The sequence below is a fragment of the Ictalurus punctatus genome, chromosome 9 (genome assembly GCF_001660625.3).
Source record: "Ictalurus punctatus breed USDA103 chromosome 9, Coco_2.0, whole genome shotgun sequence".
Lineage (NCBI taxonomy): Eukaryota > Metazoa > Chordata > Actinopteri > Siluriformes > Ictaluridae > Ictalurus > Ictalurus punctatus.
In genome coordinates this window covers 27628066-27700154 of record NC_030424.2, presented here as the reverse complement: position 1 = coordinate 27700154, position 72089 = coordinate 27628066, and the positions used below count along the sequence as shown (strand labels likewise).

Here is a 72089-nt window from a genome sequence, read left to right as displayed (position 1 = left end):
ATTACTTTTGTGGTATTGTTTTATTTTGAAGCTTAAGGATGGTTTAGCTGAAATGTCTGAAAAGAATGTTTAATATGGGCATGTGTTTTTGTTACTGTGTGGGTTATTTCGTTTGTGTTTTCGTTTAGAAAAGCATGATGGTTGAATGTGAATATATATGAGCAGAATGTTTGCTTGTGAAATAAATGTAAACAACTGTTGATTACGTGTTTGGGAGAACGGCGTGACTTTGAATAAACATTTACTGAAATAAAACCCCTAAAACAGATTAACCATCAATATGGCCAAAGAAATGTAAAAAATGTTTTTACATACATTCTAAACATAAACCTTTAGGAGGTAAAACGTTTAAAAGTGCTGTTTAAAAGAATCATGCGTTTTGTTTCAACTATAAACAAGATTTTGGAAAATGGTTTGCCAACGAGGATACTTATACAGAACTGCCGTTAAATACATACGATTTTGTCTATGCTTTGACATCCCATGTCCCCACTGGCTGACAGTCAAGTCGTGTACATTCAGGCCCTCTGTAACACTGTTTGATCTGAATGTGTGATCTTTTCTGGCAGTTGCCTGTCTGTGTGTGAGAGAGACATGTGATTTCTGGGGGTTTTGCTGACCAGAATGCTTACAAATGTGTTTATGTTAACGAATTAAGGAGAGAGTCGTGCGTCTCATTGCTTAAATAATGGTTAAGAAGTTGTAGTTAAAACACAGAAGAATCTCTGCAACTTTCTGTTACAATGTCTGCTCCGAGAAATCCTAATACTCCTAGAGGAATGCTATGTATTCACCAACAAGAGGACCTGTTGAAATGAGAGAGGACCTGACTTCTGATCCAAGAAAAAAAAAACAAGATGTTAGTTTGGCTATTTATTCATAAAGATATTGTAAAGACGTTGTTGTTTAACCCTGAGCAGAGCGTCAACAACTCCAAAGATCGTGTCTTAAGGCCGAGGGTATTTTTAGGAGGTAGAAAGACATTTAAAGATGATGTTTTAAAAGAAATGGGTGTTTTGTCCATAATGGTAAAAAATTTTTAAAAATGGTTGTACTGCAATGTGAAATAAATAGTTGGAGACACACTGAGTACATTTCTGTTCCACAGTCTATAAGGATCCCCACCATTAATGTAGTGTGAAAAATGTACATACCCCCCGTCACTACATTAGTTAAGGTTTAAACATTTTTATTTTATTTTATTTTATCTAAAAATGTGTTTGCACAAACACATTCCCATATTAAAAACATTATTTCTTTTCAGACGTATTTCAACCCACCAAAAACCAAACTCATTAACATAAACACCTTTTGTTGGGCGGGGGGGGGGTTATTCCCCACACACACCTCTCCACAACACCCCCAGACACAAAGGAGCCAGATTGACCAGCTGATACAGTGAATGGGGTTACCCCCCTCACCACCCCTACAGACCTGCCAGTCAGGAAAGCACAAAGGGTCATAAATTATCAAACACACTACTTTGATTGACAGTTTGACAGAAAGTGTATGATATAACTCACAATCCATTTTTATGTCACAAAATTTAATTGACTGTAAGTCTCGTCGCTCTTAAGATTGATTCCATATTTTAGTAATAATGATTACCAAAACTTAACTGACACATTTTTCTCCACTCAATTTCCATTGATTCAACAGATTCAAAGGGGCAAATTAGGAACAATGAATTTTTTCAGCACTATTTGATGTGTTTGGACTCTCTACAAACAAACTTTCATATTTAAGGTTTCATATTCATATTTAAGGTAGATTTCAGACTACTAAGAGCCTTTTCCTTTGTGATTTTATTCCATGCACCTGGATACACAGCTGGATTTGCTTCAGACCGTTCAGCAAATTGCTTATTGAATGTCACCAGCACATACTTCCAGTAGTCTGAGGCCTCTATAGACATGTCAGGTGCGATATGCTAGTCTGGGTAGATTTGGGTTGGATTTTTCCAGTAGTTCCTTCAGGATGGTGTACTGAAACAGTGCTCGTGAACTATACTCAGTAGACATATTTTCCAAAACTGCATCAACAATGTCAGTTCCCAGGGACTGGTTGATGTATTGAGTCACTGCTGGCTTGATACAGAGCTGAGTGAAGTATTGTGCTTTCCTCCTGCACTGGTCCCTCTCTCTGTACAAATCAATGAAATCAGAGAGACACTGCCTCTTAAATGATTTAATGGATCTTGCTCAGTGAGATACTTCCTGTGCATCTCTGTGAATGTCCAAGAAGCAATGCCACAAATGTGCAATTTAATGTCAAGTTCAAATTTGGTATTAATTTTAGAGCCTGCTTTTTTGAGTTGTGCATCTATTAGCTCAAGCACATCTTTTGTAAATGTCTCTTGGTAATCACATTCAGACTGTGTAAAGTGTTGAATCATCCTCCTACAACTGGTAATGACACCAAATGCAACAATCTCTAGAGCTTGCTTTGCATAATTTTGGATAAAAAGTCCTTTAAATTTCTTAAGCAGTTTTACATGTTTCTCTTCGACCTGGAATTCCTCTCATCCAAACTGTGTCAAATTCTTAATTCTCTGCAAATCCTCTATGACATTGCAATTGACTAAACTTGCTCTCAGTTACTTCAAAACATCAGCAGGGACATCCTTTTCTTTTAGACCAGTGATGCTTGCCACTTCTCTATTCCACATTCTCTCAAAATCATCTGTGAGGTCATCATTACGATCTTTGTAATTCTGCAGTCACTGCCCGACTTGACATTTAATCATAGCAACTTGATTATTTTGTATCTCTTCTACTTTCTCCTTGGTTCTCCTCTTTTCAGTAGCAGCTTCTAATTTCTTTCTCACTTCATGCTTCATTTCAGTCTCCAGAGATTTAATGCTATTGGTAAAATCAGCTTTGTACTTTACCACTAAATGCACATTACTGTCTTTCTTTTTGAAGTAGTCTTTCAATTTGTCAGTAATTTCTTTTGTCTGAAGCATGATCTCTGTATCTAAATGTTGTTTAAGTGGTTCAACAACTTCATGAATACAATTGCTCTCAGTGTTAGAATTTTTAACTTCTGCACTAGTTAGCAAAGAGTAGATATGTCTTCTGAAAGACCACTCCCACTCTGAAAACTCTTTACAAAGGTTGTCATAGGCATGGGCCACATGAACATTTCTGAAACTAAATATGAAGTTATCAAATTTCACTGCTCTCCATAGGCTACTCATCCAGTGTAGGAACTCTGGGATCTGGGAGGGTTGTTTATCTTTTCTTGCTTTAAGCTCCAAGAGTTTTTTTTTTTTTTTTTTAAGCTCAAGTACAGCTACACTGTAGCCTGTATTAACTGGTGCCATTGGTGGTGTGCCATGCCATAGGCCTGGTATATACCAGTTATTCTTTTCCACATCATAATCCAAGACATCTGTGAATTTCTTCACATTAGGCTGCTTTTCCATTTCAGCTGCAATCGTTGTCCTCTCATTCAGTTGGTCCAGGAGCTTTTTTCGTTCAGTCAGGTTTTTGTTATATGCAGATACACCAGCAACATTTTGGTAAACAAAATGGCAGACTGCATTTTTTTCCAACTTCCTTCATCCGTAAAAAAGCATGAACTGCTATCTGTAAGATGTCCTTCATCTCTGTGGAATTCTCCATTGCTATATTGATGATGGTTACTACACTCAGTCCAATCACAAATGTGGCCAATTCATTGTCATGTTCATAACTGTCTTCCAGTTGTGCCAGTAGTGTGTTGAAGGCATCACATTCTAAATTTGTTTATATTAACAAAATGCAATTAAGTTGTTCAGTGAAAACATTGAGAATCTTTTCTTTGTACTTCTGTCAGTTAATAAAATTTCAAGAGACTTGTCAAATCACAGATTTTTGTTTTTACTGCATTTTAGAAAAAAATCCCAACTTTTATATAAATGGGGTTGTGTCTGTGGCAAAAGCACAAGTGACAATTATCTTAGATTAGTGCTTTAGCGTGTTTAAAGCAAAATAATAATAATAATAATAATAATGAAACACACTCACTTTTTGTTGCAATCAAGCAAAATCCCGGTGTAGCTCTTATCTCTGTAAGTGAGCATCACCATCACCATCCATTTGATGGCGACCGAATCCTACATTTTTCTTGGGTGAAGTGTCCAGCTGGGCACTGCTCGGACTCAGGCACCAAAGCAGTGCCAAGCTGTACACTCCACCCAAGATATGAGCTACACCAAGATTTTGCTTGATTGCAACAAAAAGTGAGTGTGGGTTATTATTATTATTATTATTATTATTATTATTATTATTATTATTATTTTGCTTTAAACACACCAAGACCATAAGCAAGGCTAAGCTAAGCTAATTGGCTGCTTCTCTTTAATCTCAGAGCCTCGCTACTTCTGCTCACAAGCACAGGAGGCTACGGATCAAATGCGCTATAATGTCTTTTCCCATTGTTATTCGCTACACCAAGTCTTACTGTAGGGGCAGTCATGTTCAATGTGATGTAACAAATCCCTCCAAATCCAAACGAGGCTTGGTTAAATAAATGCTCTTTTTATACTGGAAGACACATTAAGCTATGAATTTTGCAGGATGTTTTAATGGTACAATGACCTCTTATGTCACATATTCCACCTATTATTTTAGTTTTATAAATGGGCATGAGACATATTTCTAAATACTCTATTTCTAAAAATTCTAAATGCTCAGGTCTACTTATTCATTGTACATGTTATTTATGTTTCATGTGCACAAGTTTTAATCCACAAACATTATACTAACAATATATAGTAGAATTAAAATAACATAAAGAGTAATATACTAGAAATATATATATATATATATATATATATATATATATATATATATATATATATATATATATATAATATAATATAATATATATAAATTTTTAACAATAAACTAATTGTGTATAACATTTTTATTTTAACAATAAACTAATAGTGTAGTGGCAAAATGTTTGACCTGTCTCTCTGTTTTATCTTATTTGATCCCATAAAATCCCATGTTTAATTATTAAATCTGATGCTTTCCCTCCAATGGAATGTGGAAAAGCTAACATCACTGAAAGACCATTTGGCAGCATGGAAACTACTGCCAAATGTGTCTCCATGGGTGCTGTCTACAATAGAAAAGGGTTACTGGGTCCAGTTCAGAGCAGCTCGACCCAACCGGTTCAGAGGTGTGCTCACCACAGTTGTCAGCACAGAGCAGAGCCCAATGGTAGCACAGGAATAAGTTCCCTTTTGGAAAAAGGGGTCATAGAACATGTTGAGCCTTATGGCGGCAGCAGCCAACGTCATACCGTTGGGTCTATTGCACAGAAGACCATTTCAGTGGTGGCTGAAAAGTCGGGGAGTCGGGGGTTTCATCTGAGGATGAAACCACTCAGAGTAATCAGTGTCACACGGCAATGTCTACATGCTCTGAGTATTTGGAGGTGTCCGCAGTTTCTAGCCTCGGGTCACACTCTAGGGGCATCTCCTTACCACAAGATGGTAATGACAGACGCGTCCCTCACGGGCTGGAGTGCAATCTTAAATGGCTGTCCAGCTCACAGTATTTGTAGCGGCCCTCATCTGGAGTGGCATATAAATCGCCTAGAGAAGCGGGCCGTATTCCTAGCACTGAAATTCTTCCTTCCTCAATTGAGAGGTCACCATGTGCTAGTTGTGTCAGACAACACAGTAGTGGTCTCATATATCAACCACCAGGGAGGGTTACATTCACACCCCCTGTTCAGGCAGGCACAACTAATCCTTCTCTGGGCAGAGGGAAAATTTTTGTCAGTGAGTGCAATTTACATTCCGGGGAGCCTGAATGTAGGGGCAGACATCTTAACCAAGTACTAAGTCATGTTTTGCAGAGGGGTCAAATACTTATTTCCCTCATTAAAATGCAAATTAATTTATAAAATTTTTGACATGCTTTTTTCTGGATTTTCTTGTTGTTATTCTGTCTCTCACTGTTCAAATAAATCCACCATTAAAATTATAGACTGATCATTTCTTTGTCAGTGGGCAAACGTACAAAATCAGCAGGGGATCAAATACTTTTTTCCCTCACTGTATATATATATATATATATATATATATAGTCATGTGACACGCTTAATTGCCACGTCACCTGATCATGGCAGGCCTACAAATAAAGGCATGATTTTACACAAGCTTCAGATACCGGTCACGCGTGCAAGGGCGCTTCCCATACTGTTATGATAAATGCAATGTCTCGTTCCCCTGAATGTTGTAAACGGCATTGCTGTTTTTCTATCTGAGCAAATCTTTTCCAGTTTTCACCTTGCAGTGACAGCCTTGTCTTTTTATATTCCAGGACGAACTCCGATATTTTCCATACTTTTCAATACTGTCCTGCTCTGGATGGATTTAATTATGAATTTTGCAGACACAAATTATAAGGCATTTGTTTCTGGATAGTAAGATGCATTTGCAACATTTATCAAGTTCATGGATAAATATGCATGCATTTGTTAATCATTTTGAGACTCATTTCATCCCGTAAGAGACGAGAGCCATGAGAGAGAGAGCAAAAGAAAAAGAAAGAGATAAAGAATTTTATCTCTAATATTTGAGATGTCTGAAGCCTGCCACCTGTCTCTTCATTCCTGACCCAACCCAGGAAAGTGTCATATGTGCAAATACCATCTTCATTTTCAAAAGATGTTCTACACGTTTTATCGTGATTTTATCACTGTACTGAACCGTTCAGCTTATGACATGCCAGCTTTAGAAAGAAAAAAATCCACCTGGGTTCTTTCTGTGTGCTTCATGTTTCGCGTTAACGTTTGCTTTTCAGTTGCTTCTCTTATGCCTCGCAATTTGAAAGATAAACAAGAATATTTTTGTTCTTTAAAGCTTCAGAAACATGAGAACATTTCAAGTTTTACCTATTGTATATTGTATCTGTAAGTTCAGTAAGTCTCACGTCCCTAAAAGATATTGCATTAGTAAAATGTAAAACTTTATATTCATGTAATTATTGTAATACATGTAAAAAATATTTACATATTTTCAAATTCATTTATTATTCATCTTTATTCAACACTTTATCCTGGGCCGTGTTGAGATGCATCCAGAGCCTATCCCGGGAACACCGTATTGGATACATTGGATTGGATAGCAGTTCATCACAAGGCACACTCTAACACTTCCCCCTGCCACACACATACACACACATACACACACACACACACACACACACACACACACACACACACACACACACACACACACACACACACACACACACACACACACACACACAATCACATGTATGAGGGTCCATATGCAGGAGGTTTATTAATAAATACCATAAATACCACGTGTGTGTGTGTGTGTATATATATATATATATATATATATATATATATATATATATATATATATATATATATATATATATATATATATATATATATATATATAAAATGTACATGTATGTATGTGTGTGTGTGTTTGTGTGTGTGTGTATTTTTGCCACAGGTATGACATGTGTTTGTGTGATCGCATGTCTAGCTTTAGTCCCATCCATTTAAGAAAAAAAGTGTAACCAGAACTTGCTTTGCTTTCTTCTAATTTTATGTTTTTCTTTTTGAAGTCGAACCTTATACTCCTCTAAACTCAGTTCCCCTGCATGTTGTAATCGGCATTGCTCTTTTTCTATCTGAGCAAATCTTCAAGTTTTCACCTTGCAGTGTCAGCCTTGTCTTTTTATATTCCACTATAGGACGAATTCCAATACGTTTCATGATTTCCTCTGCTGTTTCGTCTGCTGATCAACAGGCTCTGTTTTTACTTTCAGCAGTGCCAAGAAATAAATTCTTGAGCAATTGTCTTCATAGAATTGATTTCATATGCTTTTTGGACCTCACCCAGCAATTTTTATGACAGAACTGATCATTGAGACAGTAGCCAAATTGGCTTTTCAGAATGTTGTGAAAAGAAATTTAGCATGAACTACATTGTCTTCAGCAAACCCTTTAGATTCTGACATTGAATGGGGACTTTCAGGACACCTCAAAGTGCCCATAATATACTGTAAGACTGCACTTATTATGTATTCCTTGTGGTAACAAAAATGTTACTGTAAACTGGCACATAGACATTTTAAGTACCATTTCTTGCTGGAGAAAACTATACTGTAGATTTGTACATCAGAGCTGCTGCTGTAATCTGTAAGACTGTTCTGTGCTCATGCTTGGACTCTTATTCACAATCTGCTCAAATTCAACATGCTTAGTACTGTTTAACTCTACTCTTCTACAATCTTATACTGGAAAGATTTATAATCCTTCACAGCCTGACTAGTGAGTTATTGCACGGTAATGGAAAAATATGCTTTCCCTGCTTCATTTCATTTTAATTAAGCATCTAATCATTCAATCTGTGGATAGTTCTGCAATAACAGCCTACATACGTTACTGTTAATATCCAATAATACATGATGACCACAAGGGAGCCCCATGAGGTTTAAACTAGATATGCAAAAAGCACACATTACCATCATTTGGTGAAAGGTTTATGTGTCAGGCAGTTACAGGGGCCCCTTGTGTTGTGAAAACTATAGAAGTTGCAGTCTACATAACTAAATTAGATAACACTTATTGATGACTTTGCATAAAAAATAGGTTTATGTGTGAAGTGCATTGCAATCCATTAATTAATATTATTGTGTTTTATATTTTGAAATTTAGTTAACAATTCCTGTCATTTTAATTTAGTAATTTCTTTGTAACTTATTTTTCTTTACCTTACTTCTTAATACATATTTTCATTGCATTTTATTTATTTATATAATTTGTTTGTTTGGAGATTTAACTTCTTGCTTAGGGCTAACAAATGATTTAATTAAAACTCACAATGTCCATGATAATTGACAACCTGTTTACAACTTGATCAAATCATTTAAAAATGTATTTGGACCAGTAAATTGATTTCCCAGTCACATCTATTGTTTGTTTTTGTTGTTGTTGTTGTTGTTGTTGTTCTTAATATCAATAACTGAAGCTAAAAATCACACCAAAGCATTTTGAATCACTTTATTAATATTTAAGAACCCTGTCAGCAGCAGGATATTTCAGTTTCACAAAATGTAAAGTTCATCTCATTTCAGATCAAACTGTTCATGCAGTTCATTAATGGAATGTCCAACTGTACGGGTAAAATACGGGTGGACTGTCCAACCGTACGGGTAAATTTTCATCTTCATTCAGAGTATACTATCTCATCTCCTCACTCTTAGAAACAATAGCTCTTTACAATGATTCATTGTTTTTTAAAGTTGCAAAAGAATGCTGCCAGAGGTTACCTGACCAGATTCCACCTCATGGAATTTTACAGATTTCTGTTTTTATTTTCAAAACCTGCTTTACATAATGAAATATAATTATTTTACAACTACAAATGTACAAATCAAAGACAAAACCCTCATTCATTCATTCATTCATCTTCAGTAAGCACTTGATCCTCGTCAGGGTTAAAGTGGATCCAGAGCTTATCCTGGATGGCAGGCAAGAATACACCCTGGATCAAACCAGGGAACCTGGAGTGTTGAGGTGACAACACTACCTGGTGCACCAACATGCCACCCATGTGTATTTTAACAGAACCCCTGTTACAATTACAATACTTCTTACAATTGCTCTAAACATTTGTAGCATTTTTTCTTTTTTTTTAAAGCATTTTTTAATTTCTCTCTCATGAAAATTGACAGGTTTTTTTATTTTTTCCATTGGAAACTTTCGCATAATGACACGCAAACATCCCAATATTGTTTTCCCCAATTTGTTATCAGAATCGTTTTTTATATTGTTTTTGAAAGTTTTTAAGACAAAATGTCATGAAACTAAGAAACCTGAAAGTGTGAACACCTCTGTCATGAAGACGCTCATGTGGCAGAAAACCTATTAACTGCTACAAAGTGCTGACACTGGAGACTCCCTTCATAAATGTTAAACAAATTGTACACATTGTAGCTTGTTAAGTAACCATACATTTTTAATCCATTCATTAATTGCCTTGGATTAAATTAGACCATACAAGTTCATGAGATTTAGCTGCTACTATAGAATCAATAGCACATTAAATATAACAAACATGTTATTATAAACCCTACAAAAACCTTTATTGATGTTATATAAAATGAATCCACACATTCTGACCAGTGAGATAAACTTTAACAGTGATGTAGTATATTTGATGTTTAATATTAAATTTGAACTATTTCATAATATCAGTGAAGTTAAACTTCTGATTTCAAATACAGTCTTATCACCAACCAAATGTGCATGTTTAATTCAAGGTTATGTAGAATGTAGTCTTTGAGTACACTGTCCTAAATGTATTCATAGCATACTTAGTTAAAATAAACATTTTTTAAATAACATATTCAATATACACTTGAATACATTTGGTAGAGCCACATGTGAAACACCAGTTAAGTCTCACTGATTTTCAGTTCTATGGGCATGGGTGGTTCTGGGCCAGGTACACAGTGGGGATCTGTCCAGTCTTGGACACTAATATTATAATTACTTTATATTACTAAAATTATTTCTATGACTACTGACATAATAAATATGAGTGGAATGGAACATGCTGAATTTCTCTGGAGTGCCAATGCAAATCTGATTAATCGCACATTACACTGTTTCATTTAATTACGCTTCAAAACTTTAACACAAATAAGAGGATAAGAAAATAACACTACCATATCATGTGTTCCTGATCAAAGATTTTTTTAAGTGCTGATGCAAGTAACATGCTGTGGAAGCAGGGGCATGGTTCTGCAGTGTGTTCATTGTGAATGAAGGGTGGGGTCAGAGAAAGTGAGTGGTAAGTGCAGAATTTGGCGAATGAACGTGCTGTGTTTCAGTGAACGACAGCACGGATATAGACAGGAGAGACTATGGGATGGAGTTAGTCTCAAAATGATTAACGAATGCATGCACATTTATCCATGAACGTGATAAATGTTGCAAATGCATCTTACTATCCACAAATAAATGTCTTATAATTTGTGTCTACGAAATTCAGAATTAAATGAATGTGCAACAATTTGTACAAATAGAGACATATTTGTGAATACAAATGTTGGGACAGTATGGAAAATGCAAAAAAAAAAAAAAGTGTCATGTGAAATTCAATTCACCCTGTACTATATTGAAAACACATTATTTGATGTTTTACTTTGTGAATTTTTTTTATTTTTGAAAATATACCCTCATATCAAATATGAAGACTGTAACACAGTCCAAAAAAGTTGGGACAGTCGACTCTTTACCGCTGTGTAACATCACCTTTTCTTTTAGTAACACTTATTAAGCGTTTGGACGCTGAGTGAAGACACCAGTTGGTTAAGTTTAGCAAGCTGAATTTTCCCCCATTCATCCATTATACATTTCTTCAGCTACACAACTGTACAGGGCCTTTGTTTCCTTATTTTGTACTTCATAACGCACCACACGTTCTCAATTGGAGACAGGTCAGGACTGGAGGCAGGCCAAGCTAGCACCCGCACTCTCTGTTTACGCAACCATGCACTTGTAATCCGGGCAGAATGTGGTTTGGCGTTGTCCTGTTTTGGATGGATTTAATTAAGAATTTTTCAGACACAAATTATAAGACATTTGTTTGTGAATAGTAAGATGCATTTGCAACATTTATCAAGTTCATGGATAAATGTGCATGCATTTGAGACTCATTTCATCCCGTAAGAGACGAGAGCCATGGGTAGAGAGAGCAAAAGAAAAAGAAAGAGATAAAGAATCTATTTGAGATGTCTGAAGCCTGCCTCCTGTCTCCTCATTCCTGACCCAACCCAGGAAAGTGTCACATGTGCAAATACCATCTTCATTTTCAAAAGATGTTCTACATGTTTTATCGTGATTTTCTTACTGTACTGAACCGTTCAGCTTATGACATGCCAGCTTTAGAAAGAAAAAAAGCCACCTGGGTTCTTTCTGTGTGCTTCATGTTTCGCGCTAACATTTGCTTTTCAGTTGATTCTCTTATGCCTCACAGTTTGAAAGATAAACAAGAATATTTTTGTTCTTTAAAGCATCAGAAACATGAGAACACCCCCCCACACACACACACACACACACACAATCACATGTATGAGGATCCATATGCAGAAGGTTTATTAATATATACCAGAAATACCACGTGTATATACACACTCACACACACACATTTGTATATATATATACATATATACATATAAATAGTATCTCACAAAAGTGAGTACACCCCTCACATTTTTGTAAATATTTGATTATATCTTTTCATGTGACAACACTGAAGAAATGACACTTTGCTACAATGTGAAGTAGTGAGTGTACAGCTTGTGTAACAGTGTAAATTTGCTGTCCCCTCAAAATAACTCAACACACAGCCATTAATGTCTAAACCACTGGCAACAAAAGTGAGTACACCCCTAAGTGAAAATGTCCAAATTGTGCCCAATTAGCCATTTTCCCTCCCCGGTGTCATGTGATTGTTAGTGTTACAAGGTCTCAGGTGTGAATGGGGAGCAGGTGTGTTAAATTTGGTGTCATCGCTCTCACACTCCCTCTTACTGGTCACTGGAAGTTCAACACGGCACCTCATGGCAAAGAACTCTCTGCGTATCTGAAAAAAAGAATTGTTGCTCTACATAAAGATGGCCTAGGCTATAAGAAGATTGCCAAGACCCTGACACTGAGCTGCAGCACGGTGGCCAAGACCATACAGCGGTTCAACAGGACAGGTTCCACTCAGAACAGGCCTCGCCATGGTCGACCAAAGAAGTTGAGTGCACATGCTCAGCGTCATATCCAGAGGTTGTCTTTGGGAAATAGACGTATGAGTGCTGCCACTGGCTCAGGAAATACATCGAGACTATTCTTTTCACATGGCAGATTCCAGCATATTTCAACAATGTCGTTAGCAATTATCCTTGGAGTGGCTCCTCCAATTATTTTTCGATTTGAAACGAAATCATGGTGCTGCTGTGACCCGTTGAGCACTTGGTTCAAAACCTGTGACTTGGACAAGCTGCAGTTGCTTAGCCTCACAAATGATATCAAGGGAAATTTAGCATGAACTACATTGTCTTCAGCAAACCCTTTAGATTCTGACATTGAATGGGGACTTTCAGGACACCTCAAAGCGCCCATAATATACTGTAAGAGTGCACTTATTATGTATTCCTTGTGGTAACAAAAATGTTACTGTAAACTGGCACATTGACATTTTAAGCACCATTTCTTGCTGGAGAAAACTATACTGTAGATTTGTACATCAGAGCTGCTGCTGTAATCTGTAAGACTGTTCTGTGCTCGGGCTTGGACTCTTATTCACAGTCTGCTCAAATTCAACATGCTTAGTACTGTTTAACTCTACTCTTCTACAATCTTATACTGGAAAGATTTATAATCCTTCACAGCCTGACTAGTGAGTTATTGCACGGTAATAGAAAAATGTGCTTTCCCTGCTTCATTTCATTTTAATTAAGCATCTAATCATTCTATCTGTGGATAGTTCTGTAATAACAGCCTACATACGTTACTGTTAATATCCAATAATACATGCTGACCACAAGGGAGCCCCATGAGGTTTAAACTAGATATGCAAAAAGCATACATTACCATCATTTGGTGAAAGGTTTATGTGTCAGGCAGTTACAGGGGCCCCTTGTGTTGTGAAAACTATAGAAGTTGCAGTCTACATAACTAAATTAGATAACACTTATTGATGACTTTGCATAAAAAATAGGTTTATGTGTGAAGTGCATTGCAATCCATTAATTAATATTATTGTATTTATTTTATATTTAGAAATTTAGTTAACAATTCCTGTCATTTTAATTTTGTAATTTCTTTGTAACTTATTTTTCTTTACCTAACTTCTTAATACATATTTTCATTGCATTTTATTTATGTATATAATTTGTTTGTAACACCATTTGGTTAAGTTTAGCAAGTGGAATTTTCCCCCATTCATCCATTATGCATTTCTTCAGCTATGTAACTATACGGGCCTTTGTTGCTTTATTTTGCATTTTATAACGCGCCACACATTCTCAATCGGAGACAGGTCAGGACTGCAGGCAGGCCATGCTAGCAGCCGCACTCTGCTTACGCAACCATGCGCTTGTAATCTGGGCAGAATGTGGTTTGGCATTGTCCTGCTCTGGATGGATTTAATTCTGAATTTCGCAGACACAAATTAAAAGCATTGTTTGTGGATAGTAAGATGCATCTGCAACATTTCTCAACTTCATGGATAAATGTGTATGCATTTGTGAATCATTTTGAGACTAATTTCATCCTGTAAAATCAAGAGCCATGGGAGAGAGAGCAAAAGGAAAAGAAACAGATAAATAATTGATCTATTTGATCTACTGATTTATCTATTTATCAACTATTTGACTTGTCTGAAGCCTGCCTCCTGTCTCTTCATTCCTGACCCAACCCAGGAAAGTGTCACGTACTTGGGAGTGCAAATACCATCTTCATTTTAAAAACATGTTCTACATGTTTTATTGTGTTTTTATCACAGTACTATATCACTTGTCATGATTTTTTTTGCAATTGTAGTATATGTAAAAATGCTGCCAAAAAATGAACATGACCAATGACGTCACACGCTGTTCTTTAAAGTTTGCTCTACGTGTCTGCATGAGTTTTATCATGATTTTATCAGTGTACTGAACTTTTCAACTGTTGACATGTCAGCTTTAGAAAAAAAGCCACTTGGGTTCTTTCTGTGTGCTTCATGTGTCACGTTGAGATTTGCATTTCAGTTGATTTTCTTATGCCTCACAATTTGAAAGGTAAACAGAAATAATTTATGTTCTTTAAAGAATCAGAAAATTTTGATCATTTCAAATTTACTTCTTGTATCTTGTATCTGTAAGTTCTGTAAGTGTCACATCACTAAAATCTGTTGCATTAGTAAAATGTAAAACTTTGATTATATTTATATATTTTCAATTTCATTTATTATTCATCTTTATTCAGCACTTTATCCTGGTCCGTGTTGAGAGGGATCCAGAGCATATCCCAGGAACACTGGGAGGCAGTACACTGGATTGGATAACTGTGTATCCAATTTGCTGTGACATGACACTCATGATTTGGTTTCATGAGACCAATCTACTGGCATGTGTTAAGGAGGTTCTTATAACCAAAGAAATGTAAAATGTTTTAATATGTTTTAATGCAAGGAATAAACATGCCAGGCTGTGCCAATAAGGAACACATGGAATATACTGTACACACAAACTGATGAAATAGACCAGGTGAATTGCATTATAGGGAGGAAGAGCAAGGCAGAAATTTTGTTTTAAACATATGTTATGTAACACTTTTATTTAGGTCTCCTAATACTTCTACTTCATAAACTATTATTTTTCATCCATTAAGAGTTTATGTAAATTAATGCTGTTCATTATAAGACATTACGCTTCGAAGATTACATTCTAAATGCACATATACTGAATTGTGTATGAAATCAGTATAATAGAAATATCATAGAAATCTGAAAAATATGACAGATTCTTACTTTATTACATTTTTATTCGTTTAAAGCACACTGTAATCACACTTGACATTCCAAGCCATTTTGCTTTGCAGATTCATATATTTATGTATGTTTATGTAGTTACTTTATTAATATACTCAAACATTCATACAATCTATTCCAAATAATGCAATGATTTGAATTTTGGAAAGTAATTAATAAACATGATTGTAAGATTTGTAACGAAGCTGTAACAAAGTGATTAAATGTGATCATTTGATCATTTGAATTAACATCACAAATACAGAAATATGTAATACAGAAAGCATAAAAATGTTTCATTTTAATTTTAAACCTTATTGTAGAATCTTAATTTTATTTCTGATGTATTATAATTGTAGACATACAGATATAATGTTTATTAGAAACCATTTAACTCTCAGAGCAATCCACAACAAAACTTTTAGTAAGACTGATACCACATAATTTAGATAAAGTAAGTATGGATGAGCTGAATTTTCAGTATAACAAAAAGATAACTAGCACACCTGAGCAATAAAACGAGTGATGGAACTGTGAATGTTTTATTAATCGTATTATATAGTGTGACTTTATGTTCTCATCACAAATGGCAGTATTTTGCTGCGATATTTTGGCATTTCTGTCTCATTTAATATTGAAGTTATGCTTCAGATTGAGAAGAGCCTGCTCTTTAGTTATTTTCTTCCATTCTTCTGGATACACAGCCGGCTCTGCTTTATAACTTTCAGCAAATTTGTCATTAAATGTCACCATCACATACTTCCAGTAATCGGAGGCCTTCATAGACATGTCAGGTGCAATATGCCAGTCTGGGTAGTACTTCTTGTAGTCTTTGAAGGGATGAGGTTGGAAATTTGTTTCATAACTTCGAAATGATCCATTCCCATGTACACTAGATGTACAGATCTCTTCACAGAGAGTATTATTTTGTGCATACACAAAACTACCAAGTCCTTTTGGTCTATGTAGACCTGCATGGTGTTGCTGATGTTTTCTTCCTCCTGCCTCACATGGTGTTTTGCAAAAGGGACACTTTCTCCCACATCCAAACACCCTCTTAAAGAGCTCATTTTGGGGCTTCACAGACACATTGTTTAGTGTCTCTTTTATATCAGTTGACCTGGAGATTTCATCTGTTATCTGTAGTTTCATGTCATCTATACATTCATAGAGACTTTTGGTGAATGGAGCACAACAGCTGGTATTCTGAAAGAGGACCCCTTCCACTGTGTTCATGGATATCGAGATGACACAGTTCATAGATTTGCAAAAGTTCTGGATCAACCGTGCTGTACCTCCTGCATTATCAGGCAAAGGAGAGCCATTGTCTTCAAGCTTAGACGCTTCCATTGCTTTCATGATCTTCTTCATTATGATGTCCAAATTCTTGATTTTTAAATTTTGCAGAGATATGTCTTTGGAAAAGCAATTTACGACATGATTGTATATCCAATCTTTAACATAAGCATCATACTGCAAAATGTACTTTTTAAAATCATCAAAATTGGATTTTTCCAGTAGCTCCTTTTGAATTGTGTACTGAAACATCACTCGGGAACTGTACTCAGTTGGGTTGTTTAGCAGAACTGCATCAACAATGTCAGGTCCCAGGGACTGGTCAATGTACTCGGTCACTGCTGGCTTGAGACAGAACTGAGTGAAGTCTCGTGCTTTCCTGTGGCACTGGTCCCTTTTTCTGTACAAATCAATGAAATCAGAGAGATACTGACTCTTAAATTTCTGCAAATGTTTAAAGGGATCTTGCTCAGTGAGAAATTTCCTGTGCATCTCAAGGAATTTCCGAGAGGCAATGCCACAAATGTGCAATTTAAGGTCAAGTTCAAATTTGGTATTGATTTTTGAACCTGCCCGGTGGAGCTGTTCATCAATTTCCACTAGCAGGTCTTTTGTAAATGTGTTTTGGTAGTCACATTTTTCTTGCACATGCTGCTGAATGATTTTATCACAGCACTTAATTACGGCATTTGCAGTAATCTCTAAATCTTGCTTTGCACTACGCTGTGTGAAGAAACTTTGTATTTTCTTTTCCCATTTTATATGCTTGTCTTTGAGCTGGAATGCTCCTTGCCCATACTGTGTCAAATCACGAACTTTGTGCAAATACTCCATGACATTGCGATTGACTAAACTTGCTCGCAGTTGCTTCAAAATATCATCAGGAACATCCCTTTCTTTTAGACCAGTGATGTTTACCACCTCTCTTTTCCACATTCTCTCAAACTCATCTGTGAGCTCTTTGTCAGACACCTCATCGCTACAGTGTTTGTAAATTTGCAGGAGTTTAAGGACTTGGCACTCAATCATTGCAGTTGGCTTTCTGTGAATGTCTTCTAATTTCTTCATGTTACTTCTCATCTCAAGAGCAGCATCTATTTTTTGTCTCACTTCATCTTTCATTTCAATCTCCAGACCTTTGATGTTATTAGCGAAATCTGTTTTGTACTTTTCCACCAAGTACACATGGCGGTCTTTCTTTTTGTAGTAGTTTTTTAGTTTTTCAGTCATTTCATCTGTTTCCTTTTTTATTTCTTTTTGAGCTTTCTGTTTGAGTTGCTCAACAACCTCATTGTTAACACTTGTTTCAGTGTTAGATATTTGAATTATTTCAGTTGAAAGCCAAGAATGAACATGTCTTCTGAAAGACCACTCCCATTCAGAACACTCTTTGCAAAGGTTGTCATAGGCTTGGGCCACAAGAGTGTTTCTGAAACTAAAGATGAAATTCTCAAACTTCACGGCCTTCCACAAGCTACTCATCCACTGCAGGAACTCTGGGATCTGAGAGGGCTCTTCATCCTTTCTAGCTTTAAGGATCCCCAGGAGGGATTTCTTGAACTCAAGTACAGCCACACTGTAGCCTGTATTAACTGGTGCCATTGGTGGTGTGCCATGCCATAGGCCTGGTATATACCAGTTGTTCTTTTCCACATCATAATCCAAGACATCTGTGAATTTTTTTATTTTAGGTTTCTTTTCCATGGTAGCTGCAATCGTTGTCATCTCATTCAGTTGGTCCAAGAGCTGTTTTCGTTCAGTCAGGTTTTTGTTATAGGCAGATACACCAGCAACATTTTGGTGAACAAACTGACAAACTGTTTTTTTACCAACTTCCTTCATCCGTAAAAAAGCATGAACTGCTATCTGTAAGACGTCCTTCATCTCTGTGGAATTCTCCATTGCTATATTGATGATGGTTACATCACTAAGACCAATCACAAATGTGGCCAACTCATTGTCATGTTCATAACTGTCATCCAGTTGTGCCAGTGCTGGTGATTTCAAACCCTCTGTATCAATCAGAAGGACAAAGTCACAAAGTAACTCCTCCTTCAAGTCTTTACCCACAGGAAGGAAAATCATGTATGCTCCACGTGTGCATCGTCCACTGCCCACTGCAAACTGAACTCCAAACATAGTGTTGAGTAGTGTTGATTTACCTGTACTCTGAACCCCTAACACAGTGATAACCAGCAAACGGCTCTTCTGGCCAACCATCCTGTGAAGCTCCATGAGAACATCACTCACCCATTTCTCTGGGATATTTGATACATCTCCATCGAGTAGTTCAAGAGGAAACCCAGCTAGAAGCAGGTTGGCAGCCAGAGTAGGGAGACTGCTTATTCTGTCAGATATTTTGTTTGTACCAAATGAAGCAGCCTCATAGATTTGTCCCATTTCTCTCATGTAGTGCTCTATGCCAAGAGAACAATCAAGAAGCTCCTGGTCTAATTTGACAATGCTGTCTCTGTCTTTCTTTTGTTCACACTCTCTGTATTTGCGTCGAAGGTTTAACACGTGTTTGCGTGATCGCATGTCCAACTTTAGTCCTATCCATTTCAGAAAGAAGGTTCGCTCAGTGTTATCAGATCTTAACAAAGACTCTATGAAGATCTCCATTGTTTTTGTCATTTTGTACTGACTTTGTTTGTTCCAAATTTCCTCCTTTTCTTTTAGAAGTTGAACCTTGTATTTCTCCAAGCTCAATTCTCCTGAATTGTGTAATCTGCATTGCTCTTTTTCTATTTTAGCCAGTCTTTTCCAATTTTCACCTTGCAGTGGCAGCTGTGTCTTTTTATAGTCCGTTATTTCACGAACTCCGATAGTTTTCATGACTTTCTCTGCACTTGCTTCTGCTGATACACAAGCTTTCATTTGAATCTCATCAATGGCAAGACCTAATTCCTGAGCAGTATTCTTCATGGACTCAATACTAAATGATTCATGAGATTCACTTAGAACAGTCTTAATGGAAGAACTGATCATTTTTGCGAAAGTAGCCAAATTAACTTTTTGGCTTTTCTTAATTATGTGGTCTCTTCCCAGATGCAGAGTATCAATTACCGCCTCAATAGACGACTTCACATTCTGGTTCATATTTCTCTGAGAGTTGACCACGAGAAATATTTTAGACTTCATTCCTTGTAAAGAGGCAAACAATCTTTGCTCGTTTTCATCAACACTGTCCAAGAACACAAAGACAGCTGTGGAAACCTGAGTAAGGAAATGGAATTGTTTTTCAAAAGAACCAGCATCTCCTCTTAAATTAGCGATAGCCACTGCCTCAGGAAAGACATCAATGCTCTTGTTTCCACATGGCAGATTCCAGCATATTTCAACCATGCCATTAGCGATTACCCTGGGAGCAGATCCTCCGATCATTTCTCGATGAGAAAAGAAGTCATGCTGCTGCTCTGAATTGTTGAGCACTTGGTTCAAAACCTGTGACTTGGAGAAGCTGCAGTTACTTAACCTCACAAATGATATCAAGGGAATTTTTGCATGAACAACACTGTCACCAACAAAGCCTTTTGATTCTGACATTGAATGGGGACGCCATTCTTTTAAGATACATCTAAGAGCCCATAACATAAGAGTGCTTTGATTATGTACTCCTTGAGGCAACAAAAATGGTGCTGCAAACTGGCACATTGACATTTTAAGTGCCATTTCTTGCTGGAGAAAACTATCTGCACAGAAAAAGAGGGCAGTGTGAAGATCTAGAAGGTTAAAGCTACTATCATTGTCCTCATCACTAAACAAGTCATCTGTTTCATCTTTTTCACAAAGTGCAGATAGTAAGGATCTTGATTTCGAATTAACCATCAGTAACTTTCTTAGAAAGGCAAATGGTATTGCTTGCAGTGAGTTGCTCTCTTCATTGGACACTGTCGCACTGTTGATTTCCAGTAAAGACCTGAGGTTCAGCTTGTTTGGGTAGTACTTTTCAAGTCCCAGTGTTTTCAAAAATGAAAAAAGTGCATCTGAAAATAAAGACATGTTTTATTTGAATACTAAGTATATAAATAGTCACAAATGTGCATAAAAAACATTAGATCAGGTAACACCAATCCCTCCCACACCCCCACACCCCCCTCTGAATAAATACACACAGACCCAACACACAACCCTACCCAACCCCCCAACCCAACCACCCTAATGTCCTAATCATCATTCACCAAATTTAAACTGAAATGAATTCTGATCTCCCTCTGTTATGCCATAGTGTTATTAAGTTCAACTCACCTCTAAGCTGGCTTGAGTCCCTCTGTGCTGATCCTGATCCTGATCCACAGTCTATTATTATACATAAAATAAAGTCATGCTTAATTAATTACTGTTAATCTTATAATTAAGTTGAAACTGCAAATGTTATGACACATACATACCTTGATACATGTGCATAAATATGTGAATGTAAATAATATAATGTATATAGTATAGTGTATAATGTAAATAATGATAACACATAGTTCCTACCTTTAATGACCTTTCTGTTAGAAGCCATCTTTCTTCAGCATTAGGTTGTTATATTCAAGCTGCCCATACAGATTTTTAAAAACACCTGTGGGGCAAAAGAAAAGAACATGATTCGGTATGTCTGTCCAGCCAAGGTTTTCTTTCATGCAATATCTCAATTGCGTAATATCTCAATTAAGAAGTGGTTAAATGTTTGTAGAATTTATGTGGAATTATCAATGTAACAAACTGATCTGAGTTTGGAATTTATCCTAGGTTACACCAGGGTTAAATGTCTCAAATTGTTTTTCTTCAATAGATTTCAATAGATCTTCTTTCATGTCATACAGAGATGCTACTTACACATTCACACTTAGGAACTCAAGGCCCAAGGCCAATTTTTGTCCTCCTTAAGTCTGATTGTCCATCCATCTGTCACTGCATTTGTTGAGATTCTCATTAGCATGATATCTCAAGAATGAGTGGTTGAATGTTTGTTGAGTACATGTGTAATTATTATTTTAACCAGCAGATGAACTGATTAGATTTTGGAATTGATCCAAACATAGTCAAGGTCACAGCAAGGTCAATTATCTGAAATATTTTTTTTTCAATTATTTCCTTCCTGTTTGAAGAATATTGTAACAGTATTTCTAGCATACTAGTTATTAACAAAAAGGACTAGACCTGGTGGCAGAGGCATCCCCATTAACACATCAAGGCATTGAGTCCTATTTCTCTTTAACCTGGTAAAAAAATATATATATTTAAAGAGGTATTATTGTGAAAAGTGTCTTTTTGTATTTTGAGCTATTTTTTATATTGAGAATTATAGTTACACACAGTCATAACATACATAAATAACTAATAACTAGAACATACATAACTAATAAATACTAATGACCATTGTGGGTCTGTGTCACGTAAAGGAGGTGAAGACAGAAGCAAATGCATGTTACATAGTTTAATGCCAAAAACAACAAGTCCAAAGGTTAATGCAAAATCCAAAAATGTAAACAGGCAGAGGTCCGTTGATCAGGCAGTCACAATAAGGTTAGGCAGACAGCAAAGTCAAAACCAGAAAAACAAGCACGATATCAAGGCTTGGTACACACAGAGAGCAAGTCAACTGAGCGTATACTTCACAAAGACATTGTCTCTATAAAGGAGTGGTGTGGGTGAAGGTGCAATTGGCAGTAGGTGTCTCTAGAATTCAGGCGATGGTGAACGTATTTATGTGTGCGTTTGGGAGTTGTAGTCTTCGTCGGCCATGTTTGTAGATCGTGGTGCATTCTGGGAAATGGAGTCACTGGTTTGCTTTGATATGACAGTCTGTGTTTTTGAGACATTGAGACTATTCAGTAGTTTCACAGAGTTAGACATAGAGAGGAACACTACAGCAGTTTAATAAATACCTTTAAATGCCCTCTCAACTTGTTTTAATAATTAGCTTTTTACTATTAGCTGTTGCTTCAGTGGATTACTTTTGACAAAAGAAAGAACAATGTTTATTTACAGGTTAGAGATTTCTGAACTTCTGAATTTCTTCTGGCTGATTGGAGTTGGGCAGGACTATATTTTTTAGAGGTGATGCCAGGCCTACCAACTTACCAATCAGAACTAGCCATCTGTTTACATCAAGAGCCAGATCATGTGTCGTATTGCCTTTTGGAGCATCAGTGAATGTTTGCACCTTTGTAATAGTTGTGTAGGAGTCCCTCAATTGTCCTCAGACTGAAAAGATTGATCTGAACATCATAAAGCTGCTGTTGGAAAGGGCTCAAATATGAAGATGATGTTGGAAAAGCAAAGAATGTGCAGGACCTGGAGGATTTTTCTGAAGAACAGTAGGCAGTTTAACTGCTCAGGACAAACAAGGGACTCATGAACAGCTCTCATAAAACATGAAAAACAGCCGTTGATCATCCAGGTAACAACACAGTATTAAGAATAAAGGGTATGTAAACTTTTGAACTGGTTCATTTGAGTAAATTCAGTTATTATTGTGTCTGGTGGACTATATCTAAACATATGTTATGTAAAATAGCTTATTGGCAGTATTTTTTAAAAAATGCAATTTTTATGATCTCTCTTATTTTTTTTTATTATTCACATTTTGCAGATTCTGCTAAGTGTATGTAATTTCATGATCACAACTGTTTATTTATATTTTGTTTGTTTCTCTGATTGTTCTTAAAGTAGTGAAATGAGGATTAGCAGTGACTGCACTATTAAGATCTGCACTTAGTACTGTAAAAAAAAAAAAAGATAGACATTTTTTTCTAATTAATATATTTCACATTATAAACATAAAAATTGGATTTTGCTATGCTTTACCTGTGAAACCCTTGAAGATTTACATTATACTTGCAACTTTCCACAAGTGCTGTGCCATAAGAAATATGCATAGAAAACACAAATATACATCCCACTGCATTTTTGGCTTGCATATTGTGTAAAAAGCAAAGTATCATGGAGGCTTAAAGGTAAAAAATTTAAGTGCAGAAAATTGTAAAGTTTTGTCATTACTCACCACATTTAGTCTATTAAAAGATGAGTTCTCTTGCTGATGTTGGTGTCAGTTCTGTTGTTACTGCTGCTTGTGGTCAGTATTTATACTCAGTAGAATGTTCTACGCCCTGAGATTTCACCAGAACTTTTGATTCTGCAGATGTGCAGAGCAGGTTTTGCAAGTAAAAAAAACATCTGAGGTAAGATCTGTTCATGTTACTTCTGGCATTATGCCAATAAAGAATCATAATGATTTAAGAAGGATTCTCCTTCTCCTTCACTGGCATATTTTTCTAATCTAGCAACAGAAGAGATCCTGCAGCTCATCTTGTCCTGTAATCCTACCAGCTGCCCATTGGATCCAATCCCTACCACAATGCTTCAGACCATCTCACAAGACCTCTCCTTCATCACGACTATCATCAGTGGTTCCATATCATCTGGTCATGTACCAACTGCACTAGCAAGGCTTATTCCCATCCTGAAGAAACCCACTCTGGATCCCTGTGACATCGGCAACTATCGTCCAGTATCACTTCTCTCTTTTCTTCCTAAAATACTTGAATGCACTGTCTACAATCAACAGTCTCTATACCTCACATAGAACAACCTCCAAGATCCTAACCAGTGTGGCTTCAAAGCGGCACATTCCACAGAAACTTCCCTTTTGGCTGTCACTGAGAAGCTACATGCTACATGCTCATACTCCTTGACCTTTCAGCAGCATTTGACACAGTCAACCACGAGACTATCTTGTCCACTCTCACGAGTATCGGAATTCATGGTGCAGCATGGCTGTGGTTTGCTTCCTACCTGGAAGTTCGCTTGTACCAGGTGATGAGGAGAGGATCCACATTTGCTCCCCACAGGCTCACCACTGGTGTCCCACAAGGCTCAGTACTTAGTCTTCTTCTGTTCTCACTCTATACTCAATCTCTTGGTGAGGTCATATCCTCACATGAGTTCTCATAACACTGGCATGATATGGCAAAAAAACATCATCAACACTTAATTGTAACAGATAAATTTTACTGCAATCATGAACCAAGAGTGGCAATGTATTTAATGTAGGTTAGTATAATGAAGATGGGGTAATTAGAGTGTTTGACCTGTTTTATAATTGTACCTTTTTGCATATGTAGGTATGTTTACAATAGGGCTGTTGTTGTGAACCTGTTTTCTCTGTGCCAACTCTTTTCTCTGCCTCACCCTCATCTTTTTAAAAGAAACCCATGTCATTTACAGATTTGTTTTTGTACAAGATAAAGGGTGGATGAATGGACCAAGTAGTACAATGAAACTACTCAGGAAATACTAGAATGGCAAATTGAATCGAAAGCATGCAAACACCTATGAGGTGGCACCTTGCAGCATTTTTTCACTTTCAAATAGGTATATATATATATATATATATATATATATATATATATATATATATATATATATATATATATATATACATATATATACCCCAAACACACTTTTCAAGCAAAACATTTTCCTCTATAGGGTTTAGGTCAGAGTTCTGGAGCATATTCACTTGAATAATTGAATAATTTCTTTGATTTCTGTAAGTTTGTATCCAAAATGCCTCAGTACACTTCTGTGTTTATGATACCATCATGATATCGTCAGTGAACACAAACTCACGAACGCCACTGTAGGTAAAACAGCCCCAGGCACTAGACTTCTTAGTGCAGTTTGGTTGGAATTTTTCACCCCCACGACAACAGGCCTGATATATGGGCATGGGCATCTGAACAAAAGTGGTGCATACACTCCAAACGTAGGGTCACTGTAGTCTAGACTGGGGGCACGATAGCAGGATGTACCCACTATCAACCACTACCTAAATCAACCAGCCCACAGACTGGTTTTCCCTCCATGGTCAGGTTGTACATCACTCCTACCGCTGGCTTGTCTCCATGGAGGCTACAACCGCCCTTGCCAGGATCCCAGAGAGCTGAACAGGCTATTTGCTTCACTGCTTGATGTTGCACCAAGGTGGGGCTGGGCAAACTGTCATTCTGAAGGCATGTCGCCTAAGACATAACAATACCTGAGCAGAACTGGCACAACTTGGCCTCTACAGATTTCCCTGGAGGGACTATAGGAAGTATTACCATAAGGCCTCTACTCAGCATCTGAATGTAAATAAAAGTATCTCCATGGCACAACTTTGGGCAGTTTAAACTTAAATGGTACACTGGACAGTTTCAGTCCAGATTTTGCTGTTATTCCATTAGGGCAGGCACTTCATTGATCAGATGAGACCCAGGTGATCTTCATATGGAAATTTGGAATGATATGGAAATATGTTGCCTTCAAGCACCAGTGTGCAGTTGTGAAAGTGAAATTGTCAAAAAAAAAAAAAACACCTGTTCTTGGCTCTCATTCCTCTCTCTAAGAACATGCCGTTAGATTACTCCTTTATATACTTTATTATCTGTGCCAATCTTGGCACTGAGGTTCCCCATTAGTAAAATTTATCATAGTTATCCTTTGTGTTTATTGCAATCTTTGCTATCTTTTGATTGTCATTTCTTGGAGCAGTGTTAGCCTTGCTGTTTCTTTCTGGTCTTGACCATTGCTGTAGCTGTTTGTTTTTTTTTTGTTTTTTTAAAAAAGGTTATGCCCAAGTCTCACCCTTGCTTCAGTAAATAATCTCACTGTAGATCCTGTAGATTTATATTTAAAGAACAGCTGCTGTAATCATAAAGACTCCCCTGTGTGCATTTCAGGACTCTTATTCACAATATGCTTATACAGAACATCCTTTCAAACACAATACCTTTATAGTGTACAGTTGTAGAAGCATAATGATGTATAACCCCACTATCTGGTATCACCCAGAAGAGGATAGGTTCTCTTTTGAATCTGGTTCATCTCAAGGTTTCTACCACAGGGCTCATGTTTTGTTTTTGGTGCCACTGTCACCTCTGGTTTGCTCATTAAAGATAAAAATTTACATCCAGATTTTGTAAAGCTGCTCTGTGATAATACTTACTCATAAAAATGATATACATATACAACCGAAATTAATGTTAGAAATATGAAGTATGAAATATGAACAATAATATTCTCTGTAAATGTGGAAAATATTACACAGAACATCAAAAGCCAGCCTTATTCTTACATACTGTATATATGCAATAAATCATACATAAATGTACCACATTGCACACCTACATTTTACATCTAAATTATAATGGCAAGCATCCTATATAAGTTATACATGCTTTTGTAAAAGCTTTATAAGCCATGAATAGTCTTATAATGAGTGCGTATCAAGGAAACACTTAGAGGTAGATTACTCTCGCACGTAGAAGTCAATAGCAGTCTATAATTATGTTTAAGGAGGCGTTTTTTATTCATGTCTCTGTGAGTCACATAATAATAGCCCATAGGCATTTTCATAGTTCATGTGTCATAAAACATTAAAATACTACCTATGGTAATAAAAGTAGATCACTTAGCAAACATGTAGAGCAGGTTTTGCAAATGCGAACAGTATACACCCCATGGACATTTGAATAGTCAGATTACCTGTACACCTGCTCATTCATGCCATTATTCAATCTGCCAATCACATGCCAGTAATGCAAGAGTGGAAAAGCCTGAAAATTTTGCACTGCTCTAATAAAAAGAAAGTTTCTTGTTCCATTTTATGTAAGTAAAGCATGGCTTAAACTATACTCAGCAAAAAAAAAGAAACGTCCTCCCACATTCAACTGCTTTTATTTCCAGCAAATTTCTTAACATGCGTAAATATTTGTATTAACATAAAAGACTGAGACATAAACTGAACAAGTTTCACAGATATTTGAATAATGGAACAGAAATGGAATAATGAGTCCCTGAACAAAGGGGGGGCTCGATATTAAAAGTGACAGTCAGTATGTGGTGTAACCTCCAGCTGCTTTAAGTACTACAGTTCATCTCATCCTCATGGACTGCACCAGATTTGTCAGTTCTTGCTGTGAGATGTTCCCCCCCTCTTCCACCAAGGCATTTGCAAGTTCTTTAACACGTCTGGAGGGACACACGGTTACATGTCTTTTTCCACTGCGATGACGATCAGCTGTCCTTCTTTTCTCCCTGTAGCACCCTCTTAGACATCTTACATTATAGACATTGCAGTTTATTGTTCTGGCCACATTTGCAGTCCTCATGCCTAGCTGCAGCAGGCATATGGCATGTTCATTCAGGTGAGCAGGCACCCTAGGCTCTTTCTTCTAGAGTCAGTAGAAAGGCCTCTTTAGTGTCCTAAATTATTGTAACTGTGACCTTAATCGCCTCCCGCCTGTACACTGTCTTAAGGACTGTTCCACAGGTGCATGTGCAATAATTATTTACGGTTCATTGAACAAGCATGAAAAACATTGTTTAAAAACTTTCCAATAAAGACCTGTAAAGCTTATTTGTATTTTACAAAATTATCTTTAAAATACAGTCTCCTGAAAAAGGGACATTTCTTTTTTTGCTGAGAACTAATTCATCTAGTACTAAATATGCAAGCAGTATTTCCCTGCTTTGTGAGTTACAAGTTGAGGGTGTGTTAGGACTTTGTGAACAATGTGATCGAACTGGGACTTGAACAATAAACAAACGTAATATGTCATTCAATCAGTTTGGATGTGAGTCATACTGATTCAACATGAGGGCGGAACAGTGGAATTTGAAAAGTGTGTAGCACTAAGAGAAGCCTTATGTGTTGTTGTGTTATTCATATACAGTGGGGGGAAAATAAGTATTGAAAGCGTCAACATTTATTTCAGTAAATATATTTCCAATGAGGTTATTCACATGAAATTTTCACCAGACATCAGTATTAACTCAAGAACTCTGGAAATATAAAGAATTTACAGCATTAAAGTCTATAAATAAAGTTATGTGTAATAAAGTGGAATGACACAGGGAAAAAAGTATTGAACAGGCTAAGAAAAAGCAGTTCTCCAAGACAAGGTAAGGCAAGGAACCAGCTGAAATCCGTAAGTAATTATACCCCCATCTGTGCAAATTAATATCAGCAGGGTTAGTAAATTGATGGTCTAAAAAACAGGCTTTCAAATCAAGGTGTTAGAATGGCCCAGTCCATCACCTGACTTGAATCCAGTTGAACAAGTTTTAAAGACAATATGTTTAGAAGAACGAGCCAAAATCACACCTGAATAGCGCAGCTGATTAATTTCTTCATACAGGGAGTGTCTTGAAGCAGTCATTGCAAACAAAGGCTTCTCCACTAAATATTAAATAAATATCAGCTAGCTTGTTCAATACTTTTTTCCCCGTGTCATTCCACTTTATTACACATAACTTAATTCATGGACTTTAATGTTGTGAAATCTATATATTTCCGGATTTCATGAGTTAATACTGATGTCTGGTGAAAATTTCATGTGAATAGCCTCATAGGAAATATATTTACTGAAAAAAAAAAAGACACATACTTATTTTCCTAACTGTAGCATAATCCCCTATACTCAAATGCATTGTTCATAAACTGGATCCGCTGTACATGAATGTGTAAAAATGACTGATTGCCTTTTGTTTTATTGTAGCATTGAAAACTACTTTGAAATGTTTTTGTTTTTTTCTAAATTATATTCGTATTTTTCATAATATATATTCTCTCCAAACTATATATCTCTCCTACACTGACTAAAATGTCTTTCTTGAAAATAAATTCACCAGACCTTCTCTTTGGGGATTGGATGAAGATTCATTCAGTCTGACAGGCAATATCATACACATCATAAGCAGTGTTCATTGACATCAACGTAGGGCTGCACGATTATGGCCAAAATGATCATCCCAATTATTTTTTATCAATATTGAGATCTCGATTATTTATCATGATTATTAATTGAATTTAGTGACAACATATATTTATTGCACTTTCACATTTAATAAGTTTACTCATGCCACACTATATCACACAAGTAGGCATGAGAAAACTTGAGTTGGTCAATTATGACAGAATTTATTAACCTTGTGCGAGCCATGACACATTAATTTACCTTCTGATAAACTAAATTTAATATTTTCAGTTAATTTTACAGACTGTATGCAAAAAAACAACTGTTAACCTGTTCCACCTTGTAAACAAATACAATAAACATCAATGTTCAGTGTTTGAAGTTCAGCGTCTGCTCCTCTTAAATATATTTAAAGCTACACTATTAGACATTTTCCACTGTCATGGTTCTGGGCTGGAGTCAGTTCTCGAACCGCTCTGTGTATATTGTGTATATATCTGAATAATATATATAGGATGTGATTGGGTGAATTCATTTACCCATCAGATGGGAAGTGCTTTAGTTTAATGGTGTTCATTACTGATGATCCGATCAGGATTTTTACAGCCGATACCGATCCAGATACCAATCTTTTTTTGTTTAAACTTTAATCAGGAAGTCATAAACAATTAAATGTAAGCTCAAAATATTGATTCACCGTGTGAAGCTCTAAAATATAAGATGAAGCAGAGTTATAGCAAAACAACAAAAACTGTTTTTTTTTTAGATCATTATCAGATCATTGAATGAGGGATCGGAAAAATTAACCATGCCGAAACAACACTTGAAAATAAAACAACATGCCCTACATGTGAAAAACGTGTTTAAACTACACGTGAATGAATTGTGAAGTTATTATTTATGTGTGAATTTCATACAACTTTTCTATAGAAGAAGTCATCAGGTATAAAGGCGGTCACTGAGGATTAGGAAAAAATTCAGTTCAATGTTATTTTAAAGACTTACTCTTGGGAAGGTCTTCCTCGGTGGAACTGGTGGGCTGCTCACTGAATTTCAGAATATCTGCACTCCCATTATTTACTTTCTAGAAAAGATTTATCAAGATAAAAGGAGAAATCAAAAAACTGAAACTGGCCTCTGCAGTGATAAATAAACTAAGAAACCTAAATTATCAACGTTAGTTTATAATGTTACAAAATTACTTTTTCATACTAAAAGACACAAATCCTTCATATCTTAAAGCCACAGCAGTTTATGGGTGGGTTTTTCTCCGGAATATTGTCAAACCTACGTCTCTCCTCCTTCTCGACGGATGCAGGTGCTGGATCTGCAGAGCTGCCATGACTTATAGTCCCTGCTGTCTTACGAAGGGAATCTGCTTGCTCATGTACAGTGTCCTTTTCAGCTGGTCTGTCCAAGATGTTTTTTTCTGCTTCATGTTCTGCACCTGAGGTTGACATGACTTCAGGAGTACTGCATGAAGCACCTTGATTAGACAATGGCAGATGTGGACATCTAGGGCTAGGCTTTAGCACATAGTTGTGCAAGTACTTGGTGGACTCCTCTGCAAAAGTGTAAAGTAGCTCGGAATAGCAAGGGATGGAATTTATGGTGTTGACCTCAGTCCTTGCAGTCTCAAGAAGGGAATCTGAGGAACAGATCCTGTCACAACTTCCTGCTCTGTTTGATTTGAGGAGACATTTAGCTGTTAGATTTGTTAAGATGCATAATTTGTTACATATCATGTCCTTTTCTCTTTTGAATGAAGGCTCATTTTCATGTTATTTCAGGAATGTGGCCATCGTCTGTGATATGAATCGGAATGACACGATCATCGTTATCTTTTTCTGACTCTGCAGAGCAATTTGGTTTCTCAGGACATTCCATAAACATACTGATGTTTTTGAGTGATGTGTTTATCTCATCAGCCACGGTCTTTGACTTTTGCCCTGATGCAGCCCTCCAGATTGCCTCCTGCGTTGCACCTTTGATTTTAGTGATGGCTGTTTCAAAGGAGTTACGTACCAAATCAGAGCCATCATGTTCATCTTTTTCTGACTCTGCTGAGCAACTTGGTTTTTCAGTACTTTGCATAAATGAACTGAAAGATTTCTTCAGCTTATTCTTCACTTTAATGAACAGAAACAAAGGAGAGAAGCTCAGTGGAGTTTGTGAAGATGAGCCCTTTCTCAAAGCTAGCTGAGCACGTGCAAACTTCTGCAAGGTGTTGCTAACAGATCTCGAATTCTCAGAAGAGATGTCTTTGAGATGACCTTCTGAGAAACCTTTTGTTGGCATCAATGAAGGACAGGACTCCAGTTTCTGTAAGATTATCTCACTTACACGATGGGATAACTTGGTCTGAAATTTGGCTGATGTCAGAATATCGATAATTGTGAATGAACTCGGGTCTGTCAGTTCATTCCTGTACAAATGAACGGCTTAACAATCGGGTGCGGGTAACAATCATAATCAACAGTAAAAATACAACATCAAAGTGTATAAAATCCTCCTTATTAAAAGCAAAAGTACCCAGTAGTGTTTTATAGAGATTTCACTCCGCGCTGTTAGAATACCAGCTTTGTGGTCAAAAGGTAAGAACAGAGGGCTAATACTTAAACACTTAAGCACTAAAACACTCACACTTAAACACCAACACTTCAACAATACTGTAATCTACTGAGGGAAAAGATATAGAAAATACTGGATAAAAAGTGCATGAGAATAAATCGGATAATTGATTAATGTCAGTGTTGATTGTGATATAAGAGAATTACTTACCTGAAAGAGAGTTGAACATGTGATTGTGGCATAGAGCAACATATTGTGTTGCAATTTATGGCCTTTTTTTTTAATAGGTCTGTTTTTTTTAATTCGTTGGAAAGTTCAGGTGATGGCGATCTGCTGAGTCGAACGCTAGAGAGAGAAGAGAAGAAACGTTCTCTTAAGATAAGAATCTTTCTTATCACGAGGAGAGGGACTTTTGGATGGAACTGAAGGACGTATTGTTGGATCAGAGATGATAAGTGAATGTGAGACAGAACCTAATATCAGTGATTGATTCAGTTAAATTTAATGGGGACTTGTGTGTCAAACGCTCATCATAACTTAAGCCTTACAACAGATTTTTAAAAATGTGATATTTAATAAATAATAATGTATACTGAGGAGTTTGTGCTTTCCGGTTTCTTGGTAACGTGACACATTGGGTTTTTTTCATCGTATTAATTTCAAGAGAGAGGAAAAAAGAGACGATGGTGAGGGAACGATTGTTTATAACTGCTATAAAGTAAATGATAATAGGAGATAGCTAATTTTGTGGATGTCCCGCAACATTAAACAATGGCAAATTGATATAGTATAAGAGAATAAATCACACTAAGATGTGTGATGAGTTTTTAGACCTCTACCCACTAGTCTGTCATACAACTGATAGAGCTTGTAGAATTACTTCCTCTTAACTTCCCAGGAGGTGGAGTCTTCGTGCCGCTGGGCTTGAGAAACCTTGAAGTCCTTTCTCTTTCTCTGAAGAAGTTGGTAACAAAGGAATTCACTCTTAAAGTAAGGTATACGAATCGTCCTTTGTATGGACTTCGGTTTATTAAAGAACAAAACGATTACAATTATCTTAACTCAGAATATAAAGGAAAATAAAGAACCGTAGACTACGCAGAGTCTGAAAATGGTTTTCTTTTTAGAAGAAATGAAAACGAGTATGTCTTCACCCGAGGAAATGGTAACTAAACACTTGCCTTTCCTCGATATTTATACATTTTTTGAGTGTGGTCCTGTGCGCTAGGGTCCAGGCTACCACACAAAACCACCATGCCTTCTTTAAGGTCACAGAATGGGGTTACATGTTCTGGCTTTGAAGTTACTTGTAGAGAAACATGATGCATGCCCTTATTTGGGCTTAACAGAGAGACACAATGGACAGGAGATTGTGGTATAGAGCTCTAACTTTGAAGCTGTATGCAGAAAACAGGATGTATGCTTTTACTTGGTCCGTTTCAGTTTTATTTCTAGGCACCACTTCTAATTCATTACGTGTTTAGTAAAGGTAGATGGTCTGGGTTCTGTATTATTTTTAATGCAGGCTCTTTTTATTTCTTCTGTGTACAATTGCCCATATCTCTGATTTAGTTGCCTAATGCCTTCGGCTCTCCTGTATCTAGCACAATCCTTCAATCTCTCAGCTTCAGCTCTCATTTGATTCAAAACACCTAATATGCTATCACATTCTTTCTCTAAACGTTCATGTTTTAATATCAGCTTTTCAGTTCTCTTCACATCCAGAGTATCGAGTTGTAAATCTCGCAGGTCTTGCTGGAGGAGCAGAACATCAGGAACAGCTTTCTTAGCGACCCCCGAAGCAGAAGATTTTCCAGTCCGTCTTCGTTGCTAGGTACCTGGGGAACGGCTTGAGCCCTTTCTTTTTCTTGGCCCTTTTTTTCTCCTGACGTGGTTGTGTTTCCCCCGGGCTGTCAAGGTTGAGGTTCTTTACATAGTTTAATCATAACACAGTTTAATCATAATCACACAATATAATACATCAGCTTGTATTTAAGCAAGAAATAACGGTAGGGTTGAGGCTACATAATCCTGAGATCTAAATCTCCTACAATACCCTCTCCTGGAGTCTCAGCCCTACAGTTCCAAGTATCATTATCTACTATCCCCACAGAAGCTGGGAAAGGTAGAATGAATGGGAGGTAATCATTGCACCATATTTGGACGCCTAGCTCGAATTTGGCTAGAATTTGAAAATGCCATTGACAATTGTAAATTTTAGGAATCAGGGTACACTTCCACCATTCTTAGTCCCTGTACAAAACATGTGAATTTAAGGGGCCTAATCTGTGCATAAATTCTGGTTGGAAGCATTAAGAATCCTTGGGCAATGAGCATAAGTAATTAACATGGAGCCAGCAGTGGGTAATACCCCTTGGCGGTCCCCAGATCCTCAAGATTCCCTTGGGACACCAGCCTCTGGCGATAAGTTCCATTCTGACTCCCCCATCCGCCCTTAAGACCTCCAGCATTACTGTAGGCTGTAAAACAGATATTTTTCGTGTATTAGGCACATGCCCATTTGTCCTGTTGGCTGCCATAGCACTTTGTATTCATCTACTACGGTGTGAAACATTCCTTTGAATTCTATCATGTTATAAAAGATTCTTTCTCCGTTTTCCTCCATTTCGTATTGGTTTATCCACATGTTCTGAGACTGCTTTTTCCATTAGAATGTCTGTAACTGTCACAGCGGCTTCGTCGAGGAAAACGTCAGACCTGATTGTGAAAAAGGTACTATCCTCAGATGCCGTTTCTGCATTTGAAACACTATATTTTTTTCCTTTATACCGTAGCTTTTGATAGAAGCTGGACTTGGCCTGCTGCTCCTCATCCAAATATAATTTTTCAAGCCACATGACCTCCTCAGGGCAGCTATCAACATCAGATAGCAGTTTGGAAGGTTCCTCCTGATCATCAGGCACTGCTGGTGCTGGATCCTGCAGACCTGAGCAAGGCTTTTTGGAGGAGATCAAGGTGCCACTTCGACATGCATGATCATCTTTTTCCTCAGCAGCATTGACTAAACCATTGACAACTTTTTCAATAATATCCTTGGCCTCAGAAGACGTCACTACATTGGCGTCCAAACTTGTCTGAGATAAAATATGTGAAAAATTTTTGTCCAGTGTACCACTCACATCCCATGTAGCCTTGTTTTGGAGCTGCACTGAATCGTCAGTTTTAGGCTTAACATCAAATTCATGAAAGATGTTTATCTCATCAGCCATGGTCTTTGACTTTTGCCCTGATGCGACCCTCCGGATTGCCTCCTGCATTGCACCTTTAATTTTACTGATGGCTGTTTCAAAGGAGTTACGTACCAAATCAGAGCCATCGTCTGTGATATGAATCGGAACGACACGTTCATCTTTTTCTGACTCTGCTGAGCAATTTGGTTTCTCAGGACTGGAAGATTTCTTCAGCTTATTCTTCACCTTAATGAACAGAAACAAAGGAGAGAAGAAGCTCAGTGGAGTTTGGGAAGATGAGCCCCTTCTCAAAGCTAGCTGAGCACGTGCAAACTTCTGCAGTGTGTTGCTAACAGATCTCGAAATCTCAGAAGAGATGTCTTTGAGATGACCTTCTGAGAAACCTTTTGTTGGCATCAATGAAGGACAGGACTCCAGCTTCTGTAAGATGATCTCACTTACACGCTGGGATAACTTGGTCTGAAATGGGGCTGATGTCAGGATATCGATATCTGTGAACGAAATCGGGTCTGCCAGTTCATTCCTGTACAAATAAATGGCTTGATTAATAACCTCTTCTGTGCACAGGTCAATAACCTGCTCGTCCTCCTCCCAGTCAATTTCTTCTGGACTAAATTTAGAAAGAAATTCTAGGAGATGACTGCGCACTGTTTTTAAGGTGGTACGTGCACTCTTCAACGGTCCTTCTTTTCCGATAACAACAGCGTCACCTACAAAGCCAAGAAGAGCATCTGAGCTATATGTCGCATCTCCCGCTATGGATTGCATCGACTTATAAAACTGGTCCAAAATCATAACCACTGATCTGCCAGAATCCACAGCAGCACGTTTTAATGCAAATTGGCTTCTAAAAGGCCCAGACTCATATAACGTGCCTATTGGTTTATCCACATGTTCTGGGACTGCCTTTTCCATTAGAATATTTCTAACTGCCACAGCGGCTTCATCAAGGAGTACATCTGACCTGCTTCCGAAAAAGCTATCCCCAGATGCCATTTCTGCATTTGAATCAATGTACATTTTTCCTTTATACCGTGGCTTTTGATAGAAGGTGGACTTGGCCAGCTTCTCCTCATGCAAATATAAATTTTCAACCTGCCACATGACCTTCTCAGTGCAGCTGTCAACATCAGCCTGCAATTTGGAAGGTTCCTCCTGATCATCAGGCACTGCTGTTGCTGCATCCTGCAGACCTGAGCAAGGCTTTTTGGAGGAGATCAAGGTACCACTTGGACATGCATGATCATCTTTTTCCTCGGCACCACTGACTAAACTTGTCTGATATAAAAGATGTGAAATATTTTTCACCAGCATATCACGCTCATCCCGTGTAGCCTTGTTTTGGATCTTGACTACTATTTCAGTCATATCCTTGGCCTCAGAAGACGTCACTACATTGGGGTCCAAACTTGTCTGATATAAAAGATGTGAAAAATTTTTCACCAGCATATCACTCACAGCCCATGTAGCCTTGTTTTGGAGCTTGACCACTATTTCAATAATATCCTTGGCCTCAGAAGACATCACTACATTGGGGTCCAAACTTGTCGGAGATAAAATATGTGCAAGATTTTTCACCAGCGTATCATTCACATCCCATGTAGCCTTGTTTTGGAGCTGCACTGAATCGTCAGTTTCAGGCTTAACATCAGATTCAGGAGAGATGTTTTTGAGGGATTTCTTTAACTCATCAGCCACGGTCTTTAACGCTTGCACTGCAACTTTCATTTTAGTGATGCCTGTTTCAACTGAGTTACATTTCAAATCAGAGGAGTCTTCTGGTAAACTGGGAATGAGAGAAAATTGATGAAAAATCATCCATCGAAATAAAAGATATTCTCACCACAATATTTATGGCAATAAAATGAAAGTATTTCTTAGACAATCAATTAAATTTTAGTCACTTAAATAGTAGAGTAAAGTTCATCACTGAATATTAACAGTGGACACTGACACTTGACTGTTAGAGTTCAAAGTTGTGAGTGTTTATATACAGGTTGTTATACAGTACATGGGTTTACCTTTGACCTGAGCAGCTCGGTGTTGCAGAACGGCTCCTTGATTCACATTCATCCTTTTCCTTCAGCTTAGCTTCTGCACGGAGAACCGATTTAATCCCGAAACGTTCAATGAGATCCGGCATCATCTTCCTAATGACAGACTCCGACACAGACATCACAATTTCGGTGCAGATAGATGCAAACTTCAGTTTTGTGTACTGTTTAAACAACACAGAAACAAAGAAAACAGGTTAGGAATACTAACCCACTGAGGCCATGTTCTTCATTTAATAAGTAAAAACTGTAACTGTCGTCAGGTTTCTGTTTTATATGACAAATGATAAACTCAGGACACGTTAGCTTCTTACCTGATGCGTCATGTCCTCAGTCAAAGTCGTCCATTCCCTTAAAAAGAATTCACAAAGTTAATGATTTATTAATTGTTTATTAATGTGTAAAATAATAATAAAAAGCATATTTATCAAAGTTAGGCATAAAAATTAGGAGGAAAAAAACATCAACCTACTCATTACTCAGATGAAGAATGGTGTCCAAAATGTCCCTAAAGGTCATCAGGCCCTGATGACTCTGGAAGGCTGGAAAGGAAGATTCACGTGTTCCAGACCGATACATTTTCTTCTTATCGCTAATCTGTTGAGAACAAAATAAGTTCAAATCAGTTTAGGTGGCGCAGTTTTAGTAGCTCGGTAACCAATGTACAATAATGTAAGTGGTTCAGCAGCGACTGTGTTTAAGTGTCTAGAATTAGAATTTAGAACCAACTCCTGCTGTGATGTTACCGAGGCGCCCAGCAACATCAGAAATATTCCGTGCAGGAAAACAACAATAACATTTCCATTAAAGATGATAAAGGCACTGATTGAGTTACTGAGATGTTAAATCCACATGGTGAATTTCTGCTTTTGTAGAGAATTTCGTGAGACACATACTGGAATATCAGAAAAGAGCTTTTTAAATAGTTATTCAACATCTATTACCTAAAATACTTCAGGAAATAAAGTCTAATCTTTTAAAAGATGTCCTTCCTAGTTACACAACTGGAAGCACAGACCTTCTAAACATTTTTTTTAAATAAACAAATAAAATAATAAATAAAAAGACTTATCTAGAAAGAAATAGGTCACACAAGCATATATACAAAATATACGGTCATGGCGAAAAGAAAGTACACCCTCCTTCAATTCTGTGTTTTAATTTTGTGTTCCTCACCAACTTCTGTAAACAAACAAATAACCTTAGGCGACAACACCAAAAAAACATTTATTTGCATTTATTTATTTGTGTGTGTTTTCCTTTTCTATATAGCTTTTGTGACAGTATGAAAGTTTTTAAAAGTGCACCTTCTAAAATGTTAGTAAATTTGAGTAGGGATTCAATAAAAAAAAAAAAAACATTAGTGAAGAAAGCATTAAAAGCTATCAGAACAGGAAAGCGGAGCGATGTCCTCGGCAGAACAGGAAAGCAGAGCAACATCCTCAGCAGTGCTGGAGCTCGGAGTGATGTCTGCGTGGCAGGACAGTGGGACAACTTCCTCCGCAGGACAGGAGAGAGGAGCGATGTTCTCCGCAAGGCCTGCGGGAAGCTCCAAGATTTCCACGAGGACATAGAGGGGAGCGAGGTTCTCCGCGAGGCCAAAGGGAGGAACGATGCGGAGCATGAGGGGGGAATGATGTCCTCCGTGGAGCAGGAAGGGGGAGTGACATGCGGCGCACAGCAAAGAAGAGGAACAACGTCTTCAGCGGAACATGGAGGAAGAGCTACGTCCTCAGCAAAGGAGGATGGCAGAGCGATGACCTGAGCTGAGCAGGAAGGCAGAGCGACATCCTCAGCCGAGCAGGAAAGTGGAGCGAGGTCCTCAGCCAAGCAGGTAGGCAGAGCGACTTCCTCAGCCAAGCAGGAAGGCGGAGCGAAGTCCTTAGCCAAGCAGTAAGGCAGAGCGACGTCCTCAGCCAAGCAGGAAGGCAGAGCGACATCCTCAGCGGAGAAGGCAAACAGAGCACCGTACTCAGCTGAGCAGCAAAGCAGAGTGACGTCCTCAGCTGTACCGGCAAGCACAGCGGTGTTGTGCGCGGGGTTGGTGAACAGAGGGGAGCACTTAGGTAAGTCAGGACACGGAGCAACGTCTTCAGCCAACCCGGGTGACTGAGCAGTGTCCTCAGCTGACCCGAAAAACTGAGCAGCGACCTCAGACGAGCAGGAAGGCTGACCTTCGTTCTCCGTTGACTCCGTTTGCTGAACTAGATCAGGAGGGAGGGTGGGCGATGGTACTAGCCCCGAACACAGACTCCCACTTGTACCCAGACTCCTCCTCCTGCTGGCGTAGCATAGCAAAGTACTCCGCGAACATAGGTGGCATAGTGATGCCCAGGTACTTCATAATGATCTGCTGCTTCCGTTGAAGGTCTTTCGTTCTGTCATGTCTCAAAGGTTGATGCGGAAGCAATCGCAGATTTTCAAAACAGTCTAATAAACAATCAAACAACAAGACAAAGACACAAAGACAACTAGGCAAAATACTGTGGAAAGAAACAAAACATGGGAACATGGAACACGGTAGACTAAGACAAACGTAAGACAGAGAAGCAGTGCAAACAATGGCTATATATATATACAGTATCTCACAAAAGTGAGTACACCCCTCACATTTTTGTAAATATGTGATTATATCTTTTCATGTGACAACACTGAAGAAATGACACTTTGCTACAATGTAAAGTAGTGAGTGTGCAGCTTGTGTAACAGTGTAAATTTGCTGTCCCCTCAAAATAACTCAACACACAGCCATTAATGTCTAAACCACTGGCAACAAAAGTGAGTACATCCCTAAGTGAAAATGTCCAAATTGGGCCCAATTAGCCATTTTCTCTCCCTGGTGTCATGTGACCTGTTAGTGTTACAAGGTCTCAGGTGTGAATGGGGTGCAGGTGTCTTAAAGTGTGTCATCCCTGTCACACTCCCTCTTACTGGTCACTGGGAGTTCAACATGGCACCTCATGGCAAAGAACACTCTGAGGATCTGAAAAAAGGAATGGTTGCTCTACATAAAGATGGCCTAGGGTATAAGAGGATTTCCAAGACCCTGACACTGAGCTGCAGCATGGTGGCCAAGACCATACAGCGGTTTAACAGGACAGGTTCTACTCAGAACAGGCCTCGCCATGGTCGACCAAAGAAGTTGAGTGCGTCATATCCAGAGGTTGTCTTTGGGAAACAGACGTATGAGTGCTGCCAGGATTGCTGCAAAGGTTGAAGGGGTGGGGGGGTCAGCCTGTCAGTGCTCAGACCATACGCCGCACACTGCATCAAATTGGTCTGCATGGCTGTCATCCCAGAAGGAAGCCTCTTCTAAAGATGATGCACAAGAAAGCCCACAAACAGTTTGCTGAAGACAAGCAGACAAAGGACATGGATTACTGGAACCATGTCCTGGTCTGATGAGACCAAGATAAACCTATTTGGTTCAGATGGTTTCAAGCGTGTGTGGCGGCAACCAGGTGAGGAGTACAAAGACAAGTGTGTCCTGCCTACAGTCAAGCATGGTGGTGGGAGTGTCATAGTCTGGGGCTGCATGAGTGCTGCCGGCACTGGGGAGCTTCAGCTCATTGAGAAGAACCATGAATGCCAACATGTACTGTGACATACTGAAGCAGAGCATGATCCCCTTCCTTCAGAAACTGGGCCGCAGGCCAGTATTCCAGCATGATAACGACCCCAAACACACCTCCAAGATGACCACTGCCTTGCTAAAGAAGCTGAGGGTGAAGGTGATGGACTAAACCCTATTGAGCATCTGTGGGGCATCCTCAAATGGAAGGTGAAGGAGCACAAAGTCTCTAACATCCACCAGCTCCGTGATGTCATCATGGAGGAGTGGAAGAGGACTCCAGTGGCAACCTGTGAAGCTATGGTGAACTCCATACCCAAGAGGGTTAAGGCAGTGCTGGAAAATAATGGTGGCCACACAAAATATTGACACTTCTGGCCCAATTTGGACATTTTCACTTAGGGGTGTACTCACTTTTGTTGCCAGTGGTTTAGACATTAATGGCTGTGTGTGGAGTTATTTTGAGGGGACAGTAAATTTACACTGTTACACAAGCTGTACACTCACTACTTTACCTTGTAGCAAAGTGTCATTTCTTCAGTGTTGTCACATGAAAAGATATCATCAAATATTTACAAAAATGTGAGGGGTGTACTCACTTTTGAGATACTGTATGTGCTCGTTATCAGAAACGTGATTCAGGTGCAGGTGCTCATGTGACATGTAGTACAGTGCAGTGGCTGATGGGAAATGAAGTCCAGAGTTACCTCCTTGATATATGACAACAAGCTTTTCTCATTCTGAAATCCCCTTAAAACACATTTTCAGCCATTGGATATACCCTTATCTTCATGTTTTCATTTAGGGTATTTTAAACATTTTCCAATGCCCTTACTGCCATTCCCATTTCTGGTAATCAAGCTGTGCGCATCTCATCGCTCGTTGTCATGAACACTGGATATTTTCATCACTTCTTTGTTATGGGTAAGATATATTTTTATTATTGCTTAATGTTACACATATTTCTTCTCTAATTCGAAGTATATTTATGTGTTTTTTGGTGCTTCTTAGACATTCTGTAAGTATATGTGTGTGTGTTTCTCTTGAACATTTTTGAGTGTGTGGGTGTGTGTTTTTCTCAAAACATTGTATGAGTGTGTTTTTCAATTTTATGCTTTTTCCATGTCATGTATTAATACCTGTTTCCTACATTCATTACATTTACATTTATTCACTTAGCAGACGCTTTTATCCAAAGAGACTTACAAATAAGAAAAATACAAGCAAAGCGATATATCAAGCAGAGAACAATACAAGTAGTGCTACCATACAAGATCTATTAATTGAGTTCCAGAAGAAGCAAAGTGCACAGAGTAGAGGTGAAAGTGCAAATTTAAAAAAAAAAAAAATTACATTCTTTGCATGTGCTTGTACATGTATTTATATGAATATTTTTTAAGTGTTACCACTACTGTTTTATTTCATTTTCGTCCTTTCTCTCTGATCTCTGTCCAGCTGATCAACACCCAGCTGCAGTTGGATTTTCTCTCTCTCGGCTGCTCAATCTCACAGGCCTGGGTGAATATATATGTCATCAGCTGGCTTATTTGGCCATCGATGTTACAGCTCTGCTGGAACGTCTCTGCTCCTCACCTGTACCCACCGGGTTTCCTTATTCTCCTGCTTATCGTATCATTCCATCGGTGACCTATGTTCATGCTTCCACTCAAACTGAAGCTCAACTTCTTCCCATAACTTCTGTGGAGGGCCCATTTATTCTTTCCTCTGATGATGATAGTAGCGTTGCTACAAACACATCATATGACCTTTCACTTACAAATTATTCTCCTACAAGACATATTCCCTCCCCAGAACGTGTATGATAGTGATTCTCGATAAACTACATACTCTATTACCCTCGTGTTTTCCTGTGTCTTAAATTTATTCCCACAAGATATTGAATACAAATGCAGTGGAGATTTGTCTCATCCTCAAGAGTGGACGGTGTGTGTGAAAAAGTAACATTACTGACTACATGATTAGATGGTTACATGACTAGCAGGGTCTGGGGCATGCTCCACACGGATTTTTTTTTAAAGATATTTGCTTTACATGCTCATCTCTAGTTACTTTTAAGTATATTTGCATCTGACTGAAAGCTAATTGTAACAGGTAAGGGGTATAAAAAAAAAAAAATAATAATTTAAAAAAAAAAAATTTAAAAAGGGTTTTATATGTTTTATGTAGGGCAAAACAACTGTACAGTAAACACAAAGAAGGATTCAATTGAGATGGGAGCTGAATACATCAACAAGATAACAAGATAAGAGCATGTTGGACATCAGCTTATAGTAGCTTCATTAACATTCAATGTTCAGATCACACTGTTTACAAATGCATCGATATGGCATACTTTGTACCCAAAAGTCCACCTCGTAAGTTAAACCCTAGTTCTGTCGTTTAGCCTCCAAAATTTCAAGGGCCTGCTTCCTTTGTTTTGCTGCATGTTTCAGCCTTGCCTGCTTTTCTTCCTCCAAGGCAACCCTCTTGCTCTCTGCCGCACTACTAGATGGCCAGTAACCATACTCCTCAGACCTCCCCCTGCCTTCCATTATACTACGTTGGCATCTGGCTTTGTCTGTTGCTCCTGCAGATTTAATGTTTTGGCACAGAGTTTTATCCACCTTACCATATTTTGGATCATCCCTTCTGAACATCTCCACTGCCGTCTTGCTACTGGCCTTCAGGGTGTATTCCACAGTCTGATCTGCATTGAATGTGGGGATGCCCATGTTGGTGCTCTTGGGGTCAATTATATCACCCCCGCAGAAAAAGCAAGGAAATTACATTTAACGATTTCATTCAGACTCAGGATATTGGATATCCATGGATATTTTTAACGCAGGTATCTGATTTGCAGACTGAACTGAAGAGGCTTAGATAGACAGGCTGTTTTTACTAACACACTTGTTAAACTGGCTCCTTACACAACATGATCGTTGGAAGAAAGCCAAGGCAAGGTTGGAATGTAGCCCAAACAATATCATGCCTTTTGTTAAACTACATTTATGTTTTCTTAAAGGTGAGGTCCATCCATCCATCTTCTACCGCTTACTCCTTCTTCAGGGGCGCGGGGGAACCTGGAGTCAATCCCAGGGAGCATCGGGCACAAGGCAAGGTACACCCTGGACAGGGTGCCAGTCCATCACAGGGCACACTTACATACACACTCACACACCCATTCATACACTACAGACACGCCAATCTGCCTACCATGCATGTCTTTGGACTGGGGGAGGAAACCTGAGTACCTGGAGGAAACCCCCACAGCATGGGAAGAACATGCAAACTCGAACCCCAGACCCTGGCGGTGTGAGGCGAACGTGCTAACCACTATATACCGTGCTAGCCGCATATATACAGTACATAGAATGATCTTTGTATACGTGCAGCTGTAAAACTGAAAATACAATTAAGCAGATCATTCATACTGACTGAACATTCATTCGCTCACTCGTCTCTAGCAAGCACCTTTTTTTCCTGGTCAGAGTCCTGGTGGATCCGGAGAATTCACAGCGGGTGGGACGCCAATCCTTCACAGAGCATCATGCACACACACACACACACACGCATTTACACACTTATTCACACCTAGGGGCAATCCAGCATAGTCAATCTATCTACTGGCATGTTTCCAGGAAGTGGAAAGACCACCAGAGAACTCAAGGAGAACATGTGAAGCACTACACAGACAGCAAAACTGATTAAACCAGGGACCCTGAAGGTCGGAGGTAGCAGCTGAACCTCTGTGTCACCCCCTGACTTAACAATTTAGAGAAATGTAATTATCATCATCAATATTTTAAGAAATATAAATAAAAGTGCCACCCCAACCCAATTTTACTCCTATGAGGAACACCACACCCTTCAACTCAAGCTCAGTTATATGAGCTTATATATTATACATCACATTATATCTCTGTGCATACTAAATGCTACTTGCTGCAAGTATGAGTACTTATGCACTATACGTGTACCCCATTTTAAACACAGCCACAGTTTTATCTACATGCTAATAGGTCTGTCGTTTCCACTTTACATAGATTACCTCAATTCATTCACCTGTGTTACACTGGCATCTTTAGCGTGTCTTATGTGAAGGCGTATTCTTTAGCAGGCAAGTCGTTACCAAAATCACTTACTGGTATTTCTTTTTAAAAATCAATTCTCTTTTCATTTACCAATTGTTTTTTTATTCGAAATTATCCCCCTCCCGATCCAGTTAAAACCGCAAGATACAGGTCACGTATACAGCTATACAGTAGACGTACATAGCTCTACATCCGTCCGTTTATAAATACTCCACAATTGTGTGTTACATTTACAGGTACCATGTAGCATTAACGTGGTAGTGTTTTCTGACGCACGTCCGTCACATAAATTAAAGTGTGTAAAGTGTGAAATAACAGTGAGCCAGCGATGTCTCCGATGCACAGGTATCAGTTAGAAATTATTCATTAGCAGCAGAAATAACGGCATGTTTGTGAGACGGAATGAAGGATTATTGAGTCAGCATTTGGTCATGTCCACATCTGAAGCGCAGTTCCACTCGTTCCCACAGTTTTGATGATCCCTTCAGTGTTACGTTCATAGAAGGCACACACATTGTTTTTGTGAGTCAGGTTGGCACAGTATGAGTCGATTTGGCATGATGTACACGAATGAGAGGCCTTTGTTGCGTTTGTCCGTGCACGAGTGTGTATCATTCGCTTTCGGATCCTCTACGTTTCGACAAGTGCTCATCCGCCAGCAGATGAACCTGTGCAAAACACACAACAATCTACATTACAGCACCCGCAGTGCTGATTAACACGATCGTCAAGCCTGGTGTGGGCGGAGCCACTGTTACCTGTGTGTCGAGGATTCGCTGGTAAGCGGGGGAGGAGAGTTCCTCCAGCGTCTCGGCCACTGGCTTGTTGAGTGTTTCTGGGAGGACGAGTCCCATGGCTCCGGCCGACACGCCGGTCAGGCAGAACACCATGAACGGCATGGACGCATGCAGCACTTTCTGAACCCAAAACAACCGATATGTCATTACTATCTAATGCATCGCTAAAAATAAGGTATGGTATGTTAAAAACAAAGATCTGTGTATAGAAACGAATGAATCCAGGTCCATACGACTAAATGCACTCACCAGCCAGTTTATCAGGAATACCTGTATACCTGCTTATTCATTCAATTACCCAATCAACCAATCTTGTGGTAGCAGCGCAGTGCACACAGTCATGCAGATGCAGGTCAGGAGCTTCAATTAATAATCACAGTGAACTCTGTGATTTTCAGCCATGACATGACAAGAGAGACTGGTGCAAAAGAAATCCAAAAGCATCCAGCGAGCAGCGGTTTTGCAGGCAGAAACACCTTTGCTGATGAGAAAGGTCAGAGGAGAATGGCCAGACTTGTCTGAGGTGACAGGAACGCTACGGTAACTAAGGTAAATAAGCACTCTTTACAGCTGTGGTGAGCAGAAAAGCATCACAGAATGCACATGATGGACACTGAGGACGGGCTACAACAGAAGAACACGTTGGGTTCCTCTCCCGTCAGCCAAGAACATGACTCTGACGCTACAGTAGGCCGGACGGTTGAAGATCGGAAAAAGATGTTTGATGTGGATGGTAAAGTGAAGCTCTTCACCTGTAACTTCAGGATTTTATGCATTGCCTTGCTGTCACATGATAGGATGAATGAGCAGATATAAAGCTGTTCCTATTAAAGTGACTGGTGAGTAAATCCATTAAAAAAAAAAAGGAATGCGTATAGTACTGTATGATTTTATAGAAATATAAATATTTGCATAAACGCTATATGTAAATGCTCACAGTATATGATTAGTGTAAAAATCACTGGTAAAATACACTGTGTAAAATACAGTACTCACCATATTGGGTATAAAAGGAGCTAAAATGCCTCCAACCCTACAAGACATGGAGCACACACCCAGCCCTGCGTTCCTAAATCAAACACACACACAATTAGTCATGAACACTGGACAAACATTCCAAATCTTACATTTCATAGTCTGACTACTGCTCATGATAAAGGGCCCAGTTCAGGTAAACAACATAAAAATAAATTAAAAAAACTAAACTTAACAATGATAATGATCCAATTACTATAATTTATAAAATGTATTATGTATGAATTACAATGTGTCTAGTCTAACATTCCACTGTAGTAATGAGCGAACTAGATTGTGTGATTGTGTACCTGATAACAGTGGGGTAAAGTTCTGATGTGTACACATAGACGATGTTGAAGGCAGCACTGACCATCAGCTTTCCCAAAAGAGCAAAAGAGCTGCCATTGACCACAGAACCTTCGAGAGAGAGAGAGACAGGCAAAAAGAAAGACAGAGACAGAGAGTGAAATACAGAGACAGGAAGACAGCAAGAGACAGCGTGAGAGAGAGAGAGAAAGTGGCAGAGACAGAAAGTCAGAGGGAAAGAGACATAGAGAGAGAAAACCAAGAAGGTGTGACAGAGTGAGGAGAGACCGAGAGTGAAGTAGAGAAACAGAGACAGTCAGAGGGGGAAAGAGAGAGCGGGGGAGGATCGATTGAGAGAAGCAAAGAGAGAGCAAGAGAAAGAGTGAGACAGAGAGACAGGGAGGAGAGAGAGAGTGAGGGACAGAGAGAGAGGGGGATCGAGGGAGAGAGACAGAGAGGGAGAATCGGCAATGGAGAGATGCAAAGAGAGAGCAAGAGAAAGCGTGACAGAGAGACGGGGGAGGAGAGGAAGAGACACAGATTGAGAGAGAATCAGAGATGGAGACACAGAGAGAGAGAACCCACTGTTAGCGAATTCTCATATGTTATCAAAATCTAAATACATCTTCATTGAGCTGATTTTTTCCCCCCCCGAAATTATACTAACAGTTTATTTCATTTAACACATGTTCCTAAATCGCAGTGTCGGAGTCTGGTTGGTTTTAAAAGACCAACACAAACATGGATTCAGTTTTTGGCCTTATAATATATATATATATTTTTAATGGGAATCTCTTCTTTTTTTATCAGCAATTCCATCTAAAAATGTAGGGTCATCTTGTATTCATGGCTGCGTTTCCAACAGCAGATGGCGCTAATTAGACACGTATAAAAGAAAGGCCCTTCATGCCTGTGAAGAGACTCCATCCATGGATCACAGTTCATCCCAAAAATACTGCAGTGAGGCTTCAGTTCAGTTTCAGTTTATATGTATAGTGCTTTTAACAACAGACATTATCACAAAGCAACTTTACATACATTTGGATGTAGATTTAGATCCACAATGAACAAGCTAGAGGCAACAGTGGAAAAATAGAAACCTTCCGGAGACTACATGAGAGGAATCAGTCTTATAAGGGAACCTCTTCTGGGTGACACTGAAAAGACGTAGAGTACTGAGTGTGCTGGAATGATGTTCAGCATGAGCACAGTATGAATAAGAGTCCTGGGATGAGCACAGGACAGTTGTTACGATTACAGCAGCAGTTCATACCTACAAAACTACAGCATATGGGTGAGATTATTCACTCACTTATTCACAGCATATGGGTGAGATTAATATGCAAGGGTGAGACTTGGGCATAAACTGTGTTTGGAAGTGAAAGAGGATGAAAATGATAGTACAGTGAGTACAGTGAGAGAGCAGAGCTTTGTGAAGAGAAGTATAAAGACCCGAGTTTGCTGTTAATACTAGCCAAAGTACTAGTGATGTGTCATTCATGACTGATTCGTTCATTTTGAACGAATCTTTACTATGACTCGGGACCAACGAGTTGTCCCTCACACACACACACACACACACACACACACACACACACACACACACACACACACACACAGAGAAAATGAGAGACAGTGAGAGAGAGAGAGAGTGAGAGACAGAGAGAGAGAGTGAGAGTGAGCCAGAGAGAGAGATTTGAATCATATTCTACTGAAATGAACGAAATAACGAAAAAAGATTGGTTCATTTTGCTGAATGAGATTAAAAGTTTCGAGTCAGTAAAATGATCCGAACTTCCCACCACTACAACGTACGTTACAGGATATCAGCCTTTACGTCAGTTTAAGGCAATTTAATTATTATTTAAATTTTTTTCATTGTCACATCGTAATTTTTAACAGATTAGTTCAAAGTTAGTCACTTAGTTCATCTTCTTAAACATCCACAAAACAAGTTCGTTCCTGTTCTTACTAACATTACAAGTTCCCAACCGCAGTCATACAGTACGTTTACGTGGACAATGATAAACCGATATTAACTCGATTAAGACGATACTCTGATTAAGAAACTAGCATGTAAACAGAGATTACTGATGACCTTAATCTGATTAAAGTCATACTCGAAGTAAACACAAATGGAATTAAGACGTGTGGAGTATTCCTGTTTTAGTCGCATTATGGACGTGCGTTACAGACACGTACACACCTTAATCACACTGTTAATGCCGTGTGAGAGTTTTCACCACATTGTGCGACAGGACACGTACACACACGGCAGCGCTCGACCGTTTGACGGCAAAAAAGAGAGCACGGCCGCGTCCCAAACCGTGAACTTACCTACTACAGTATATAGTAGGAGAAATACATGTATCTCAGCTACTATATAGTAGGTAAGTACGTGGTTTGGGACGCAGCCCACTGCTTCAAGTAGTCGTCTATTTGCACGTACAGCACGACAAATAATTAACCGCGCTTGAAGCTTTCGTAAAATTCAAAATAAAAACACCCAAAACTGTATACGGTTCCATAACGAAGACCAACTGTACGTCGATACGTGAAATTCTGGAGGGAACGTCGGACAGCGTGGCGCGGTGACGTAATGATGTGTGACGTTAATCCATCTCTGTTCTATAACACGTAAAACAGGAACACGAAAGGAATATTCTAAAGGCGACTCATGTAAACACCTTAATCAGAATATCGTCTTATTCAGAATAAGGTCCATAATTAGATAGCTGCTGTCCGTGTAAACGCAGTCATTGTTCTTCTTTTTATTTATGGGCGTAGAAGAAGGACCGAGTTTAATTCTGAAGTATAACACTATACTTCCGCTTCGATTTCACCAGGCGTCTGTTAATATACGAGCAGAATTATGCCATTTCATTTATAATAAAATGCAGAATTATCTTCTCACCAGGATGAACAGGGACCAGGACTGAGAGGAGACAGCACAGACCGGCAAGGATAAGAAAACTGGCTAACGAGTTTCGTCTCCCTGACCTGAGAGAGAGTGCATGAATAAAAAAAATATATCAGTAAGATCATTTAAACAGCATCACAATGTGTTGGAGTGATCATATACAAAATACTGTTCGGTAACTAGATCCTATTGTGCGATATTTAAAATATTAAAGACAAAAAAAAATACTAGAACAGGTCATGTCTTGTCAAAATCACACATGCAGTGTGTGTGTGTGTGTGTGTGTGTGTGTGTGTGTGTGTGTGTGTGTGTGTGAGTGTGAGTACCAGGGCTTATTGATGAAGTATATGCACAGTGGGTAGGCTGGCAGCTCCACCAGGCCGTACATGGCTACGGTGAGGTAAACACTGCCTTTATCATCACCTGCGTTCATCGTCAGTCCATAATACACCAGACTGCACGCATACCTGCCACACACGTATACACACACCACATACATATATAGACATTACCGTCCACAGCTAAACACAGCCAGATCTCTTCAAAGCTGCGATATACACTGTACACTGTATATCACTTTAAACCTTTGTTGTTTATGACACAAGACAATCAGCTGCCCCCTTAGAAACTCAACAGAGTGATGTAGAGTATCAGGTCATATGAGGTGTGTCTTAATCACTCATACTCACCAGACATACATGAGGACGATAGTCCTGCAGCGCAGCACGCGGTGTCTGACCAGCTGCAGCAGTCCTGCATTGGACGTCTCTGCGCACGTCATGCCCGGAGTTTTCTGCAGCTTCAGAGTCACGCTTCCCTTTCCGTTCCGCTGAGCAAAATCCTGCAGCACTTTCTCCGCTTGCACCGTCCGGCCCTGAGAGTACAGCCAGCGTGGAGACTCAGGCAGCAGGCTGTCAGTAACACACACACACTTCCAGAGTTAAACAGCAACATTTTCTTTTATTATTTCTTTTTTTAATATTATTATTTTAATGTTTAATTATTTTAACATTATCTAATTTACTTTGCATTTATTATGGTTTATCATTTACTGGGAGAATATATATTTTAGAACACACACACACACACACACACAAACACACACACAATCCCAGAGTTAAACAAGACTTTTTTTCTTAATACCATTTCGTTAAAATAGAAATTATTTTGTTTATTACTTCATTTATATTTTCATAGATTTTTTTGTGGCATTCTAATTGATCTATTTTAATTTACCTTTATTATATTTATGTTTTGATGATATATATTTTTATTAGGAGAATACTCTTTTTTCTTGGAGAGAATACTATCATCAACACACACACACAAAAAAATTCACAAATCCAGTTCTTTTTTTAAAGAACTTTTTTAAAGTATGAGTTTAACGCATTTTGAACATGCATATACATATATATACACACACACACACACACACACACACTAATGTATATATACTCTGCAATATAATACTCTAAGATATCTATTTTAATTTACTTATATAAGAAAATAGGAAGACTTCTCAAGCTCTCTGGTTATATTTTCAAATTCAGGAGACTTTAAAACACTTTAAATGCAGCAACACTACGCTGAAGAGAGCACACTGCGTAGAAAGCATCTGGGCGGTAAAAATGTAGGGGTAAAAAATTCTAAATCAGCACAAAATAAAACTGCCTGCTCCCAAAATCTAATTTCTTTTCCACATTTCCTGTGTCGTTCCTATTTTCGTGACTTCTCTGTGGGTCCTCAGTTGTTTAAAGCTAAGTTTCCCCGAAACTAACGCGGTATATATTTTGCAGAATGTACTGCCTCTTGAAATAATGTTTACTCGTTATATCCTTATATCCTCTAGCAAAAAAAAAAAATAATAATGTCAAACTATTGTAATGTTCTTCGCCATGGAACACCGTGACGGTGGTAGACTGCCGTCACGGCCGTAATTCAGATATTCACACGTACATGCAGAAGAGGAAGAGCAGCACACCGGGGCAGTTAACAGCCATAGCCAGGTTTCTCCAGGACCTGATGTAGTAGCCGAGAAGAGCGAACAGAGCAATACCCACTGCAAAGGTCATGTTGGTTATCGTGCCTGTAACACACACACACACACACACACACACACACACACACACACATGCGCGCATGCAAACCCTTGCATAAGTATTCGTTCCCTTAAACTTTTCCACAAACCTGGAACTGAAATTGGCTTAACTGAACATTTCCCATTCAATTTATTTCAAATCATTTTGCAAACTATACTGGTTTTATTTCCCCCCACCTCAATATTATGTCCTTTTTTTTTTTTGTCGTGAAATATAATCCCAATTATATAATCCCATTTCAGTCCCAGGTTGTAACACTACAAAACAGGGGAAAAGCTCAAGGGGGGTGAATACTTATACAAGGTCCTAGGAGTATTATGGCTCGCTAGTACTACACAGTGTAGTAAGGCATCCTGAAGCCATTTGCCTGTCAGTCCCTCCAGGACTTTACAATCACAAATACGAATGCAAAAGCGAGCAAATTTTAAAAAATTACTGCACATTTTCCCACAGGTTTGGGTCGAGACGCGTCGTGTGATGTCATCACAACTCTTCGATTCACGTGCGTCGAACATGAGTACAGCTAAAACGTCTCGTTTACCAACAAAGGTCGCTGAGAAAGGCCGTGCAAAGCAATTACGTGCGTTTGCGATTTCACTGATTCGAGTAGTTTTCCGGGAAAAAAAAAAACACAAAAACAACACAAATGTTTTAAAAACTGCAGCAAAATCAAGCATTTTTGGCTGCAACAATCACAATAAAAAACTCCACGAAATCCTGTACGGATTGGCGTGCGTTCACTGAAAAGTATCGATAGCTACATGTTGTGGAATGTCGACTGAATGTTAATCTCACTGTACAGATTGTTGCGCTGTGAAATTTAGTTTCGCCACCAGATGGCGCTACCTGTCAGAGCCCAGTAGGCTTTACCCACGTATTCCTGCGAGAGGATGAAGCAGACGAGCGCCATCCCCCCGTTCATCATCCCCACCATTAGCCGTGACAGAGCAAAGAGCTCGTAACTGGGGGCCAGCGCGCTGCCGTAGGCGAACAGCATTTCGAAGAACATACCTGAGAGAGAGAGAGAGAGAGAGAGAGAGAGAGAGAGAGAGAGATAAAAAGAGATACAGAGAGAGAGAGACAGAGAAAGAAAGTGAGAGAGAGAGAGACAGAGAAAGAGAGTGAGAGAGAGAGACAGAGAAAGAGTGAGAGAGATAGAGAAAGAGAGTGAGAGAGAGAGACAGAGATATAGTGAGAGAGAGACAGAGAGAGAGAGATGGTAAAATCAGTACATGAAAACAGGCATCTGAAGGTCAAATACTATCAACGAACTCTAGTAATACACAGACACACACACACACACACACACACACACACACACACACACAACAATGTACCAGGTATCTCATGACGCATTCTGAATGTTGGTGTACTTTTTTTGGGAAAAAATGACTACATATTGAAATCTGTTGACGTTATTTTATCATCACCTGAAATTATTTGTACCACACAATTATTATTTAAGCCCTGGTAAATAAAAAATAAACCCATAAGACTGAAGGAGGGTGTACTTTCCTTTTCCCATGACTGTTCATTAGAAATATAACTATCGCAGTTGTTGGTAAACGATCAACAACCGTGACACAGCCTGACTCGACTGTATAATAATTTATATGCACGGCTGTTCCTAAAGACGTGTCCTGGCATCCATTTTTACACATCAAACAGAGAAGCGTCAGTACTGATGAGGAAGATGGGTCTCCTGCCGATTTTATCAGACAGCGGTCCGAACAGCACGTTCCCCACGAGCACGCCGACAAAAAACAGCGATCCTGCCAGGCTCACTTTGTACGCCTCCTGCTTGACCAGGTTCCACTGCAGAACACACACAAAAGACATACCGAGCCAGTGATGCATGCACAATCTCTCCATTAAGACTAACTGTTAAGAGTCAGAATTATTCATCATTATACACCAAGCCAGAAGGCTGCCCTCTATAACGACCAAAGCTTCGACCACGGTGCTACTGACTTCTTCAATCTGATTGGTCAGAAGGTCTTGATTCATTTTCTAGAACAGCAGCTCTGACAGTAGTGCAAATGGAATTCGCATGTTTCTATTAATGCACTTGGAATAATACGCTGCTGTTTCTATAGTAACAAAGTACAACCGTTTTTTTTTTTTTGTAGACATGGTGAACTTTTCTTTAAGGCGACGTTTATTTAATGTTTTTGGAAGGAGTCTCCAGTGTGAGGGCGCTTCGTGACAGTCAGAAGTGAAGCAGTAACTTCAATGAATGGAGGAAAAATGACAATGAGCCTTTCTCAAATGAATGAAAAAAAGTTCTTAAAAAGCATCGTCAAATCTTTGTGGTATAAAACGAATAAAACACTGGGGTACGTGATGTTAGTAACAAATTAATCAACTTACCGTATGAGAAATTGTCCAAATGACTATGAAATGTTTCAGCTGTTCATGCCGTAACACAGAGTTTCTCAACCTTTTGTAAATAAAGCCCCGCCCCCAAGCCTCCCCTATCATGTGGCACCCCCCCTACACACACACATATTGGAGGAGACCAGGTATAATGATTATCTATTCTATATAAAATCTATCCATATATAACCTAATCTATAACCTGTATAGATAGATAGAATTTTTTGCTTTTGTAATTTTTTTTAATTACTTTTCATAACTTTTATGACTATTATTAAACTATATAACGGACAGATATGGAACATGAATGGTCTAAAATGTTTCTGAGCACTAGAACTACTTTGAACGAGAGAACTAGGCTGTAATAACGCAGACTTTTTACATGCAAAACATGTTGCATTACATTCGACTTGCGTTCTAAAAACATTCGCATGTGAATGATGTAAATTGGGAGGAAGGGCGCGTTTCGTTATCCATGACATTGTTAAATCTCCGGCTCTCGGCCCCTCACTGAACAGAGCAGACGCAGAGAGGTGAGAGTGCAGCGGGAAAGAAAGACCTCGCGCTTGCAGGACAGTACTGGGGACATTTCGTAAGTCGCTAAGATTTGTCCAAAAAGTCGCCTGATTTGTCGCTTGGTATTTTTTTTTTTTTGGGGGGGTGAAAAGTCGCTAATTTGGCAACACTGGTCTGCACTGACAGCTAGATAAAAGGCAGGATAAGCTCTGCCTCTTCCCAGCAAAAAGAAAATACAGGGAGGGAAGGAGAGAGGTAGAGGGAATGCGGGGTTTTTCATTTATACACATTCTATTTAAAAAGCAATAAAATACACTGAGTACCTAAATGATGCCCTGTCCGTGGGTTTTTTTCTTGTACAGTCCACAATAATATTTCGTTAGATTCTACAACTGGTTATTGTCTTCTTCCTGCTTAAAATCAACGTTCTCTCACCTCAGTCACGATAGAGCTGACGTCTTCCTTGAACGTAATGGTTTGTGTGACATCTCCTCCGCTCTGCGTGACGACCTCGATCTGGTACTCGGGAACAGCACCGACAAGAACGATGAACATGCACTGGCACGCCATGTAGATCTGTAAGATAAACCAGAGCACGTTCTTCCGTCGTTCGATGCATGTTACCATACCTAATGGCTTGGACCCCCCCCAAAGTCCATACCATGGTTACACCCTTGTCTCCACTAGATGTCATTATTTTCCTACCGCAGCTTTAACCTGAAACGGTGACATTTTTACATGCAAATAACACCTTGTGCCACGAAGTCTATTTGACTGTGGGTGATCTCACCTCGTCCTGCACATTGTAAACAATAATTAACCCGACACTGTCCATTAATAAACCTAGCACTTGCTCTAGCTCCAACTTGTATACTTATACAGGTGCATCTCAAAAAATTTGAATATGGTGGGAAAGTTCTTTCTCTCTCTCTCTCTCTCTCTCTCTCTCTCTCTCTCTCTCCATGTAATTTAATTTAAAAAGTTGAACTCATATTCTAGATTTCTTACACAAAGTGAAAAATTTCAAGCAGGTTTTTTTTTATAATTATTTTTTTTTCCATCTTGATTATTACAGCTTGCAGCTCATGGAAATCAAAAATCACCTGTCTGCATTATAAATTCTTTATTCTAATATTCTGAAAACCTGGATTTATTATTATTATTATTATTATTTCTATGAGCTGTAAGTCATAATCAAGATTTAAAACAAACAAACAAACGGCTTGAAATATTTCACTTTACATGTCATGAATCTATAATATACGAAGGTTCTACTTTTTTAAAATTAAATTACGGGGGGAAATGAACTTTTTTGAGCTGCACCTGTACATACAGTACATGTTTATAAGCATTGCTAACCATGACGCTAGCTAGGCAACCTTAACATTACCTGCATCAGTGTCAACACAGCAACCATCCGTTTCTGGTGTCCTCCAAACTCTCCGACCAGTTGAAAAGCTTCTTCCAAATCCATTGCTCAGAAATGTTTCGCGACAGAACATATCACACGGGTTTAAAACTAACTAAAGCTCTGCTTAAAACATGTAAAACAATCATGCTTCCGGATGCTGTGGCCACGGAGGGCGAAATTTCTACGCCCGCATCCCAAACGCATTAAATTACTCAATCTAGGGCACTTGGTAGGGCGCAGATGCGTAGCATTTCACCCTCTAAAGTAGGGCATGCGGGGAGGAAGTAAACATTTTATAACCAGGCAACCGAGCCACGTTTACACGTTGACGTGAACTACGTTATTCGGTGCTCAAATTTGATTGGTGGAACCTTTACAATTGAAATCCCGCTGCAGGAAGCTTTGAATGAAATCCACCTTTTTTTTTTTTTTTTTTTTTTTTTTTTTTTAACCCTTTGGTTACTGGATTTCCCCCCCTCCTTCAAAAACAAACCATCCAAGATATTTCTTGAATATTTAAAAATATATTAAATCAGGGTCCAAGCCAACCATATGCCTTGAAAGTGTTTACAGATGACGATGACATTATTGAATAAAAGCACTTTTATTAAAAACTGTAGTATTATTTATTATACCATCAGTCTTGAGAATCTTATGCTTTATTAGTTTAAAGTCAGCCATTATATTTTAAAAACAGCCCTTAAATCAGCGTACTTAACTTTCAAAAATTGAAGATGACAATACGAACACAAATACCCATTTCAACAAAGTGGAGAGAAAAAAAAAAATAAAGAAAAAACCAAACAAACAAATGAACGGTACACTACACCTTGAACTTAACACTCAACATTTAAAACAGTGACTGAGGATAAAGACGTACAAACGTATTAAAAAATATTTAAATACATGTCGAAAAATAAAGACTGATTGAAATGCGGATGCAATAGAAGTATTTAAACGTCTCTACAGGTAAGTGGGTAAAGAAAAGGAAATGGAGTCATCACTGATTTTGGGTCCTGAGCGGTAATCTGGATCGAGGTGGCGTCACTGAGGTCTCATTTTCGGCTACTTTTGAGCGGTTCAGGGACTTGCTGCTGAAGTTTTCTTTTTTGGACTTTTTCTGTAGTAGAGGAATGAAGAGCAAACGTTGTAATCAAATCAAGTTCACTTAGCTTAAGGTACTATAGAAGTGAGTCAAGTTCTAAAATGCAAGGGAACTTGGGCTGTGTCCCAAACTACATCCTGATTATAATTACAGTATGGATATACCAAGGGTTTGCATCAACTGGTCGACTAATACAATAACTAGTCACTCGTGCGTGGATGTCGACTAGTCAGGGCAATGGGAATGAAAGCAGCTGAAAACACACTATATGGGCAAAAGTATGTGGACACCTGACCATCACACTCGTGTGCTGTTCTTCCTCAAACTGTTGCCACAAATTTGGAAGCACAATTGTATAAAATGTCTCTGTATGCTGTAGATTTACAATTTCCTGAGAACCAATAGGCTCCAAACCTGTTCCAGCATGATAATGCCCCTGTGCACAAAGCGAGCTCCATGAAGACATGTTTCACCAAGGTTTGACTGGAAGTACTCGAGTCTCCTGCACAGAGCCCTGTCCTCAACCCCACTGATCACCTCTGGAATGAACTGTAACACCAAAGATGTCCTCAACAAACATCAGCACCTGACCTCACACTAATGCAGCTGAATGAACACATATCCCCACAGCCATGCTCCAAAATCTAGAGGAAAGCCTTCCCAGAAGAATGGAGCTTATTATAAACAGCAAAAGAGGGGGAATAAATCCGTAACGAGACATTCCACAAGCACGTATGGGTGTGATTGTCAAGCATCCTCAAACTTTTGGTCCTATAGTGTACTTCAGACTAAATGAAGCCAATCCTAAAATCAAGTGCACGTTGTGCAGGACTACACTGGGAGAAGTCTTTACATTTGAAAACTTCTTTTTGCTTTTTTGGAAGGTACCTTCTCTAGTCACACATGTCTGAACGATAACGTTACCTTAAAGAAGGGAACCCTTCCCTCCTCGTAGCACATCAGATTCTCATCCGACATAGACTGCTGGGTCGAGTTGCTGTCACTTGAGCTGCAAACGTCATCCTCCAGAGAGTCCTATACATAGACAGATTATAGACGTATAATTCCTTTAAAAAAAAAAATTAATAAAAATTCCACAGGCAACAATCAGCCTCATACAAAAAACAAACATTCCTAGAATGTTGCGATTTGTTTTATTTCCATACATCATGTATAGAAATATATATAGTGTGAGGGTTATACCTGGTCTACAGGTTTCTCCTCCTCCTCTCCCTCCATGAGGACTTCGCACTGACCGAGCACACTCATTAGCTCCTCTTGCTGAGCCCTAAACTCCTCCTCCAGCTCTGTTCTGCTCCTCAATGGCACCAGCACACGTGGGTACATGTACTCCTTACGCTTAGGCGTGGTACCTACACACAAACATCACAATGTGGATCAAACCAAATGCATTCGCTCCTATAACGGCTACAATGTCACAACTAACAGAGGGAAGCCATGAAGCTAGTACCCTGTATAAAGCCGAAATATAACCAATTGTTCATTTTTGTTGTAAAAACAGTGATTTAAATTTTTTTTTTTTTAAATCATTTTTGTTTTATGACTTGTGACAGTCAGTTTGGGCCAACAACTTCAAAACTGTCTGGTTTGTTTGCAAAGAGCGAAATAAATAAATAAAAAAATTTTTCATTAAACATTTTTTTTTGTTAATCACCAGAGCACGAAAAAAAACAATACAGACTAAAATAAAAAATAAAAAGGATGTCCATTTCCTACTAAAACGCCTCCTGGTGTCTCACCGGTAGGCAGATCCTGTTGGAGTTCATTACTGAGGAAGTGGTTGACCGTATCTAGGGCCTGTGCGGCGAGGGTCGAGAGCTCTTCTCTGTGCTGCTGCAGGACGGCCTGGTCTTCACCTGTCTGCACCTCCACTCTCTTCAGGAGCACTTCCATTTCCTGCTGCACTGGAGCGAGGCGAGTTCGACACTCCTCTACCGCGGCCTGACCTCGCTCCTCTACATGCTGCGTGCACACAAAGCAGAAGAACAGGGGTTACAGAGATTTAATATTACTAAGAATACGGTTACTACCCCGTGTTTTCGTTTTAAACAGAAACGTACTGCAGGAGAATAATGGTCCGTTTTTAAAATTGGACTTTTACACTGTCCTGGTTACACATTGTGTTTTTCACTAACTTTCACTTGTTTATGCAAAGTCACACAGCTAAATACACTTGCATGAGCACCTCGGTGATTTGAATAGCAGGAAGTGAATAGTCTTGTTTGTGTAGCTTTCTACAGTGTTCCAAAGTTCAGACACTCATTCTTCATTATTATTCTAAAATGTGTGTGTGTGTGTGTGGGGGGGGGGGGGGGGGGGGGGGGGGATGTCATCAACTCTGGAGTAACACAAATGGAACTACGGGAATTACTCTGTGATAAAAAATCCAAAATAAATCCAAATTAATTTAATACTTTAGCATCTTCAAAATAGTCGTGCTTTTCACCTAGAATTTCCCGAAAAGTATTCTTGGCATTTTTTCCCAATCCGAGTTCTTGAGGAATTTCCTCAATGCTTTTTAAACAGTATTAAAGGGAGTTCCCACCTACGCCGGACTCTTATCGCCTGCTTTTCGGAATATTTCCCCTCAGAGTTTATTTTTCTGTAAATAAAAATGTTAGTTTTCTAATGAAAGAAACGAATACATCGGCACGATTATATTTTTTGTCTACAACACTGATTTCACACATTTAACCATACACCTTCAGATCAAAAGATTAAGATCACGAGAAACATTTTGTAGAGAGTCCACAATCTCGTGATGAAGTGAGCTCATTCGTCAGAGACGAAACGCTTACACGGGCACACGTGTCACCAAGAAGGACACGCACAGCTCTCTTCCCATCAGCCGTTCGATAACGGTCTCACCTTCAGAAGCTTGTGCACTGTGGCCTTGTTCTCCTCGGCGAGGGTCAGCTGTTCCTTGGCGCGTCTCTCGGTCAGGTCTCTGGCCGCATGACACCACTGGAGGCTCGACTCAGCCAATGATTCCAGAGAGCTCTGCAGGAGGCTGCAGTAACCGGCACCCTCCTCCAACGTCATGCGTCCCTCCTCCGCCACTCCACTCATCTCCTTCATCACTCCATCTGTACAGGAACTCAGACGAGCGCCGACTGACGAGCTCTCCTGTTCGGCCTCGGTGCATTGGCTAAGCAAAAGAAGAAACTCCTTAACTTTTACATCACCTTTTTGCACGTTTGCCCAAACTATAAATAAAGACAAGTTAAGAATAAAAAGAACGATTAAAAAGACAGCGTGTTGAAATGGTCACGGGTCATGTCCACCTTTAGTGGAATTCAGCTGGCTTTTACTCCACTATTTAGCATAACCAGCATTTACAGAGACCGCTAACCCCAGCGCTCCTTCCTCACCTCTGCACTGTGTTTTTCAGAGTCTCCAGCAGAGCTCCCTGAGCATCGGATGCCTCCTGAAGCTCCTTAAAGTCAGACTGTGTGTCCAGGGCCAGGAGGTTCATCTGATCCTGGACACACTGAAGGAGCTGTGCTACACGCTGCAACACACAGAGAGAACCCGACAGTCACAATCCCTAATGAACAGAACGGCATACTACCGCTGTTATTCATTCATTTTAATATTGCACACTGCCCTTTTTATACATTTCGTTTGATTTGGCTTGAGTTGCTTCGTGCATGTTGTATAGTTATAGAGATGATTCGCCATGCTGGACGCCATATGGAGGCGTGTACGAGTTAACGGAGACTGAACAGACGTACCGTTTTGTGTTGGCGGTTGGCCTGGTCCATCTGCCCTTTCAGTTTGTGGTGTTCAGCCTGGAGGGACGTGAAGCCCTGCACAGCAGTTTCCCTCATGCTCGCCAGCACCGCCATGTGGCCACTGAAAAATGCAGTCATCTCTGCCTTCATCCCCACCATCTGAGCGAGGAAAAGGAAGGAAGATCACCATGACACTTGTGTATGTCATTTAAGATAGATATTGGGATCGTACTCGTACTTAAAAAATAAATAAATAAATAAATAATAAAAATAATAAAAGGTGTTGTCGCTTGTGACTATAGCAAAAAGTTAATTACCCAGTAATACCTTCATTTAAAAAAAAATTACAGCCTAGAACAGAACATACTGAAAACCTGGTGTAAAGCACAAATACATTCCTAGATTCCTCAAGTGAAGAACAGGATAAGAAAAATTAAACAATTTAAATAAAATGAATGAATAAGACACTGTGGGTTGTGCAAGAATAGGGAAAAAAAAAAAAAATTAAAAAAAAAAAAAAAAAACCCTCCAAAAACGTTGTTAAGCAGCCCGATGCAAAGTGGGTTTTGGATTAGTCCCCCCCCCCCCGATATATAACGTAATGTAATAATATACCACCATGCCTGCTTCTATGGATATTTTCATGGCGAGAAATGTCTAAGGGACTCTATATAAAAAGGTTTTTAAAAATCTACTTTTCCCTCAAACCTCTAAAATTGCATTAGGTTTAACTGTTAAAAATTTCTTACAGAGTTTTGATTGAATAAAGATGGTTTCTCACAAGGTTAAGACCATAAATAAAAAAAAAAAACTTAAACGCAGCATGTAATGCGACCGAGAAACCGCAAACATCCTGTGGTGGAAAACCTACTGACCGTTACAACATGGCGACACTGGAGACCCCTTCTATAAAGTGTTAAATTAACATCATATCAACGATTTAAATAACTTTTGTTTGTTTTGTTTTTTTAACTCTGCTTAGATTAACGCTTTTATACACACCCCTGTTTGAGTAGTTGCTATAGAAACGACATCATTAGAAGGACTACGTTAATATAAACCCCCCTCTCTCCCACACAAAATCAGCACCTTCTGACCAATCAGAATGGAGAATTTGAGAACACTTGTTTCATCCACATGTCTAATTAAAGTAAACTAAATTACAGAGGATTTGTTACAGTACTGCTTTTATCCCATTTCTCAAGTAATGACCGAGGAACGCAAGTTTTGAACACGCACCTGTCCGTCCAGCACGTTATATCTCTGCAGCGTCTGTTTCAAGCCTTCGTTTACAGCCATAATTGAGCCGATAGCGGGCATCGCTTTTGCAATTAGAACTTCTTCTAGATGAAGCTTATGCTCCTCCTGTGGGGTAAAGAAAAATAAAAATCAGGTTGTTTTTGTACCAATTCTAAATACCGTTTAAAAAAAACACTACACATAGAACAGCTCTCTTACAGTCCTTGGGATTTTAACCCACAATCCTTTTCATCAACCTAAATCCTGACCGATTCCAGGCACGTCCTGGGAAATCCTCACCAGCATTTGAAGCATGGCGTCTCGGCTCTCTTTTGTGAGCTCTTCTTGCAGCAGCAGCTTGGCCTTACAGCCGTCCACTCCTTCCTCCACCGCCTCCCGGACAGCACTGTAGGAACGCAGGACGGAGCCCACAGCTTCCTCAAACACACGTCCCGTTCCTCCCAGCAGCTCCGCTAAACACACACAAGATCATTGTGATTCCTCAACCTGTCGAGCGCCAATTTTAATCCAACAGGTTTTTATTTAAAAGCATCAGGCATGTTTAAAACGGAACTGTACTTTGAAGAACGTTTTGTTAATCGTGCCATTTTGTATAGTCTTGCGTACCTTGTATGCTCTTTGGAGATTTCAAACAGCACCCTCTATTCAACCCCAGGAGAGTGATATACTCACCCGTGGCATGGCGGTAGTGATCTAGCATGGCAGCGTGTTTGAGGCTGTGCTCCTGCAATGCGCTTTGCATGCTGCTGCAGTTCTGCTCCATGCTCTGGGCGAAGTTACTCTGCGCTGCGGTGTTGTGCTGCTCCACGGCCTTCACCCGCTGCAGTTTAGCGTGGAGGCCTCCCACGTCCGACGTGCTCACCTCCGCCGTACTCAGCAGCTACAGAACATTCGATCGGTCATCGTCATGCGATGTTTCGTACAAGAAAATCTGTTTACTCGCTAGGATCGTGTTCACGGTGTCGCACCTGTCCTGCAGCGTTGTACAGCTGGCTCTCGGTGGTCTGCAGCTGCGTGGTGATGAACACCTCCTGTGTGAGCTTCTGCTTGGTCTCCTGCAGGTCCTTGTGAGCCTCCACCAGTTGCTGGCCCTTGTCCTGCAGGTCCTCGCTGTACTGTTCCAGCTTCTGTTTACTGTCCGTGAACAGCTCCATCACCTAGGGTAGAGATTTAAACGCTTTACGCTTTTGTAATAAGTGTTTTTTCTAGAGGAGGACCCTTCAACTGCTTCAAAACTAATTCTGTCTTCAGGATGGCTGCCACTGAAGTTATTTGCAAGTCTCCAAAATAAGAATGTTAGAGATTTTTATAAAGTGTTTTAGCATTATACATTACATACGAATTAACCGGTTTACATTAATTGGTTTTTTTATTTATTTATTTATTTTTTTTTTTAAATGGGGTGAGGGGAGTTGATGTTTCTATCTTAATCCAACAGTTTATCCAGTGAAATGCTCTCTAGAACAGTGGTTCTCCTACTGGTGGCCACCAGATGGCGCCACAGAGAAATTCTAGAACTTTTTTTTTGTTTTCATTCATTTTACCTGTATGTAAGTCTGGATTGTCAAAATTTGAACTATGTTGTACATAAAAATTAGAATATTAATAAATTAAAATCAGTTATACACAGCACAATAAGACACACTAAAACGTGACATCCATTGCGATACTACTGCACTGTTAGCCACACGCTGATAAAACCTAAGACTATTTAAAAAACGGATACGTTTTTAGACAGAGGACGTCACTTAGCTGAGAAAGTTAATACAGAAGATCTTCGTGTGGAAAAAAAAAATGAAACTGCGAAAATTACGACTCTAAGGGATGCACCCTACACAAGGGGGGCTGTTTGAGAACCACTGCTCTAGAACATACACTACATGTCCCAATGAACACGGCGCATTCATGTTTTCATCTAAACAGTAAATTTTCTGATTGTGTTTAAATTGCATCTTGAAAATCCAGGTCTTCGAGACATTATGGGTAAAGTTATTTTGAACCTACAAGACATTTAAATGATTATTTAAATAAATAAATAAAACCGCACAGCCGTTAACTTGCTGAAAGTGGCCCGCCAAAAACTTGCGCATGACCATCATTCAAAAAAAAAAAAAAAAAAAAAAAAAAAAAAAAAAAAAAAAAAAAAAGCAGAAGTTTGAACGTCTCACCCGCTTGAGTTCCTCCTCCGCCGCCGCAATCCTCTCCGTGTATTCTATGATCTGTTCTTCCTGACTCATCAGTTTACTGTTCATACTCCTACAACACACAAAACACAACACCACCACTCAGCTGAAGTTCAGTGTTCGATACACCAGCAGAGGAAGTTTGGATTGCATTAAATTTTAACAAGATGACAAAACGAGGCCACGAGGAATAAGACTTATAATAGCATTCAAATTCATTCTAACAAAATAAATAAAGTGTGAATGCTGAATGAAAAATGAGTTGGTCTTGTTAGTGAGTGAATATTAGGAGATTTACTCCATGTTGCTGAGATTCCAAACATCCTTATGCACACTGTATTTTAAAAAGCACCTATTATGGTTTTGAAACGTGCCTAATTTTTGTGTCAAACAAATCGTTAAATGATTCGTTCTAAACTCCTCCTTTCAGAGCATACTCTGCTCTGATTGGTCAGACATCCCAGTCTGTCATGGTCTACCGCTGTCAGAGAGCAGCCGATGAACACCAGAAGTGGGGCTTTTTGTTACAAACCTACGTAGGTTAGTACAGGAAGTAAAGTCTGGAATCACTAACGACTCGATTCAGCTGTTCAGAATCGGTTCCTTCTTTTGGGAGTCGATAACTCCGTTTGTCGTGCGCTTTGATTTTTTGAGACTTTGCAGATGTTTTTACATTCACAAACAGCTCTTTAACACTACATGAAAGGGAATATTTGAAAAAACCATAACGGGTGCACTTTAAAAAGATTCTAGGAGTACTAGCATAATTTGGGGACGAAGGCATCGAGTGCCTGATCCATTGCATTCAGAAAACTGAACTCACTCGTAGTTCTCAGCCGAGAGATACACGCCGTGCTTCTCACGGGTGGCGGCCAAGTCCCGCTTCAAACGCTCAATCTCCTCGGTGTATTCCTGGATTTAAAAAAATAAACACCTCATTAAACCCTTGATCACATCTCAAGTACACAGAAAAAAAATAAAACTTTTATGTTGTATTAAACCACAAAGGCAGCATTTTTCAATAGGTTTATTTATTATCTAAATATCTATTGTGTGAGCACTCACATTAACCTCGGTTGCCTTCTATGGTGAAGAGAGACATGAAAAAGCAGACATTTATGAAAGGACCTGCCTTGATTAGGGTTCTCTTGGTGAGTTTCTGGTTCACTTCAGGCTTGTTCATGATGCTCTTTGCCCTGTTTGCGTAATCCAGTGTACTCAGAGTCTCCTGCGTTCGGCAAGCAAGAAAACATTCAGGATCAGTTACAAGCAAGCGATCTGGCATTCAGGCTCGCTGAAACGCTTAGAAGACCTTCGACTTCAATATGACTGCTTGGAATCTTACAAATCTTCAAACATTTTAAATAATAATAAAACAAACCCTTTAGGAAAATCTATTAAAATCAATCGAATTTTTCCAAAAACAGCCAAACATGATGGGCTGAAATATCGATTTCTATTCTTTATACAAACAGTGTTGTTGAAATCTAAATTCTGATTGGTCATGAGCGATCGACTCATTTTCTATAATGGCAGTATAATAACACTGCAGCAAATGACAGATTTATATTAACGTGCTCGCTCTAATACTTTACTGAAAGTGAACAACAACAGTTTGTAGATATAAAAAGTGCAACAGGAACATGTTCTGTGGATGCACCACAAAATAAACTACAACTAGAAACGGATTAAGCGCACCATGTGCCATTCTTTAATTATAAATAAACAAATAAATAAGTTGCATTGGCCAATTTCTGAAGCACAAGGGGAATAACACATTTTGGTACATGCTGTATAAGAAAATAATTAAGTTCAGGATGGTAACAGTAAGCTACGCCTTGCAGTGGGCCGCTTCACATCACTCCGTCGTTAATTATTTTCCTATAACAGCACGTCCCCTAGTGTTTTATTCCATCGATATAACATAGGAACTTAAAAAAAAAAATTTTTTTTTAAAAAAAGTGTGTTCATATAGCAGCGTGTCTGAGCACCAGGAAGTGAACCTCACCTCCAAGTTGTTTGAAGCTGGAGAGACAGTGGCAATGATTGAGGTCTTGGTGCGTCCACCCAGCGAGTCCTGGAGGATACGGGTGAGTTTGGACTCGCGGTAGGGCACGTGAGGCCCGCGTTCTACCAGAGCCGTGATCACGCGGCCCAGCGTCAGCAGTGACTGGTTGATGTTTCCTGCCTCACGTGCACGCTTGTCCACTGCTCCGGAACGGCCGATGTTCTCGCTGCCCGCAAGATCCACCTACGCGAAAGAGATGTGCTTCTTTAATGCGATTTACTTTACAACGAGATACATGTATACTAATACAGACTGCAAGGCATTTGTCCTCAAGAAGTGCGCTTTACTTGCGATATAAAAACAGTGATGATTTGGGATGTTTGTTAGTTATCGAGAATACACAGCAAGCCTCACCAGGTTCAGTTTTCCGATCTTCACCAGTTCCTCTCCTTCCATCGTCATTTCCTTCATGTGAATGGTGACTGAGAACACGGAGTGGGAACGACTGGAGGGAAAGGTCAAAAGGGCACAATCAGAGAATCACTATACCACACACACTTTAACAAAACTATATCTGTTAGAAAAAAAAAAAGAAAAGAAATTAATTAAAATAAATAAATAATAAATAGACACCCTAAGAAACCAAAGCCTCCCAAAATTTCCAATCACCTCCATACCACCAAAGTAATAATAATAGCTGATGCAGCTCGTTTTTCTTACCTGGAGTACGCGTTCATCAATGTGGATGCAGTCTTCCTCTTCGCTGCTCCTCTCTCGAGTATCTGATAGACCTCATTCTTGTTATGTACAGTTATCTCCTCCAGTCCCTTAACAATAACACCTCTCTGATGGAGAGAGAGCACAAGAGAAGAAAGAGTCAGACATAATGAAAGGAATAGCATCTAGGCTTAAACTCGAACGTATACAATCATACATCTTTGATCAATACCGGTCTCATTACAGACCTTGTTCCTGGGGTCGTCAAACAGCTGCAGCCTCTCGCTGACATCGGCTGAGGGGCTGAGCAGGTCAAACAGCTCTTCGTTATAGATCTCCAGCAGGGAAACCTTCACTGAGAACTCTGTGCCGTTACTGGTCAGCTTCTCAAAGATCTGGTGAAGAGTACGAGGGATGACGCCAGCCAGAGGATCCTGGAAGACAAAAAGCATAATGCATCATCATCATCATCATCACGTTAGTCCATTTTCACTGCTTCTTCAACAAAAGCCTCATTTTACCTCCTCCCAGGTGAATTCCTCATTAGGTGACCTCTCGCCCTCCATCGTAAAGGTTTTCCCTGTGCCCGTTTGCCCATAGCTTTATAAAAAAATAAATTAAAGTTGTTTTTTTTTTAAAAAAAAGGTTCAAAACAGTGCTTAAATATGAAAAGTAGGTTTTCTGACAGATATTATGGTTTGAAGTTTCACTCACGCAAAGATGGTGCAGTTATATCCCATAATGACTTCATCCAATATGGGGTACACCACACTCCTGTACACGTCTATCTGCTTTGCAGACGGACCGAACACCTGCACACGGTCGAGACAGGGTCAAAATTAACCCCGCCACATTACAGTATACATTTGCGATGTGCATTACAACTTTCCTTCTCCATCACACCTAATGTACTGAGCAGGAGAGTTAAATGGTTTCATTATATTTGCTGTAATCCCATAGCTGCTTTATATACAAAATTCACTCAATACAAGATTGTTCAAGTAGAAAGTAGATCATGCACGTACATTTCACTTTCGTTTAACACCAAAATAAGGACTAACTAAAATGAGGTAGGGTAATCCTTTTAATAACCTAAAATATAAACCGTAACATGTAAAAATCATACAGTAAATAATATAGTCATGCAAACCTTCGTGTGATTATTTTCACTATCAGAATCTGTGCGTGTGTGTTTGGGTCAAACTCAAGATGAGCGCCTTCTGCAAAAAACAGTCTTCGTGTTACAGATTTTATTTAAAAATACTTTGGAAGTTGGATAGAAGGAGTTATGGTCATCTAACCATGACGCAGAAGCAGGATGCGTCCTGATTTCAGTTAAAATTCAGCACTTAATATAAGAAAAAAAAAAAAGGAATACATTTTTTAATTTAAATACCAGGGGGTTTGTAGTCGTTCTCGTGGTTATAGTAACCGAGACTAAACCTCGCATAACGTGTATAAACAGAGATTGTGCACAGAGTGCCCAGTTTAGGATACATATAAACAGCTCATTGTGAATCCGAAACCAGAGTGAATGAATTCAGATTATTATTATTATTATTATTATTATTATTATTATTATTATTATTATTATTATTATTATTATTATTATTATTATTTTCCACAAATCCTGACAGTGAAAGTAATGCCACACAAAATGTTTACATGACTTACTTCTCCATTATCAGATTATTAAAAAGGACAGTAACACATCTTGTTCAATCGGATAGGAATTACTCTATTCGGATCTAGGTGTATACGTGAACTCTTTAAGCTGTCAGTCAGATTAACAGATCATTAGGATGCATGTGAAAGTGGATCGTTTTCAGCAGCCTTGCATCAGTGCCGTGCATATGATTTAAAAAATAAATAAATGAGGTAGAAATCCACTAAAATAAATAAATAAATAAATAAATAAATAGATAGATAGATAGATAAATAAGTAAATAAATAAAACCGCCCACCATGTCAAAGGTGTACATTTTCTTGGCGGTCTTGTCATTGGCGCTCCCGGTACGGACCGTCACCTCTTTCCTGTTTGAGTCACAGTCCACCACTCCATACGCGTTAGACTTCCGCTCCACTGCATTGAAAGGCCTGGACAGCATTCACAATCAATATTGGTTATAAACACAGGCATATCAACAAATCTTTACAGTAAATATCCTTAATATACATCCTTAATTATTCCCAATAAATATCCAAAACAAAATCATTTAATACCCACGATAAACAAACATGCACAATAAACCTTCCCAGTAAACATTCTCAAAACTATACTCAAATTTTTAAAAATAAATAAATAAATAAAAATAATAATCTCAACAGCCCTCCTCAATAAATACCTACAAAAATCCTTCAAATAAAATATTCACAATAAACCTTCACAACAAATAGTCTGGATAAATATTCACACAAAAACTTCACAAAAGCCCTTCACAACAAATATTCACAGCAAACATTCTCAATAAATATCCACAATAATATTCATTGTATTAATAATATTATTAATTAATGACAAAGAATTCACAATAAACCTCCACAGTAAATATTCTCACAAGTATTCACCAAAAAATTTCAATCTATCCACAACAAACCTCCTCAATAAATGCCTAGTCAAAAAAATAAATAAATTATTTTTTTATAATAATAATAATAATAATAATAATAATAATAATAATAATGATAATAATAATAATAATAATAATAATAATAATAATAATAATATCATCATCACAAAAACCCTTCACGATAAATAGAAACATTCACAATAAACCTTCAACAACAAATTAATTATAGTCATGGACAACAGAAACATTAACAATAAATACCTACAAAAACCCTTCACAACAAATATTCACAATAAATATTCATTCTAATCATGGACAAAAGAAACATTTACAATAAATATCCACAATAATCATGCTCTGTAGCCAGGAACACTTGTATAATGATCCTAAACAGTAACGCAAAAAGCGTAAACAGAACTGCGTAAGTGTGTACCTGCATCTCACAACCACTTGGATGTTTCGGCCCTTTTCGTCTTTTTTGGTCGTCGGTATTAGATTAGACATGGTCAGAGAGCGTCTTCTGGATTGATCCAGCTCGGAGATTGCCCTTCACTAAAAGTTCTGCTGTCACAATTGAAATAAAATGAAAACCGAGTCTTTACGTTAGACAGGGAACTTGCGCAAGTTACACTAACTAACGTTTCCTACTCCACCGCTGCTCCTTAATGAGCTGGCTAGCTGGCGTTATCGAAATAACCTGATTACTACACAAATAATTACACTTAAGGAAATAATAGGGGAAAACTTTTAACTAATTAATTAACCAATTAACGTCACACAAATAATTTACTATATTTATATATGAATAAAGCTAACCCGTTAATGCGCTCATTAAGTCACTACGGCTTATTTTTAAATGGCCGAGTTAGAAGTTAGCTATTAAAACTAGCTCCTAACTTACCCAACAATGGCTCCCCGCTGGTATCTCACACGGGGTGAAGTTAAAGAACAGTTAAATATATTTCCTTTAAAGAACTCCTTCGCGGATAAAAACACTTCCTGACTCTCAAAACCCACTCTCTCCACTGATCAGAAACAAACCACAGCGAACAGTTAGCTGATTTTGAATGTAGCGCTCCACTAGCCGTGAGCCAATCAGAGTACGGAATTACCCTGGACTGCAATGTTATTGGCTGAAATCGCGGAAAAGGGGCGGGTCTGTGTTGCATTACGGGAGTTATGAAGGCTCTGTTGGTGGATTTGTTAATGAATATTTTATTTTATTTATGTAGTATTGTTTTGGTATTATTATTATCATATCATTTGTTTATTTATTTATTTATTTATTTATTTATTATTTAATTTCATTTTATTTTTTCTGCCAATCTACTGCCCACACTCCAGCCCAGTAGGTGGCGGTAACGCACCTGTAACTGGTTTGCCAACCGCCATTAAAACAAAAAGAAGATTTGTTAATGAAATGTTTGCAAGGTTTGGAGATATATGTTAATATGTTAGAGTAAACTTTTTACAGGAAGGAATTTTAATTTTTTAAATTTCAAATTTATAGACTCGGGAGAGCATTTTTAAAATAAAAGCTCAGCTTTCGTTGGACAAAAACGCCAGCTCAGTGTGGACGGAAGGCCAAAACGTAGAGAGAGAAAAAAGCGTTTTCAAATTTATCCAGATTAATTTAAACCTAGTTTATATATGTAGCTTAGACCCTGGAGACAGAGCTTTGTGAACATCATTTGAATCATTCAAATGTCAAACCCACCTAACTCTTAGAGACCTAATCTTGGAGAGAGAGAAAAAAATAACCTAATTGTATCTAATGCACCTTTAAACACTGACACAAATGGGCATATTGTAGAAGAACTGTTACTGCTATGTCTAAATCTGGGACGAGGAATGAGGACAGATGATGAAGGTCACAACATCATGATTAGACCTGACTTAAGTTTCTTAAATAATGACTGGAGCTTGAGAATGGTATGTAGAGACTAACACTACTGTAAGAAGTTATC

The 72089-nt window shown here is 38.8% G+C and overlaps 4 protein-coding genes and 1 pseudogene across 5 annotated transcripts; all 5 read right to left on the bottom strand.

The window, feature by feature from the left end:
* Positions 1-2470: 2470 nt before the first annotated feature.
* On the bottom strand, positions 2471-7758 carry LOC124628476 (interferon-induced very large GTPase 1-like; annotated as a pseudogene).
* A 7431-nt stretch (positions 7759-15189) lies between these two features.
* LOC108270298 (up-regulator of cell proliferation) lies at positions 15190-23942 on the bottom strand. Its single transcript, XM_017476834.3, has 4 exons — positions 23847-23942; positions 21335-21419; positions 21101-21151; positions 15190-20838 (listed from the first exon to the last, which is right to left on the bottom strand). The coding sequence occupies exons 2-4, from the start codon at positions 21360-21362 to the stop codon at positions 16181-16183; spliced, it is 4737 nt and encodes a 1578-aa protein (XP_017332323.1). The 5' UTR covers positions 21363-21419; positions 23847-23942; the 3' UTR covers positions 15190-16180.
* A 9722-nt stretch (positions 23943-33664) lies between these two features.
* LOC108269538 (uncharacterized) lies at positions 33665-38141 on the bottom strand. Its single transcript, XM_017475484.3, has 4 exons — positions 37893-38141; positions 37735-37771; positions 37388-37584; positions 33665-37152 (listed from the first exon to the last, which is right to left on the bottom strand). Exons 1-4 carry the CDS (start codon positions 37997-37999, stop codon positions 34749-34751), a joined length of 2745 nt encoding a protein of 914 aa, XP_017330973.1. The 5' UTR covers positions 38000-38141; the 3' UTR covers positions 33665-34748.
* Positions 38142-45156: 7015 nt separating this feature from the next.
* slc22a15 (solute carrier family 22 member 15) lies at positions 45157-56718 on the bottom strand. The gene is made up of 12 exons (XM_017476814.3): positions 56504-56718; positions 55549-55689; positions 53904-54036; positions 53068-53232; positions 52079-52208; positions 50812-51033; positions 50449-50589; positions 50117-50202; positions 47205-47313; positions 46876-46948; positions 45841-45999; positions 45157-45750 (listed from the first exon to the last, which is right to left on the bottom strand). Exons 1-12 carry the CDS (start codon positions 56585-56587, stop codon positions 45694-45696), a joined length of 1500 nt encoding a protein of 499 aa, XP_017332303.1. The 5' UTR covers positions 56588-56718; the 3' UTR covers positions 45157-45693.
* Positions 56719-57165: 447 nt separating this feature from the next.
* On the bottom strand, positions 57166-71145 carry kif11 (kinesin family member 11). Of its 2 annotated transcripts, none has more exons than XM_017476813.3 (23): positions 71024-71145; positions 70556-70686; positions 69517-69649; positions 68267-68364; positions 68074-68152; positions 67801-67986; positions 67556-67680; positions 67250-67340; positions 66836-67078; positions 65960-66055; positions 65651-65739; positions 64813-64900; positions 63613-63801; positions 63317-63524; positions 62924-63096; positions 62624-62749; positions 61385-61543; positions 61022-61161; positions 60519-60798; positions 59390-59612; positions 58833-59002; positions 58554-58664; positions 57166-57644 (listed from the first exon to the last, which is right to left on the bottom strand). In XM_017476813.3, the coding sequence occupies exons 2-23, from the start codon at positions 70624-70626 to the stop codon at positions 57525-57527; spliced, it is 3198 nt and encodes a 1065-aa protein (XP_017332302.1). In that variant the 5' UTR covers positions 70627-70686; positions 71024-71145; the 3' UTR covers positions 57166-57524. The 2 variants fall into 2 exon arrangements, with proteins under 2 accessions (XP_017332302.1, XP_017332301.1); XM_017476812.3 differs by having other exon boundaries at positions 70556-70683.
* Positions 71146-72089: the final 944 nt, after the last annotated feature.

What these genes read in the sequence shown, in the direction of transcription:
- LOC108270298 (XM_017476834.3), bottom strand. Translation starts at nt 21,362, where the DNA reads ATGGCTTCTAACAGAAAGGTCATTAAAG. An exon ending in TAACAGAAAGGTCATTAAAG is followed by an intron (nt 21,152 to 21,334) that starts GTAGGAACTATG and finishes GTATAATAATAG; the next exon opens with ACTGTGGATCAGGATCAGGA. An exon ending in GGACTCAAGCCAGCTTAGAG is followed by an intron (nt 20,839 to 21,100) that starts GTGAGTTGAACT and finishes CTTTATTTTCAG; the next exon opens with ATGCACTTTTTTCATTTTTG.
- LOC108269538 (XM_017475484.3), bottom strand. Translation starts at nt 37,999, where the DNA reads ATGTATCGGTCTGGAACACGTGAATCTTCCTTTCCAGCCTTCCAGAGT. An exon ending in ATTCTTCATCTGAGTAATGA is followed by an intron (nt 37,772 to 37,892) that starts GTAGGTTGATGT and finishes ATTCTTTTTAAG; the next exon opens with GGAATGGACGACTTTGACTG. An exon ending in CTGAGGACATGACGCATCAG is followed by an intron (nt 37,585 to 37,734) that starts GTAAGAAGCTAA and finishes TTGTTTAAACAG; the next exon opens with TACACAAAACTGAAGTTTGC.
- slc22a15 (XM_017476814.3), bottom strand. Translation starts at nt 56,587, where the DNA reads ATGGATTTGGAAGAAGCTTTTCAACTGGTCGGAGAGTTTGGAGGACAC. An exon ending in CCTGGTCCCTGTTCATCCTG is followed by an intron (nt 47,314 to 50,116) that starts GTGAGAAGATAA and finishes TCTCTCTCGAAG; the next exon opens with GTTCTGTGGTCAATGGCAGC. An exon ending in AGCGAATCCTCGACACACAG is followed by an intron (nt 45,751 to 45,840) that starts GTAACAGTGGCT and finishes TGTTTTGCACAG; the next exon opens with GTTCATCTGCTGGCGGATGA.
- kif11 (XM_017476813.3), bottom strand. Translation starts at nt 70,626, where the DNA reads ATGTCTAATCTAATACCGACGACCAAAAAAGACGAAAAGGGCCGAAAC. An exon ending in TTGATGAACGCGTACTCCAG is followed by an intron (nt 67,341 to 67,555) that starts GTAAGAAAAACG and finishes CTTTCCCTCCAG; the next exon opens with TCGTTCCCACTCCGTGTTCT. An exon ending in CGGAGGAGGAACTCAAGCGG is followed by an intron (nt 63,802 to 64,812) that starts GTGAGACGTTCA and finishes TCTCTACCCTAG; the next exon opens with GTGATGGAGCTGTTCACGGA.